We start from the raw sequence: 71481 nt of genomic DNA, 5'->3' as shown, positions 1-71481 counted from the left end.
AGGGCATTCACAACCTGCATGGGAAGCAGGTTAGTGCTCAAACCCAGGCTCTGACCCAAGTTTAGCATACAATGTGAACATGCCCACGTACTACAGTCTTGTCCTGGAGCCAATGTCTTAGGGCATCATCTTGAGGTTGAATGCACCTCCTAACTTCATGTAACCTGCTCAGCCAGGGGTTTCCAGTGCATCCCTCACCCCAGTATGCAGGTGTGTGAGATTTGCATCTGTGGCTGCTACACATAAGCTTTCCAGGGAAGGTATGTTGTCCAGTTCTTTCCTGTGCCAGTATTGCCGCCACCTGGAGATGAGAGGAATTAAGAGCTCCTGGCCACCTCCTTACCTTCGTCCCTCTGCTTTTTCTCAGCCACAAAGCACCCTCGTCTCTTTCAGCTGGAGGGAAAACTGGCAGCCTCCCAGCTCTTGTGGTTATAGTGTCCCAAGCGTGCAGCCTATTGTGAGCCCTGCTCTGCAAAAGATGGGGGCCTTACACTCTTGGTAAAAACACAGCTCCTGGGCACTGAGGGAGGCTTTGGCAAAAGGAAGCAACCCCCACTCAGTGCACTCACAGTCCTCCACCCTCTGGGGGGAGGCAACTTGCCCTGCGCTTTCCTGTCGTTGTTAGTTTAGAATTTAAGTTGCAGATCTGTGTGACTGAATTCAGGTTTGTGTGTTCAGCAGAGCTGTGCATGTAAAGGAGAAGGGGTTTTATCCAGGTATTTTATGGCACTGTCTGGGTGCAGAGATGGGAGGGAGCTTATACTCTGCATGTGCACGTGCACATTTTCATGTTGTCTGCACGTGTGTGCATGCGTATGTGCATTTCCATATTGTGTCTAATAGGCTCTTTGTTTCTCCAGAGAAGAAGGAAAAGGAAATCCGCATGTAATGAATCCATTTATTTTATGGAGCTCCCCTGGAGAGGGGCCAGGGAGCACGATTTATGCAAAAAATCAGGCAGCTGCTGTTGGGAGGGGGACATCAATCTGGTTTTGATTTTCGTTCATAACTGGAGGTGGCCACACAAGCCAAGGCCTCATAAACTCCCCATAGAGGAGAGTGGCCTGTTGGTGTGAGGCTGTCAGAGCCTATTTGCCCATTAGTATCGAGCTGCTTTCCTCTGCATATGACTAATTCCCGCCCTGTTGTTCTGCTTTCTTAGGATGTGTTTCCCCGTGCTGAGGCCTCCCATTAGAAGAGAGAGGCAGAGCTGTACAGGGCCACAGACTGAAATCTTTGTATTGAAGGGTAAAAAAGCCCTTTACAGAGCATTTGCAGTTTATGCCACAATTCATTGTATAATGTATACTATTAAAAAAAAAAACAAAAACCAACAAAAAGTAACATGACTTGTATGCTACAGACCAGTTCCTCTCTGTCATTTACAAAATCACAGCAAGTGAGATGGGATGGAATACTGATGGGTTGGAAGAAATGGCCTGGAAACTATATACAACTCGTCAGGCTTCTTTCCATCCCTGCCATTTTGCAGAACTCAATGCATATTATCAGGACCATCGGTGCAAAAGGACAGTGGCAAGGTTCCTGGTGGAAGAGATGCCTTAACCGGGCAGAGCTCTTGACAAATTCTGTTTTATTATCTGATTCTTCATCAGATTAAGACTCCTTGTAGTTTATCCATCAGTACTATAAGAGAAAACTGACCATAAGGTACTGTAACTCACTCTGTGACTGTCCCATATAAAAAGAAAGTTGCATTTGGCTTCCTGATGATCTCCCCCAGCTATCCAGGCATGGCATAACTGATATGCAAAGAACCTAACTCAGGGTCTGTATTCTTCACCATAACCTCGTGCTTATCCCGTAGAGGCAGGCACATAAGTGGACAAACAGACATATCAGTTCAGGAAACCAAGAATGAAAACTAGTCTTTCCTGAAAACTGTCCTTACATGCTACTACCAGGAATTTATTACTGGACAAAGTTAATAATTTTTGTATTTTACTTACCCTGTGTAACTTGGGTACCTACAAAGAACATAGATTCTCTACTTCTCAACATTGAATTATAATTTTAGATCCCTCAGATACATGTTGTCCTTACAGAGAACAGACAACACTTGACTGTTGACATTGAGCTTTAAAAGACTTTTCCTTGGCAGAATGAAGGCCCAGTGGTGGGTCAGTGAGAAGAATTTGGAAGAAGAGGTGTGGTTCACTTACCACTCCCTAAAATGCCCAAACCACCTTGCAGAGCATGGATTCATTTGGAGATCTACAAAAAGGAAGGTAGCTCATTTCCATGTAACACCTTTGTTGATTTGCCAGGTAGTCTTTCCGTGGCTTTCTAAGAACTTCATTTGGCACCAGCTTATAAGTCAAGGGTGTTTACATTATGCTGCCAGCAATACAGCCCCTGGCACCAACCACACTGCTCTTGCATCATCAAACATTCTGAACCTCCTGTTCCCAAGTATCTGGAAGGGAAAAAAATGATGCCTTGAAGATATAAAGGCCAAGTATGCACTGATGTGAAGTGCTAACTTTAGAGAAGCAGGCACAAGGAATTGGGGTTTTTCCTGAAACCTGTGGGATCAGGGCCTCTCCCTGAAGCCAAAAGTGGTCCATCAATTGGGCCATCAGTTTTCAGGCCAAAGAGAAAGAACTACTTTTACAGGCCACGCTGGAAAAAGAGTCTGATCTGTGGAGGAATGGATTAGGTCACAGAGTTTCCACCAGCAGTAACTTTCAAACATAAAGTTGGATCCCTTCCATAGTTTTGTTTTGAAAGAAACTTATTTGCTTTCTAAGTCTCAGAACTACTAACCCTGTAGCAGAGATTAATAAAGAAGGGCCACAAATTTACAGTAAAGTGCCATTGTCCTCACTTGCCCCTTGAGAATCCCCAGTTCAATGATTTTACTCTGCTTGAGAGACAAGGCTGAGCACCAACAACCAAAACACTGTGAAAGTCGGGTGAGGAGCTAAAAGTAAACAGGTCACTTTAATGATCTTCTGTTTTACATTTTTCTTCCTTGTATATAAACATGACTGTCTTTAGTAGCCTTGCAAATGATGCTTAGAATTAGGGAATTGTTGGACTGATCTACCTCTCCACCTTATGCATTTTTCCACTTCCACTTATCAAGTGCACATGTTTCAAGTCATCTTATGAACTAAACATCTTAGGAAATCTTGATTGAATGATATTGTACCTATCAAAGTTTTTCAATAGTCCCTTCAGCTACAGCTTGTGCAACTCTTAATTTTAGTGTGTTCATCTTCATACAGATCTACAGGGAAGAGAGGCATAACTACTATGTCCAGTTATGGTTAAGTCCCTGAGGAACTCAAAAACTAAAGCTCGTCCCACACTGCAAAGCTCATCCAGACAGAGAGGGTGCTGCTCTAATTATGGCAGCAAAACCCTTCATGTAGATGTCTCCAAACCCTATACTGACCTCATTTTCATTACTGGGTAAACACGGAAATGGCCCTAGGCTGGGAAAAGGAGGCAGTAAATGATGCCCAGTCCAGCAGTAAAGCTTCTAGACATCCAGACCATATTCCCTGTAGGTGGCTCTGCCAATGTAGCTATGCTCCTGGTCATACAGTAATTAAACAATTATTTTTCAAATCAAAACACACAGACCACAGTTAGGTACTCTGTACTTCACAAATGGCCAACACGCAAAAGCTTGTTCTTGCTACTCTCTCAGAATTTGACTTCTGCTTCTAAAAATGTGTCCCTTAATTGCTCACAAGAAAAACATGTTTGAAAAATCACCTCACTAAGAAAAAGCAGAGAATTGAGCCTAGGTGGTCTGCGTCCCCAGCTAGTTCCCAAAGAACATGAATCAGATGATGCACGAGAAGAAGGACAGCTGGGAAACACCCTGAGAAAATTTTTGCCATCATCAGGATGTAACAACCCAGAAAACAGAACACAGAATAATCCTGGGAGAAAGGGTGAGCTACCTTGACTGATAGACACAAGGACATGTTCACATACGCTAGTGCTTGCCACGGCATGCCAAATATTCCACAAGATAGCACTACATATATTCGTGTGTCATGCTATGGTATGACACCTCTTCTCCAAATAGACAGCTCTGAAGACAGTGAGAGGAAATAGTTTCCTGAATTATCTCTGAAGATCAAGAGAAGCCTCCATACAGTTGAAGTGAGGACCACACAGTGGAATTAAGGCAGCAAGTGTGAGCAGAGAAGGTTCCGGCCTGGCCTCTGGGCACCCACAAAAGTCACAATAACTTCTAGTACTCCTTATGCAAAAGCTATAGGTCCATTGCTGCCTGTTTGGAAAAAATCTTAGTATACAACAAGGAAAGTTGGAAAAACACTTGAAGAGCCTAGTTTAGTTCATCTGGTCGAGAACATAGACCCTTCCAGCACCAAATAACTCAGCATAGCCCTGACTCCTCCATCTAGGAGGTGATTTTCATCCAAGAACCCCTCACCAGGAATTACACCTTTCCAGCCAGCTCTCTGCAGTTCCTACTGACTTGGTGTAATGAAAGTGACTCCTAACCAATACTGGTTTGGTAAAGTTCCTACCAGATCAAAACTGACCTCATCTGGTTTCTGTCATTTCCAAAAAGTTCCTGCTGAATTGGCTAACTGACTAAGCTCCAGGAAAACTGTGTGTAAAATCTCCACTTGCAGAGCGTGAATACTCCCTTTCTGGAACACAAAAGAGAAAAGAACAAAGCCAACAGGAACAGAGTCAATTTGTCCAGATAGAAGTGCTTCCAGCAATCCCTGCTTTAGCACTACTCACCCTGAGGTGAACACCAAGACATCCTGGGCAGACCAGCATCCCACGCCACAGTGATATGAACTTCCCCCGCCCTTGGCCACCTATTTTCTAGCTTTATTTGACTGCCTCAGGCCTGGACACCAGCATAACTTAATGCTGCATCCATGTGCAGAGAGAACTATCCTTTCAAAGAGTTCTTTCATCTTGCAGGGGGCCAAAAGATTCATCCCAAAGTGGACACTCGAAAGCACCCTGTACTGTGGAGATGAGCCCTGCAGGACTTTCAGGGACTTTTCCTCACCCCTTTCAAGATCTTGGCAGAACTAGGTTTCAAAATGATTGCTTTGATTAGAGGCTTATGGCTAGTTAAGCGTCTGACTTCCATGCATGGCCCACCTGGCGAAGCAGGCACACCTCCCCCAAACCCACACCAAGCCCATAACATTTGCAGGCTGTGTGGGCTGCTCTGTCTCAGGGCCGTGGAGCCTATTGCGTTCCCCTCCAGCTGCATCGTCGGCAGCGTCATGCTGACAGGTTCAAGCCATGCAGAGAGGATTGTTTTTATAACCCACTCTCTTTTAACAAAACTTTCCCAAGCTTATTCTACTATATTATAGTCAAGATCACCTGCTGCTCATGGGGATTCAGATTCTTAAAGGAAAATGAAAAAAAAAATAAAAAAAAGGAAAAAAACCCAGGAAAAAATTACACATAATGGCATCCAAGGAAGAAGAAAATATCTTAGCACTAACCAGTTACTCCAAATACTGAACTCTGCCAACATCTCTCATTCCTGACTGGCAACTCCTCTCCTTTCTCTGTTCTTTCCTGGTGTCACCACAGCAATCTCTCCTGAACTGCAGCTCTCCTACTATTTGAGCCCCAGGACCACAACATATTGCCTAGTAGTTGTCTTTGAGTCTTGATTGATAGCACCCAGTGCAACAGTGACATGCTGGTCTACTCACAAATTAATCACAACTCAGCTCTGTGATCCCACAACCCATCTCTGCTGCACACCTTGGCCTTCACTTATGACACCCCAAATGTTCTTGTCCCTCATTCACACACAGATCCTTGTCCCAATTCACCACCTTCTTTAGTCCACACAGACAGGAACCAGCAGATGTGGAACATGTGAGTCGCTCTGTTGCAGCAGTCCCAATGTCTCCATAGTTCAGTATTTTACCTCCTGAAAAAGTTACCAGACTAGACAGGGGAGGATTTAAATTCACTTGGTATACTGTCTGTCCACCATCCAGATTTGAAGTGGCATTAGTTTAAAAGCCTGAAACATCATGTTTTTTCTGGCTTTCAATTATGTTATTAATAACCACAGTGACTCTTCACATGCTTGCCATTCACACACTGCCCAAACAAGTAAACAGTAATACTCTAAGTGCGCTGAGTAGTGCTGCTCAGGTCTTTTCCTAAACTAAAAGAATTAAATAAGAGCAATTCAAGATGTCTGAAAAAATTAGTTTTCTCCCAGATCACACATTGTCTTCTGGCATTCTACAGAGAACTTCAATTGCCATGGAGCCACCTCCTCAGTAAGTTTAGCTGTGTCTCTCTGAACAATTCTCTAGTCTTGATCAACCTAAATTTGGCTAGCGCTTGCATACTAATATTTAAAGCTCCCGCAGCGCAAATGAAAAAAGCATGCTATAAAAGGACTCAAAACAATACCATTTGGTTTTTGTTTTAAAATTTTGGTATTGAATTTCATGCTATTGAATCCACAGCCCTGGAGATCAAAATCCCCTTCTTACTCAAAAGGAGCTGCACAGGAAAGACAAGATTCTTCACAGTGTGCTAGAGGATGGACTTCTACATTCCCTAGAGAGTTTAGACACTAAGGTATATTTGGTCTACAACTTGTTCGATTAAACTATCAATGAGTGCAATGAAAGTCCAAGGCCTTTTTGAGACAAGGATATTCTCGACCACTGGACTACAAAAACCCAACTTATTTCACACATGTACTGCCAAAGAGCTGTCAGATGAAAACAGCTTATTGTGAAATGTTTTTGTCATGAGAATGAATATTCACTCAAGAACAAAACAAAACCTAACAACCTTTCTGACTTTAAAAACAAAAAGCCCTCTGGCCAAGAGTTTCAAAGCTGTTCACCACCCTCAGTTTGCCTGAGATCCAGTATCCAACAAAGTTCAAGAGCTTCTGCCCAGTAGGACAGGGAATGAGATCCCAAACAGGTGTGGACCAGGTGTGAAAAAGTAGAAGGTTAATACACCCTATCCATCACTGGACAGCACATCTGTAAAAACGGAAATAAATAGTAACTCAAGTCACAATCTTGTCTGGAGATGAGCAGAATTCCCTCCAGTGGCAACTACAGAATATCATGTGGTGAGGACTGCAGCTGAGGTGATTTACTGCTTAACTGTGCTTGTATGTTTGCAGGAAGTTCTTGTTCCCTTGCTGCTGAATTGCTTCTCCTTAATACAAGAGACAAAGAGTCCTAGTGCTCTTCAGAATATCTCTCTGGTTCATTTTTCCAGTTGCAAAGCAAATGGTTTGAAGTTTCATTGTCTTGCCAGACTCATAAAAAGAAACCATCAAGTGCTAGCCAAATTGTGAAGAACAGCACGTTTTATGAAAACCCAATTAAACTATGGCCATCAGTATCACTTTAATCTCTGCCGAGTACTGCCTCAGCTTCCTTGTTGCATGCCAAGCTCATGTTCTTCTCTGATTCACTCAGTGAGATTACAGTTAACAGTTTTGTTTTGTTGTTTTTTGGGGAAACACACACAAAAGGAGTCCTCCTTGTTTATATACTAGATCTGCAGGGTACTAGAAACAAGTATCTTTGGGCTCAAGAAGGGATTTTATTTTCACATCTCAGATATGAAAATGGGAATTGGTTGTCATTATCACTCACACAAACAGATACAGAATGCCTTTCCCAGAAAGAACTGACAGAAATTAAATGAAAAGGAGAACCATAGTGCAATACACTTTGGAAATGCTCATCAGCAAAACAGCTCTTTGAGCTGTACAACATGGCCCATGTAGACCCTATAGTCCAATGTACCAGGAGATTTGGAAAGTGTCATAAAAGTACTACTGCATCCTTCTTTTCCTGGGGGAAATTCTTTTTTTCCTTATCTGTCTCCAAACAGACAAGACATCCAGCCAGCTATGACTCATATAGGAAGCCATAGGGAAACGCAGAAGTATATTGTGTTTTCACCTGATGGCAAGGAGGACAACTCTATAGTTTTCCAGCAGCCTCCAAGTCTCTTCCAGGTCAATGGTTAATAAAGAGTTCACTAAAAATGCAATGAAACAGACTGCAAAGCAGAATGCACATACAGCAAGGGAAGAATAAACTGATTTTAATAGACCAACTACAATCACTCCAGCCCACCTGATCTTTTTTCTCCAGCATGTCAGTCCAGGAAACAAGCTTGATGATGAGTGAAACGAAACAAACAGAGATGTGCTACTGCCTTGGACTGTTATCACTCTTCTATTGTCTTCTACTGCCTTCTCTTTAGAAGACTGCCTAGTAAGACTGTCTCCTATTGTCTACTACTCAGTGCAATTTTGATGCTGATAAAAACACAGTGAGAAGGGCATTCCCTGCTTTTATTTGTCATGATATTTGAGGTTTTTCATGCTGAACAATATGGAAAAGTTCAAAAAAGAGAGAGAGAGAAAGAGAACAAAATGCATTTTTTCCAGATTTGCAGAATGCAAAGGTAAATAAAAGTTCAGATAATAGTGTATCAGACAAATCTGCTGGGACTCCCAGTGGTAGCACACATTGGTGTGTACAAGAAGTGCCATGTTCTACACCTCCAAACAGCTGGAAAACAGCAGCACCACAAAGAAATACCACTCTGAGAACTACATCAACAGCACAGTTGGCTAAGTGAGCACTCTTCTCAGAAATACTCGGGGGAGATAGATGACTGAAAGCCTCCAAAACTGAAGGACTTTGAGGCGAATCCAACTGATATATTTGTTATATGGTGCCAGCATAATTTCCCCGAAAGGCTAAAGAAAGGGGGAAGCATGAAAAGGGTCAGTTGGGAATATATGTGCATGTGCAGGAGGGGGGCAAAGAAAAGGCAAAACTAGCTGAGAACAGGCTCTATTTAAATTGCATACAGACCTCACACAAAGCACAGAGAATTGGTCAGTAGATTGAAGCCATCTGGCTGGAGGAGCCATAAGAGTAAAACCCTGCTGGAGATCTCCCCATCACGTCCCATCATGGTCCAACATCAGAGCACAGCACGGGCTTCCCCCACTCCAATCTCATGGAGTGAAATATGGGAAGATGAGCAAGAAGAGGATTGCAAAGTTCATCCTTATAACAGAGCCTCTACTTTTTTCACAAAGTATAAACTCAGCTGGCACTCTCTCCTACAAACTATTTCATCCTTGACTCTATGCCTTTTTACAAAAATACCACTTCACTTAAAGTCTAGGCGTTTGATCCCTTGCTGTAACAGGCCTGCTTTGCACTCAACCAGTCTCATGTAACTCTTGACCAGAGTGATTGATGGCTGAGCTTGTGGATCCTACTGCACTCAGAGACAGGGATGTGAAGCTTACAGATGTCCACGCTAAAACTCCATAACACAGTTTCTAGAGCAACTCATCAGTTTGGCAGAAGGAAGGACTGAGCATGACTGGTTTTGTCCATGTTGTTCCATGGCCTCTCTAGTAAATCTCAAGCTTTGGTGGCAACAAGAGAGAAACTGAGTCAAGGCTCTGTGCTCTGCAGCCAACAGTACAGAACACCGATGCAGACAGCTGGATTCAGGCTTCCATGACTCCCCAGTGAAAGACCACCCCAGGGCTCTCCTAATGTGAATGAATCAGAGAACTCCGAGTCTTCTCCTGCTCATCCTCGCCATTTACAAGCACGTCTGTTATTGAAGGCAAACTCAGCATTTGTTGCAAAGCAGCCTGGAAACATCTGAAGATGCAACATTTTTACTGTAAAAACATATAAATGTAGTTTAAAAGTTATAAAACATACTGTGATTTATGTCCCAGATAAAGCCTCTGACTTTATTTAATACAAATTAGCACTGCTTGTGTTTCATCCCACTGGTATCTGAACACTCAGCGATGAGGTGGCCTTTATGCCAACCAACCCTTACAAATTCAATGTTTTTTATTATCTGTTTTTCTGAAGTCCCTCCGTCACCTGGGTTGGAAAATCAAGGCACTTAAACATCTGGAAAAATTAAATCTTTGGAAGTCTGCCTGTCTGATTGCCATGGTGTTGCTAACAGAGTTTTTGTTCCTTATGATTCTCCCATGCAGCCCGAATATTAATTGCCAGAGATCAAATCCAGTGCAAGTGTTTCAGTTGTTTTCCATCACTTTGACTTGCCCATATGGAACGTTCCCAAAGCATCAAAGGTCATTAGTGTTTTTTAAACACTGAAAATCTCAGAACTTATCATTTCTGTATCAGAAGTGATTTTCAGTAATCCTAAGGCTTCTCTCTCTAATAAATGCCATCACTGAGGTCTTTCAGCTGATGTCAGTAATGCCACACATACTGGGTATAAGAACAGTAGCAGTGAAAATATAGAAGAAGAGTGGTGGGGGGAGAAACAGAACTGGACTGCTCTTGAAAAAGGAAGTTGGATTAATTTTCCCACTGGATTTTTCTTGTTTACACTTAGCTTGAAATCTTGGAAGAAAACGTAATGAAATTATTATTGGGTTATTTTACTTTGAAAAATAGCCATATCCACTGGGAAAATAAGAAAACCTTAAAAATATAAACAAGTTATATTCAAGTGAGTTGGTCGTTTTTTGCCAGTGCCATCTCTCTCTGCTCTCTGCAGCATTTTACTCTTACTGTCTCCAGACACCTTTTCATCTCCCTTCACACTTTCAATTATTAATTTCTGTACCAATATCAATCTCCTCCACCCTCTAAAGTCTGTTTCAGAAGCTATCTGTCACTTCCTCATGGACACAGGCATTTAAGGTACACTGTTGTTATGTGGAACGGGCTGGCCTTTCTTGCTGACAAGATGTGGCCACTCTCGACCAGAACATCCAATTCACACATGTGTGATGAACTCTGCAGGAGCCTCCATGCCCTAATGGATTCATGACGTTGGACAATCCTCAGGGGAGTTCTTGTATCTCAGTCCTGGGTAGGATGAACTGTATTTTTGCTGTGACGTGATTGTTACTCTCTTCCCTTATTCAGACTTAAGAGGGGTTTTGTCACTTTTGTCTTTTACTATCAGAAATGTCATTTGAATTATCCAGACTTTTGATTATGTAACTCTAAAATATTATTGTAATATGTGCTTTCTGAGTATATGGAAAACCCAGCAGGATAAACCTATGAATCTCTGTCACTCTCATTCCAACTGAGCATCCCCAGAACAGTCCTCAGGGTCTGTAACATCTAATATACATACACACCTAATGAATAATTTTGAAGAGCTCAGTAATTTTCCTCACTTAAAAATCGTGATCAGTTGTTGAACTTGAACATACCTCTGCATTTGATCACCCAACATCAAATCACAAGCTATAACATAAATTCTAGACATTTTGCAACCTACTCATCACTAGATTCAGGTTTCCTAATTTTTCAAGAAGGGGGAAGGGCTGCTGGATGCAAAGTGAGCGTTGACCTGCACTGACCCCTTCTGGAAAGCACCAAAAATGTACCATTGGAAACAAACCTGTACTGGTTCAGGGGGTGAGTGTGGGAACTACTTGACCTAACAGCTTTTTCCATCTTGATTCCTAAGACTTTTAATCATGTTTAGTTGGAACAGCCTCAGCCTTCACAAGCTATTTGCATGGGTAAGGCTCTGGAGCAGATATACATGTCATCCATTAGCATCCAGCGGACCAGAAAAGGCCCAAAGGACAAGAAAAGTTCCTTCATAGCTGGAAGCAGAAAATAGTAAGATATTACAAGAAGAATAGCAAAACATAGTGTATTTTCAAACAAAAATGACACATAAATTACTATGAAAAGAAAACAGAGCCTTACAGAACATCTACAGTGCAGCTCAAACAAAGGAATACAATTTCTTTCAAATCAATCCCATAAAATCTCTGGAGGCCATAAGCAATTAGGTTGAGTTTCTTATGTAAAATATTCTTTGCTCCTGAGCAAACTCACATTTGGGAGCACAGGTTTAATTTTTATTCAGAAGGAAAAGGACTAATTCTTCAATGGCCAGTGACATCCTGTTCTGTTCCTTGGAAATGTCCAGTTCTATCTAAACTGGATGACCCTCTGCAGTGCTGACAAATCACAGATCACAGCTGAACTGGCTTACGGAAAGAAAATCACTTTTTTTTCTTTCTTATGTACATGGATATAATATTCAGGGCTATATTTCTTCTCCTTTAAAAACAAGGGCTTGATGAAATAAACACATTCAAAAATTATCTGCAAGAAATCAGAAATATGTCAAATTCCCAAATTTGGAAAGAGATTATGGGCTTCAACTCAAATTGGCACATGGTTTGTTTGTCTCCTTGGGACTCGATGGTCTGCACTGCTAACAGTTGTAGAAAATTCTTACAAGAGAAAAAAAAAATCTTAGGAGGAGAGACAAATTGCTCAACCTAGAAAGTGCAGGCTTTTAAGAAAGCAACTATCTTCCTTCTTTGCATTAAATTACATATCAGTTACATTCCTTTAGAGACAGCATGTACTTGAAGGTGAGGCAAGCAAGTGGAGAACTTACTGTATTTGAACTACCACATGTTGCTGGCCTTTTTCTGTCTGACCAAAAGCCACACTGCTGCTTAGGTATCTGCCTGAAAAGTCCCATGGCATGGAGAAACTCTTGAACAGCCACTAGTCCTCTGTCTACACATCTATATGATGAGCCAGCACCCCGCTTATCAACTCTTGGTTTCAATGTCATGAAGAGAGCTACCACTTTAGCTTTCTCCATCACAAGAGGCAAGGAAGACAGCAGAAGAAATTACATCTATTTTAAGCCATTGAATAAACCCTCCTGTTAGGTTGTTGCAGAAAAACTCCTTCCAGTAGGATAAAATTCACTTTATAAAGGGAAAACAAAAAACAAAAAACACTCATAAAAATGTGACATCACTACACCACTGTGCATAGCAATGTTCCTTCTCCTCATAAGGAAGTTATTCCCAGACTGGCTGGCAGTAAATATTTTGTTTGGCTCTTCTGTTTAAGCTTTTGGACAAGTTAAAGATCACCCTCGTTCTAGAAATCATTATATAGCATAAAGCAGCAAGAGAGGAAAGATCTCTTCCGGCAAGCATTCTTACTCAGTTTGCTCTCTGAATAACCACTATGGCCCTGTTTTCATTGCTTGGCATAAAGCACAAGAGCCTGGACAGAAGCCCTGCCTTCATTTCCACTTCTTCAGAAAGTCACAAAGTGCATAGATCTGCCACAGAAAGAGATTTGCAAACTAGAGTGTAACAAGAAGCGAGTGTAACACACAAGAGGACTAAAGTGGAAGACCTACTGTGACAGTAAAAGCAAACTGTATTTTACAACAAATGTTACATTTCTGTCACAGTTTACATTTTACACGACATTTTGGCTATAAACTCAGAAAATGTACAAAAGATCTCGGATGAACACTGTTGACTGCTGACAGAATAGAATAGCATGAATGTCCATCAGTGACCATGACCCCAAGTGATTTTAATTAGTTAGTTTTCCTTCCTGTTTTTTTTTAAGAGTTGAAGTGACAGAAAGCAAACAAGCACTTGTAGAAACCCCATGAATGACCTTTGCCATCGAGTACAGTTCAAGTCAAGTACTCTCTTCACAAAGATGCAGCATTACCATCAAAGATGAACTGTTTATTGGTATCTGAAGTCCCAGTAGACTAAGCAGGCATCTCTAGGCTACCTTCCAACAAAGGCAGGAGTAAGAAGCCAAGAGATGAGACATGCTAAGACAGATGATGGGAAAAGTGACCTCTCAGCAGCCTGCAAGCTGTCCAAGACCTGCCAAAGGCAAGTGATATTAAAACAAAACCAGAAAGCATTTAAACTGGACAGAATGGTTACAAGAGCTACAGCCTGGCAATATGCTGCTTCAGATCTTCACCTGCTGAAATGCAAAAACCACTGTGGGAACATGCACGGACCTCAGGATCTGTGGCACATACAGATGTGGTGACTTGAAACAAGTCCCTTCCTTCCACATAGAATCACAGAACCATAGAATCAGTTGGGTTGGAAGAGACCTCTGAGATCATCAAGTCCAACCCTTGATCCAACCCCACTTTGATTGCTAGATCATGGCACTCAGTGCCACATCCAGTCACCTTAAAAAATTCCAGGGTCAGAGAATCCACCACCTCCCTGGGCAGGCCATTCCAATGCCTGACCACTCTCTCTGTAAAGAACTTCTTCCTGATATCCAACCTAAACCTTCCCTGGCAGAGCTTAAGCCTGGGCCCTCTTATCCCACTGTTGGTTGCCTGAGAGAAGAAACCAATCCCCACCTGCCTCCAGCATCCTTTCAGGTAGTTGTAGAGAGTGATAAGGTCTCTTCTGAGCCTCCTCTTCTCCAGACTGAACAACCCCAGCTCCCTCAGCCTCTACCCATAGGGCTTGTGCTCCAGTCCCTTCACCAGCCTTGTTGCTCTTCTCTGGACCTGCTCCAGCACCTCAATATCCTTTCTGAACTGAGGGGCCCAGAACTGAACACAGTACTCAAGGTGTGGCCTCACCAACGCAGAGTACAGGGGAAGGATCACTGCCCTGGGCCTGCTGGCCACGCTATTTTTGATCCAGGCCAGGATCCCATCGGCCTTCTTGGCCACCTGGGCACACTGTTGGCTCATGTTGAGCTTCCTGTCAATTAGTACCCCCAGGTCCCTTTCTGCCTGGCTGCTCTCCAGCCACTCTGTGCCCAGCCTGTAGCGCTGCAGGGGGTTGTTGTGGCCAAAGTGCAGGACCCGGCACTTGGCCTTGTTAAACCTCATCCCATTGGATGACACAGATGGCCTGAAGCGCTCCCTGACGTGGAGTCACCCCAGAGCTCAACCAATAGAGCAGCCATATAGTTCAAGCAAAGTCACCCCTCAGTCTTCCTCTCACTGGAGAGCCAGGAGAGACTCAGGAGCTGTGGCAGGGTGTAGCTTGGGCTTCCCTTACACAAAGGCAGCACTACCTCTGGATTCACTTCCATCCTCCAGAACATGAGGCAGCAGTGTGCCTGGGTGGCCAAGGCCAGTGGCATCCTGGCCTGTATCAGGAATAGTGTGACCAGCAAGACTAGGCATGTGATTCTGCCCATTGGTGAGTGGTGAGGCTGTACCTGGAGTGCTGTGCCCAGTTCTGGGCCCGCAGTTCAGGAAGGACATTGACGGGCTGGAGCGGGTACAGAGAATGGGAATGGAGCTGGTGAAGGGTCTGGAGCACAAGTCCTGTGAGGAACAGCTGAGGGAGCTGGGGGTGTTCAGCCTGGAGAAGAGGAAGCTCAGGAGGGAACTTGCCACTCTCATAGCTCTGTGAGAGGAGGCTGCAGCCAGGTGGGGGGTGGGATCTTCTCACAGGTAACAAGCAACAGGGCAAGAGGACAGAGTCTTAAGCTGCACCAGGGGAGGTTTAGGTTGGACACCAGGAAGAATTTATTGACAGAAAAGGACTAGACATTGGAATGGAATCACATCCCCTGGAGATGTTCAAGTGAAGAGTGGACATGGTGCTTAATGCCATATAGGGTCTAGCTGACATGGTGGTGACGTCTGGTCACAGGTTGGACTTGATGATTTCAGAGGTCTTTTTGGACCTAACAGATTCTGTGATTCGTGATCCCAAGATGGCACAAGCTCAAAAAAACCCAAAAAGCAAATAAACAAACAAACAAAACAAAACAAAAGGGAAGTTCTAGTCAGGTGGGGGATGGTCTCTTCTCCCAGGCACTCAGCAATAGGACAAGGGGGCACGGGCTCAAGCTCTGCCAGGGGAAATTTAAGTTGGAGATCAGAAAAAAATTCTTTACAGAGAGAGTAATCAGGCATTGGAATGGCCTGTCCAGACAGGTGGTGGATTCACCATCCCTGGAGGTTTTTAAAGCGAGATTGGCCGTGGCACTGAGTGCCATGATCTGGTAAATGGACTGGAGTTGGACCAAGGGTTGGACTTGATGATCTCGGAGGTCTTTTCCAACCCAATCGATTCTATGATTCTATGAAAAGGAACCAAACCAAACCAAAACAAGAACAAAAACAAACAAAAAAAATTAAAACCAACCCACTAAACATACTAAGGACACCCACCCCGTTCGAAGATGCCGGGCAGGCGCAGCGGCCCCGCCGGCCCCGCCCCTCGGTACGCGCCCGAAATGGCGGCGGCTGCACCGCCCTCGCGCCGGGCGGAAGGGCCGTGACGGCAGCGCCGGCGACGGCAAAGATGGCGGCGCCCAGTCTGCTGCTGGGCGGACTGAGGCGGCTCTTCGCGGGGCTCTGCGGGGCCTCCCGGACCGCGCCGCCCGCACGGGCCCTCCGCCAGGGTGAGTCCGGGGCCGCGCCGCGGTCGCGGAAAGGTGGTGACCGTCACTGTAATTCGCTCTCCCCCAGCCCCCAAATACTACTCCTGAATGAACCTCACTGTGCCCTCCCGTCTCTCTTTTTTTTTTTTTTGCAGTCGTGGAGGTGACTGAAGGCAACACGACCACAGTAAGTCCCTGCACCCCTTTTACTTAGTGGCTGCCTTTGCGGTCGCTTCTCCTTCCTTCAGCCTCCAGCCATGTGTGTGGCCCTGTGTGTCTGTGCCCGCCCGGCTCCACTTTTGCTGTGGGTGTAAAGGCAAATCCAAGGCAGGAATGTGTTGGGAGTGCAGGTAAGCCCGGGAGGATTTGGCTGCCGAAGGCTGGGACTGTCAGCGGTGACAGCTGCCCCCAGTCTGAGCTGCCCATGAGCACCAGACCCCTCACCACAGTGCTGGCAAAGCCCTGCCCAGGCACATTCAGAACCCAAAACACCACAGATCTTCAGAGGGTTTGTTTCTCAAACTGGTGACACTTGGACTTGTCTGGAGTACTGGCACAACTGGCACTCAGCAATAGGACAAGGGAGCACGGGCTCAAGCTCTGCCAGGGGAAATTTAAGTTGGAGATCAGAAAAAAATTCTTTACAGAGAGAGTAATCAGGCATTGGAATGGCCTGGCCAGAGAGGTGGTGGATTCACCATCCCTGGAGGTTTTTAAACTGAGATTGGACGTGTCACTGAGTGCCATGATCTGGTAAAGTGACTGGAGTTGGACCAAGGGTTGGACTTGATGGTCTCTGAGGTCTTTTCCAACCCAATTGATTCTATTAACAGGGGGCCTGGTGGCTTTGTCACTCCACCCTGGGCTGACAGCACTTTGGCTCTCTACCTGCTGTGTGCCAGTCACATGTCTTGCCTTTGATCTCTGTTACGTTGGTTAACCACTGTGTGTGCCATACTGACTGCATGTGAGGCAAATCTTGCATCTTGCAATGCACGTGGTGAGAAATTTCAATGAAAGGGTTATTTTCAAAAGAAGACCTTAAATACTAAAGGAAAAGAGACCCAGAAAATAAAACAGAAGTTCTGAAGTAACTGCTAAAGAAGAGCATCTTCTCAGCTACAGTTTAAGACAGGAAGGAAAAGATTACAGCAGTATGTATCAAGAGAATTGTTAAGAAGATTGCATTATTCTGTTCACATTACTTCTGCCAGTAGCAATCTATGCAGTGGCTGGAGACAGGTAACACAGGTATTTTGAAATGCATAAATAAGGAGAGTGGAGAAGGAGTAATTTGGGAATAGCTAGAACACAGTGAGATTAGCTCAGTTGGTTAAAACTTGGTTGTAGTAGTGCCAAGGTCATGGGTTCAATCCCTTCTATGTGGCACTGACTTAAGAGTTGTACTTGATGATCCTCGTGGGTCCCTTCCAACTCAGAATAGTCTGTGATAGTGTGTAAATGCTTATCCATACATATATACTAAGAAGGGGCTAGACTTTTTTTGCTTGTTAATGAAACAGACAAAACCTGGTTGTTTGTGGGGTTTTGTCAAAAAGGTATTTTCTCAAAGTTTTGTCATATTTATAGTTAGCAGACATTGTCATGTTTGAAACCTGCATGGAGTAGGTTATTCTACTAGATATTGTATATCTAAAATATATACATGTAGTTAAGATCTCTTAAGATTGTCAACAAAAACAAGTTTGAGATGTGACAGTAGGTGTGATAGAAAGTGTCTTTTTCTTGTCTTCAAGTGCCAGATTAGTACTAATCTTTGCCCAGAAACCTGAAGAGTGTGCAAGGATGCCCTAAAGTTGTTGTAACCAAAACAAGGGGATAGCGTGTACACCAACAAAACACACTCTGTATTTTGCACTCAGTCAGTTTCAAAAGGCATGTAAATTATAATCTCAAAGTCCCAAAACAGTAACTGAGGATTGAAGTAAAAAAGATATGCATTACATTAGCAGAGACCTTTATAAAAATAAGCCTGGAGATTTGGATGTTTTTACTTTGCAATATCCAAGCATCAGTCTGGGATCCATTGGTGCCCCTAAATGAGGAAAATCTTGTAACAAAAGGTGTAAATTGACAAACCAAGGGCTGGTACATTTCTCTGTGTATCCATTGGTCACTCCATTTATCCTGCCAATTCTACTTCAGCCTTTCCTGAATCCATCTTTCCATGCTCATGCTTTATGTGTTCTTGTTTTTACCAGTATTGAAGGAAGCATTTGACATGAACCAGATTACTGAATCCCAGAGAAATCTGGATTTCATTAGTGTACTGAGAATGTGGAGCCCCTGTGTTCCCTCTAAGCTCTTTAATAGAAAAATAGCAATTGAGTGGATTAGCAGTATGGAAATCCTCAGTAGCTGAGAAATAATTGGCAAAACCTGTACACTGAAAGTTATCTCAAGAAAAAGTGATATTGCCATAGCATTCTGAATCTTTATTCATTTCCAGGATGGAATTACAAAGTACAGTCTGAAGCCAGACTGGCAAGAAACAAGACCAAATACAACCAGCTTCCCAGGAAATAACTTCACTGATTTTTCAAAAATTAGATCCTGGCCTGCATTTTATATTCATAGTTAGGTATTTGTCTCTGTAAAACTGACAGTTCTACTTGTGGAGGGAGGAATCTTACTTGAAAATTGACAGTATTGCCTCTTTGAGATACTGTGGTGCTTGAACTACACATAACTTACCTGCTTCCATTTTACCTTCACCAGACAAGAAAGACACAAATCCGGGAAGTCGTTCTGTCAGTTCAGCTGGATGCCAGTTTCCCATGCACACTTAACAGAAAATGTCATGCTTTTCTCTTCTTAGGGTTTCAGGCACAGAACCTGATGGTTTCTTAAAAGTAACCTTGCATCCCACCCCAGTTTTCTTTTCAAACTTTCTGGTGCTTGTGCTGTTTGAGCCTGTCAGGTGCTCAGAATCTGGCTTTAATCTTAATTTGACCAGAGGAAACTTGCAAAGTATTTTGGAGAAAAAATGCTTAGTTTTATTTTTTCTGTCCATTTGGCTGCAATTTGAGATAGTTCTTGCTTTTATTAGTAACCCCTCAAGAAAAAAAAAGGACAAGTGCACATGTAGGTAGACTTCCTATATTCCTGACATATCTGTATTTAGAAAACAAATTTGTCAAGTTCTTCCTTTACACACCTTCTACATCTCTTTGTGTGTTACTTGTGAGAAAACCCGAGTGTTAGACATCACTCCTTTGTAGTGATCTAGAAAAGATCCTTTTATAATCTCCTAAAGGAATTGTCCAGCAGATTAAACTGGATATAATGTTGGTGTATTTAAGAAGAAAAAAAAACCACAAACCCCACAGATATGTCCTAGCAATCCTTTCTTGAATTTGACTTCTGCTCAGAATTTTCCCTGTTGGTGATTTATGATCTGGCCAACCCTTGCATGTTTTCTCTATAATATGCATCTGCTATTTTGTGACAGGAAAAAAATTGTTTTAAAGGTTTTGGCTAAAGGGACACTACAACTTCAAGGCATAATGGTGTTTCAAAAGAGTATTGCAATAAATGGAATTTGGGCAAATATGAGGACTTCACTCTGACTGTCAACTAGGTTATGTTCAGTAAAACACACACAAAAGTTTGCCAAAGGGTTTTCTGTGCCCCTTGGATTTGTTCCTCTCCCCAGGGTCTGTGGCATAGATACACCAAAGTGCTTGGTATATCTGTATAAAAGTGGGTTGAATAAAGCAGATACTGTTCCCCTTACATCTGCACAGAACTGGTTTACCCTGAGATTAGCTCAGTTAGTTAAAACTTGGTTGTAATAATGCCAAGGTCATGGGTTCAGTCCCCTGTGTGGGCCATTGACTTGAGTTGGACTCGATGATCCCTGTGGGTCCCTTCCAACCCAGAATATTCTGTAATTCTGTGACATACTGTGGGCTTGATGAAAAGTACTTCTGGAGTCGCAGGTGCAGGTAGAGGTCTAAGCTGTGCCTAATCACTATATCCTTTAAACTGATTCCTAGATTGAAGGGAGAATTATAGAGGATGCTGAAGCACCAACTCCTCCAAACCCCTCTGGCCAGTGTCCCATCTGTCGCTGGAACCTGAAGCATAAGTACGATTATGTGGTAAGTGTCATGAAGGAGAGTTCCCCCATCCTCACAGCTACATCACTGTGCCTCTCAGATCTACCAACTGCACAACCTGCCCCTCATTTTTGCTGGGTGTAGGAAAGATACTTAACTCCATCTCTGCTTCTCATGGGTGTAACAAGTGCTTTCTATGTTGTAATTGTTTGCCTTGGCTGATGGTGTTCCTGGGAAAAAGAAGGATGAGCTCATATCAAATAGATTTGGAATTATACAAATGTCCATCTGATCTGGGAAGGCCATATATCTCTTTTGTGCCCAGCTGTCTCTCAGCATTGCCCTTCCAGGAGAATCAAACTGCAAAGCAGCACTTAGTCCATGGACACAGGTTCTAACTCCAGAGGGGCCAAAAGACCCAAGTAGATCTATTATATGACTTCAAACACTACAATTTCTCCTTGGGTCATTGTCCCCTAAGTTAGTAACTGTTTCATACAACTTTTAATACTCATGATGAGTGTGAAGGAGAGCACACATTTTACATACTTAGCAACAGAAAAAACAGGTTTTCTTCAAGCTTTCCCCAGGAAATGTTAATGAGAAGTTTATTAATTAACGATGGGATAACTAACCCTAAATTTAGCATAGGCAAAGAACATCCTATGGTGCTTTAAAACAAAAGCACAACAATCAAGAACACTTTAGAATAAGAAGCGTGAGATAGAAGATGCAGAATGTATCTTTCCAAGAGGTCATTCAAACAGAGTTTACAAAAGGACTAAGGTCCCCCCTTGCAAGCTAAAAACCCAGCACTGGAATTAGAAAAGAGAAAAACCAGACAGGAACATGCAGTTACTAAGATAAGGCAACAGAAAACTTAGAATAAGTTAATGTCAATAGGATTAGAGAGAGAGATACAAATACACTGCAGAAAAAGAAATATTTGTGAGAAAGAAATTCCATTAATGAGAGAAGGGGACTGAAAGCTGCATTTGTTGCAGAATTACTAAGCCTATACTTCTAGTGCACACACAGAAAAGAAAAATCATGTTTTATTATCTCTGTGGTAATGGCAGTCTTGCAAATGTAAAACAACAGGAAAAAACAGGTACAGAAATTACTTAAGTCTTGAATTAGGTACAGACCAACAGGCCTGGTTTGCAAGTTGCCCCAAGATCTTTAGGGATCTTAAAGTTAGTAGCTAAGAAATATATTACTTCCCTCACAGGATTTTTTAAAAGCATGAAAATCACCACATGGTTTGAAAATAGCAAGTGAAATACTAAGTAGTTGAGAGAGGAAGGAGAATGATGCTGATGATTACCAACTGGTAAATAAAATATTGCAAATTCCAAGGAAAATGGTATCAGCTAGGAGTAAAAACAAATAATGGATTGAACAGGACTAATTATGACTCATGATTTATGAACAACATGAATACACCTATAAGTGCCAGATGAAATATTTGCAATTACTCCACAGAGGTGAAACAGCAGATGTGAGATGTAAATAAAATATTTTTAATCTCTTTCAAAGCCTGTGTTGCAGAAATTAAAGCTTTAGGATCTGAATGTTGTCAGTGATTCTGACTCAGGCTGGGTGCAGTATTAAACCGGGAAATAAGTTGGGGACAGGAGAGTGTTTAGTGTTCTCTGGTCTGGTTTCTTAACAATCTGGGAAACCTGGAAATAAAATGAATTTGCAGATTATAATAGATTAGGTCAAGTGGCAAATACCTTTAAGGTTTGGAAAGTACTACAAAAACATCATGTTTGTTTTGCGTTGCCCGTGTTTGAACGCAGCGATTTCTTGGAACTGTTTTCTTCTTCATGGTTGCTGAATGGTGGTGTGATCAAAACCAACCAATCACTTACACTGGAAAATACTTTCTTAAGGTTACTACAGTTTTATGTGCCTTTTAAATGCAAGAAGTCAACAGCATCATTAAACTGGGTAATTCTAGAGATTTGCAGAAAGCATTCCATGAATCACACGTTAACAACTCCAAAGAAACTATAAAGTGATGTTCTGGGATAAAATGAGCTATGGGAGGGGATTAAATCTTGGAAATGAATATACAGACTTAGTTTCTGCTTCTGTAGATGGTGTAAGACTCAGTTGCATGTAGAGATAATGCCCTCAAGAACCGTAGAAGCAGCTTTAGACAATGCGATGCTATAGAGTTTGAGTTCCACGATCAGAAGTTGGTCCCAACAGTCAGTGTAAAACATGAGTTTTCCATGTGTTTGTAGAATGAACTAAGGTTGCATGTTTTCTTCTGCACTTCACTTTGATTCTTAGATCCTAGTTCCTACTGTTCAGTATGGAGTCAAGGGAAAACCAAATGTGAGGAGAGTTCCTGCAGCCAGAGTCCTGTGAATCATTGCTAAGATCATTTCTAAGAAATTGTGGTCCTGAGAGACAGTCTAGGAACACGTCGTCTCATCTGTCATATAGTTTTTGAAGGCATGTGCATCTAGCATATATATATGTGTATATATATATCTCCAGTACTACTTCTGTAGAGCAGAGTAGAACCTGGACAAAAAGCTAAAGAGAGCATTGCAAACTGGTATATTGGAATTGTAGAAGTTTCTTACCTCATATTTAGAAGCATCGCTCTGTGGGGCTGATGAAAACTAGGAGAAATTTCAGTTCAGTAGTAGGCCACCTCTTTTGCTTGTTTAAGTCCTTTATATTTTTGAATGCTTTGTACCAGTCACAGATTTTCCAGATTTTAAATGTTAAGGTGAATAAAAATCTCCCTTTACTGCACTAAAGTGCTCTCTGCTATTTTATTCTTTGCTGCAGCAGTGATGAGCAGTGGAATCTTGATGCTTAAATACCAAAGTGCAGGCATTTAACTGTGTGGACAATTCAACAGTGGCATAATTTACTCACTGGTGGTTAATTGTCCTAAATGTCTGTAAATTGAGAACAGCTATTTTTGTTAAAGATATAGCCTAGTTCATACAGCATAACCTATAAGCTGTGCTTGCTAAGAGATCAGAATAGATGGATCACAGTGGTTCCTTTGAGATTGATAAGCTGAGATCAGTCGGTTGCACAGAAGGGAAAGTGTGAGCTTTTTTGCTTGAGACGCTTGTAATTGGACTGAATGAGGCACTGTGAAAAGGGAAGTGTTGAATTAGCCCCTGAGGGAGCTGAGTAATATGACCTCACAGGACTTTCCTTTTGTCATGTGCAACTAGCACAGTCTAAAGCAGTGGCATAATGAGTTACTCTGGCTGTCAGAGAACTGGGGGACCAGTGTCTCCAAAGTTATTAATCAACTGAACAGGCATTGTGAGCACTAGCAGGTCGTGATTCCAACCTGCCTCAGCTGTGGTGTGGAGGGCTGCAGTTGTCTTTGCCAGTTCAATCCTTAGCCTCCACTGTGGCTCAGGATAACAGAGTTTAAGACATAAATTCCCACAGTTTGTGGTTTGTGTGTCTCTGTCCAGTCAAACTGAGATCTCAGTTGATTTTTTTCACATCCATTGGAGATAAAAAAAATATTTTGGTCATTGTAAGGCTGTATCTGGATTGAAACCTGCAATCCTGTTGTGAAATGGCTGGAGAATGGTGTACAGCTCCCAGGAGTAAGGGAGAAAAGAAAAACTACACTCTTGTATAACTGGAAATAATGACTGGCAGACTTGTCTGATACAGCCCAATTGTAATTTGGCTGCACAGAACAAAATTGTTCTTACGGTAAATGAAGGTTTTAATAAATGGCATATAAGCAATCAAGGATCCTGCTTTTCAGAGTATCTGCAGACATTCAAATGCAGAGACGCCTCAGTGTTTTGGTTGCTATCCATTCACAAGAACATGCCATATATAGTGCTCAATTTAGCAAGTTTGTCCAGCCCTGTTAGAAGTGAAGGCTAAACTTGTTTTTCATTTCCCCCCTTATCCACTTCAAACATTAGTTTGAGTAGGCAGTAAATATGTCATCTTGCTTTGGCAACAATTAGGGGAAACCAAACTTCAAGGTTTGCCTATTAGCCCTAGATTAATTCGATCCAAGTTGTTTTCATCAAATACTGCAGATTACAGGGGTGGGAATCTGGGTCCAGCCTCATGGGAGCTGTCCAGTGATTAAAGCAACTCCGTGGTTACAGGCTTGGCTGTCCACTAGCACAAAATGTGATTTTCATGGAACATGACGGCACCATGAGAACTTGCCAGACATTTTTTTCTTTGACCACTCCACATACTTGTTCACTTCCCTCCACAGCTGCCCCATAAAATTGGCTGTACCTGTCTGCTTTCTCCCAGTGGTAACATACATCTGTGCAAGTACTGTGGGAGAGGCACCTGGCCTGTTAGCTGTGGGGATCTTCAATAGTGGACAAACCTTCGGTCAAGTGTGCAGCATTTTAAGCCAAATGGCATGAGTGTGATTTGAAGCTGCAGCAGCTGGGACGTAGATGATGTCAGTCAAGAAATGACTGCCACACCAGGGTGTTGGTCAGTTGGTGACACTGTTGGTCAGAGATGATAACAGAGAACAGATTTTCTTTTTTTTTTTCCTCCCTCAGAGAGAAAAGAAAATGCTATCTCCCTTTATTTCCCACCTCTCCCCTTTGCATGGAAACACTTGATAACAAGCCTGTGACTCCATGAGGTGTGGTAGTAATATGAGAAATCACTTGGACCACACACATGCCCTTCACAAGAGCCTGTGGCCTACTTACGCTTTCACGGCTGCAAAGACTGGAACTGCCTCAAACTTGTCATTAGCTCCCTTTTGCCTCTTCTCCACAGAGTAATGCAGCAAGCTAGTAGCAAAGTTGAGCAAGTTTTTCTTTTTTTAGGCACTTGGAGCTTAACATCCCTTTTTCACTTAGCAAAGTGGCATGTGCTAAAGGGCAACTTGAGCTGTTGGTCATTTGAAGAACTGGATGGCTAAAGAAGAGGAAAAGAGGGGATGAAGTCTTGCTCTGGTTTCCTGAATCCAATCCAGTGTATTTCAGGAGTGGTCAAAAGTCAGTGCCCTTGGACTTTTTGGTTGGCCTCCATCCAGTTTCTACCAACTCAGCTGGCACCATCTGGTCCCCTGGTTACTGTTCTCCTTGGCAAGGCCATGTGTCAGCTGGGCTGAGGACACGCAGCTTCCATTCTAACCTTCGACTGCATCCCAGGAGCTTGCAGCTAGTTGCTCAGCTGTGCTTTTCTCATTCCTTGGATACAGCATCACTTCTGTAGGGTGCCTGATAATTCATTTCATGTCTGTGAGACACTAACGTCAGGGTCTAAATGTCTGTGAGCCTACATAATGCACCATGTTTCCAAAGGAGCTGGATCTGAAACTCAGTCAGAACACATTTCCCTGTAAAGAAGTAGAGGTAGAAAGGAAGCCAGGTAAGGGAAGAGAGAAATTGTGTGTTGTGGTGGTAGTGGTGGGAGTGTTACTGAATGTCGAGAGGGGGAAGGACAAACAAACCAAAACCCAAAAGAAACAAAACTCCTCTAAATTTTGTCTGTAATACATTGGAAATGCAACACATTGCCCCAGGTGACTGTAAAAAGGGAAACATTTTATCTATGTTTAAAAGGATAGAAAGGACCATGGGAACTACTGACCTGTCAATCTCACCTCTGTGCCCAGGAAGATCGTGGAACAGATCCTCACAGAAGCTGTGCTAAGGCACATGGAGGACAGGGAGGTGATTAGAGACAGGCAGCACAGCTTCACCAAGAGCAAGTCCTGCCTGACCAACCTGGGGCTTTCTATGATGGAGTGATTCCATCACTGGACAAGTGAAGGGTTACAGATATCATTTATCTGAACTTCTGTGAAGCCTTTGACCACAGTGGCCCCCAACATCCTCCTATCTGAATTGGAGAGAGATGCATTTGATGGGTGAACTGTTAGATGGATAATGAGTTGGTTGGACAGTTGCATCCAGAGGGTAGTAGTCAACTGCTCAGAGTTGGATGGATGTCAGTGTCAAGTGGTGACCCTCAGGGGGTCCATACTGGGACCAGTGCTATTTAATACCATCATTAATGACACAGACAAAGGGTTCAAGTGCACTGTCAGCAAGCTTACAAGCTGAATGGTGCAATTGACACACCTGAAGGACAGGATGCCATCCAGAGGTACCTCGACAAGCCCAAGAAATGAGCCCATGGGAGTCTCATGTAGTTTAACAAGCCCAAGGCCAAGGTGCTGCACCTGGGTTGGGGCACCTCTGTATCAATACAGGCTGGGGATGAACAGATCGAGAGCAGCCCTGCTGAGAGGGACTTAGAGATGCTGGTGGATGAGAGGCTGGACATCAGCTGGTGATGTGTGTCTGCAGCTCAGAAAGCCAATTGTGTCCTGGGCTGCATGAAAAGCAGCGTGGGCAGCAGGTCAAGGGGGGACTCTGCTCCTCTGCTCTGCTCTTGTGAGACCCCACCTGGTGTACTGTGTCCAGCTCTGAGGTCCCCTGCGTAGGAAGGACATCAGCCTTTTGGTGTCAGTCCAGATAAGGAAAACGAATGTGATTAGAAGGATGAAGCACCTCTCCTAGGAAGAAGGGCTGAGAGAATTGGGATTGCTCAACATGGAGAGAAGGCTTCGGGGTGACCTGCCTAACTGAGCCTTCTAGTGCCTGAACAGAGCCTGCAAGAAAGACAGAGAGAGACTATTTACAAGGGCATGTAGTGACAGGACAAGGAGGAATGTCTTGAAATTGACAGAGGATAGGTTTAGATCAGATGCTAGGAAGAAATTCTTTACTGTGAGGATGATGAGGTGCTGGAACAGGTTGCCCAGAGAAGTTGTGGATGCCCCACCCCTTGAAGTGTTAAGGCCATGTTGGATGGAGCTTGGAGCAACCTGGTCTAGTGGAAGGTGTTCCTGCCTATGGCATGGAGGTTGGAACAAGATGATATTTAAGGTCCCTTCCAACTCAAACAATTCTATGATTTTATGACAACGTCTGTCAGAATCAGCCATTACCAGAAGGCCATCCTAAGTTACAGCAACCCCCTTCACAGCAGAGCTGTTCTTGTGCAGTGGGGGTGGATGAATAATTGCTAGTTAGCTAGATTTCTGAATACTCATTTTATATTCACTCATGATTGTTTGCTTTTGCAAGGGCAGTAAATGAAGCTAGGAATGCTCCGGGGAGCTCTTTGTAAAAGAGCAAAGATGGGGGGTGGGAGCAGATCTGTGAGTCTGTGAACAGGCAGATTCAGGGTCACCCAACGTGAAAAGCAACAAGTACTCTTTGTTCTTGTCTGTTGCCCTAGACGTGGGGTGTAAAGTTCTGACATGCCTCGTTTGAATTCTTGTTCTGTCCGGGTACTCACTAGCAGATCCCCTCAGCCTGCAGGCTCAACTATGGTTCTGCTGCCTCAACTATGAACATATTTACAGCAGCAATGGAGAAGTAAACTCTCACCAGCAACAAGTCTGTCAACAGAAGAGTTAAAAACAAACAGAGAGTCTCCAGAGGCCCTTTGGGACAACTTATGCTGGCATCAGGATGTCAAGGGGGCTGTCCTATATTGGCCTGAGGGGTACCTTTGCATGGGTACTGTGCGTGGAAATGGAGAGCACGTATCTGAATGCTGGGCTGTTGTTGTACTGTGTACAGTTAATGGGACACTTAATGCAACAGCTGGTGCTGCTGTGTTTAAAAATTTGTCATTCCAGCCCTGTGATACTATCTGATCCTAGAGATCCCTTTAATTTTGTTTTTATTAAGAATGCTTTACATTTCTAGAGCTCTTAATTGGAAAGGTCAACAGCAGTGTAGTCTAAATGGTTCTTGAATCACAGATGAACCCTCAACGTGCTTTGAGTGCTCCTTCCATGCAGCATGGGTGTCACAGCCCCATCTAATACAAGCGTAGTTGAAGGACTGAAGGCAGCAATTTATCCTATTAGACTTTTCTCATCAGCAAACATTCTTTTCTTACAAAAAGCTTCCTCATGCAAGATACTGGATCATTTCCCTGCTCTCCACCTCTCCAGAGAGACATGAAGGAAGTTCCACCATGGGAAACTGTATAAAAGTTTGAGTAGATAGCAGAGAACAGTCCTGCTCTGAGGGAACAAGGAGGGGACCAGAGGTGGTCTAACATATCTGTGACCTTTAGGATAGCAGCTGTGATGGCATTTCAAGTTGTGTAAACACTATCCATCTGTAGGTCTTGTGTAACTGTGCTGCATACCTAGGACACATTATCTTAGCAAGAATCTTGGAGCAAGTAGTGAAACAGTGAAGGAACAGGAATTGCAGCTGACATCATGTGTTTACACTAGTGAAGTCAGGGGAAAACTCAAATGATCTGAGTGACCTTACTGAGCTAAGTTAGCAGGCAGTGACAGCAAGCAAAATCCACTTGTTGTCAAGCTGCAGACAAAATGCCTAGGAAGGAATCATTGTTTTATTTTTAATTGTTTTGAGTTCTGTACCCAGTACAAGGGTCAGCAAAATACCTTGAGTCCCAGCAGTTAAGGAAGCTGTAGCACTGATGGTTTGCTCTTCTCTTCCTCCCTTAGGATGTCTTGCTGCTGAGTCAGTTTATCCGTTCTGATGGAGGGATGCTGCCACGAAGGATCACAGGCCTCTGTTTGGAGGAGCACAGGAAGGTTGCTGTCTGTGTGCAGATGGCTCACCGTGCAGGTACCAAGCCTCCACCTGAGACAACCCCTTACTGTGGACTACCTGTAGAACCCCTTGGGAGGGGTCTCCTGCCCAATTTGTATAGTTCAGTGAGATGTCAGCAAAATCATTATTGTCCAAATGCTGGGACAGGGTGATGGAACAGAGACTACTTGTTCTGCTTTCTATGTGTCTTGACTCCTGCCATAGCAGCAGACATTTATCCCTGTAGATGAGACTACCGTCACAGAAAGATCTGGAAAGTGACTCAGTCTCTAGTAACTAATGATTAAACACCTGCTTCTGAAATTACTTGATTTATTGTGAGCTTGACCTACCCCATTAGTAATATGCAACTTTCTACCATCTGCCATGCGACTTTTTTACTTTTTCCTGGGACTGCGACCCAGGTTGACATAGTCAGAATATTGTGCTGATCTTTATGTGTCGTACCCGAGTTGTAAATTAAATTGACTGAGAATATTAATAGTCAGATTTTCCATCCTGGATGTGGAATCTGATGGGACACCAGTGACCTATGTCATCTGAAAAATCCTCTGCAGTGAGCCCAAGGGACAGTGTCCTCGGTGTGTATTTCCTCCCTATATCCAGAAGAACCCCGCAGCTTTGTGTTGGTGAAAGTGCAGGTTCAGCAGCGACTAAAGACAAGATACCCTTTCTACTGTACTTGAGCTTTTGCTGTGCTGTTCTACTAGCAACCTGGGTTGCCTGGTTTACAAGGTGTAATTAGACTTCTGAATGCTGTAGAAGTAAGAAGGCACTGCAAAATACTCTTCACAGCTTTCTTTTTCTATTTCAGGTTTGTTCCCAAACCACAGGCCTCTACTTCCTGAAGGGCATGTTCCCAAGAGACCCAAGCTCAACAGGTGAGTAGTCTTGTCTTTCCACATTTCGTTTTTTCAGGAATAGATTGGAAGAGGAAATTGGGTAAAACATGCCTCAGGCAACAGGGTTTATAGAGTACTTGTAGCATTTTGGTGAAGTAAGATCTGTCATGATATTCTGTAGTCAGCCACATCTCTTATAAACCCTTTATCCACACAGGATTAAAACTGCTCCACGTTAGGGTCTGCCCACCCTTCCTCATCACTAATAACCAGTAAGGCATTCACAGAGAAGTGCTACAGAGATGGAGGCACAGCACTATGGATTAGCCGAGCTTGGAAAAGGCCTCTGGAAATTGTCTAGTCCAAGCTCCCTGCTCAAGCAGAGTCACCTAGAGCAGGTTACTCAGGACTATATATCTAGTCCTTAGTTTCTCCAGGCATCTTGTTTCAGAGAACCACCCTCATAGTGAGGCAGTTTTCTTTTATGTTCAAACAGAATGTATTGGTTCAATTTGTGCCTGTTACCTCTTGTCCTGTCACTGATACCAGGGACTGGGAAGAGCCTTTCTCTGTCTTCTTTACACCCTCCCTTCAGGGACTTACGAACATTGGTATGAGACCCCTGAATCTCCTTTTCTGTGTGTTGAGCGGTCCCTTTGCTTTTAGCATTTTTAGCCCCCAGTGGCAGGAAGGTACCCAGGCAGGGTACCACCAGTGAGTGGGAGGCTGAGCAGCCACCAGGGGCCCATCACAAGCCTGTTGTCTTCTGCCCCATCACCATTTCCCCACTCAGTGATTTGTCCCACACCTCCCCTTCCTATGCAACAGGGTCTCTTCCTCCTCCCCAGCCTGAATGGCCCCCAGCCTTTGGTAGGCAAAGGGAAAGCCTGCGACCACCTCCTGCTCTGTGCTGGGCGCTTGGAGGTGCTAATCCCATGTTTATAACCTCACACCCTGTTTCCATGGGGATGTCAGAGCAGTGTATGAACCTCACATTAGCAAGCCATGGGGTTACGAGAGGCCATGGGGCTGTTGCTGGGAGAGCTTAGACTGCAGGGCTGAGGATGGCTGGAGACTCTTGCATTTCAGGTCTGACTCTCTGCAATGGAGAACTGAGGAAGGCTCTTGGAAATGTCTTTTAGATGCTGTCAGGCTGCGTAATTGGTATCAGTGAGGATCAAATTAGAGGACTCTGTTTGATGCAGCCCTGTAGGCATCAGATACTTCAACTGTGCTAACTTCTTTCCTGTGTCTTACAAGTCTTGGAGATTCTTTAGTACCTGTGCCTTATCTTGTAGCTGTGGGGCAGAGCACATTATCTTGTTAGCATTCACACTGCAACCCTGCTTAGCAGGTTGAGACTGGAAATGGCAAGTGCAGTAACTTGCTGCAATCACACCAGGAGTCCACATCAGATTCCCTGACTCTTACAGATTATTCCATAGACTTTTAGTGAGAACAAGGAATGAATACTTCTAGATACATTCTACATGCAAGTAGGTGTGCTGCACCTCTTCAATGAAGAGATTTAAATTGGAGATTAGTATCCAAGCCCTCTCTATTGCATTGCTAGTCCCTCTCTACACCACCCTTGTTTTTCTCTTCCCGGTGAGCGAAGGTAGGAAGCAGGGTGGAAGCAGAGTTTAGAAAAAGAGAGCAGAGCTGTTGCTGAGGATGTGGAACAGCATTGAAATAGGTGGGCTTTGTGGTCTGGGTGGAGACAAGAGAATAGAATGATGAAATCAAACTGAAAGTTTTGGTGGTGGTCCTGAAACTAAAGAAATGAGTCAAAGAGACAGGATAGAGTGCAGGAGTACTTTAAGGAGTGCTCTCCTGATCCTTCATGATTCTTCTCAGCTGACTAGAAGGGGAAATCTCTGGGTGTTGGAGCCTTGCAAAATCTGGCCATTGCAGTTCTCTTAAGAGTTTTGACTATGTGTACACCCATTGGTACTTCTCTCATTGCTCTCTGGAGCAGTAGCTGGCACCACATAAGGCAGGAGTTACAAATTGCTTCCTTCCTCTAGCCTGAAGGGTACCTACATGTTGAAGTCATTCAACGAGTACTTTAGGAATGAAGCCAGAGGTCTTATCAGAAGTTTCCCACATGAATGACTTGTCCAAGCTTACCTTGTCATTGCCTCCATACTTGTTTCTAAAGCTTCCTGTAAGTCTGTAGTAACTTAGAAAGTACCCAGCCTGTGGTGCTGCCAAATGCAAGGGAGCTGACAGGGAAGAACAGGGGCAGAATTGGGCTTGGATTTTGGAGTGGAACAAGCTGCTTTGTTCAATGCCATGAGAACATGACTGAGTCATCCACTAAACCTGTTTGGCGTAGTATCCGGGCTGCTCACCTAACTTAGTTTGTTCCTTCATTGTGTTTGTGTCTGCTGGGTTTTTAAGTGCCAGTTCAAGAAGGGATCAGCAGGATCTACAGAGAGTCTACTATAACAGGCAGTACATTACACAGTTATGTATTTTTTCCAAATCCTTGAGCTTCATCTCTTTTTGAGATCATTGTATTGGCTGCTTTAGCCACCTTTACCTCTCTGCTTAGATGAGAGGTAGCAATGCATTTTGCACTGCTGCTGTAGCCCTGGGAATGCCAACAGGGGGGAAACTGAGGTGCCTCATAATATGCTTGGCCCCTTGTTAAAGCTTTTCCAAGACAGGAACAGAGGTAATGTACATGCCTTAACATCAGTTTATCCAGCCCTTATACTTTCCAGCTCTCACTGCAATGATGTTTTTTTTCTTGTTTACTAGTGTGTCTACTCTGTGTGTGGTGGTGAAATACACTCTTTACACCCCTCCCCCTCCAAAATAACTCTCACCACTTTCAAGCAGATGGAGGTGCCCATGCTGTAGATGCTAGAGCTGTTGAATTGCCACCAGCTGCTTGCCACCAGGGATCTTTAACCTGACTTCTGAAGGAACCAGGGATCCTGGCACAGCAGCTTGCCCAGTGCTGTGCACTGATGCTTGCAAAGGTGAAAAAAAGCATCACTTCCTTGGCTCTGCAGGAGCTTGAGCCTCCTCAGCCAAAAGGCAATAGTCATGCAGCACCAAGCCAGTAAAGAGAGATGAAGATAAACCAGGATAAGGGCTGCAGACTGAGAGGGACAGTCCTCACAGGTGGCTACTACTATCCAATATACTGAGAATTTAGACCATTCCCAGGCACGTGGTCTCTGTTCTGCTCTCCCTCAGTTACTGTCTTGCCATTAGATCTTGCATTGCACATGGAAGAAAGCTTTGCATACAAAAGACAAAGTTCCTGCTATACCATTCTAAAATAGGGAGGTGCAAGTTGAAAAGAATAAACACTGTAAAGATGGATTCTCTCTCAAGACTGTGACAACAAACTTAGTCCTGCTGAAGGACAGCATTTGTCTCAGAGTCTTACCTGTAACTTTGTGTGCTCACTCCTGCCCTCTCATTGCCCCACCCTGTAAGCCAATCTGTTGTCTCTTTGTGCCGAATTGAGAAATCTTTCACTTTTGTAAGGGAGGGACTTCTGAGAAGTCACTGTCTACTCCAGATGTTACTCCACATAATTCTGTGAGAATTCCTACTGTCGGGGGACTGCCTGCATTACACTTAGACTTACACTGAGCTCAAGAATGTTTTGCTGATGGTAGACTACAGCATCAGCTGCTAGAGTGACAGGACCAAGATGAAAGCCTAAGGTAGCCTTAGGTAGTGATTCCACTCACACCACCTGAGACTGGAGACAATTCATCATGGCAAATGTAACTTGAAGTGGGAGTCAGAGCCCAGTACCTCTACTGTAATACAGACCTGAGCATTCACTTACTGCATGTAGGCTCAGAGCAGCAACCCCTGCTTGGCTGAAGTCTGGCAGAATACTTCATTTGGATGAGCAATCCCCTTTCATTTCTCTCCAGTCTTACTAAGTTCTGTTTGATGCTCCCTTTGGCCAGGCTTCTTCCAAGGCTGTGTCAGTATTTTTGAGAGCAGCTTCATTTGTTGCTGAAAGAGGAACAAACCACCTGATGAAAAATTGATTTATCCCTGAGACAACATACAGGCCACCTGCTCTGGAGGAACTCTATGGCTCCTGGGCAAAGGTGCTAAGGAAGTACACAAAGAAGGACTGAGGAGCTGCACTAATGTATACATTTGAAATCACCAGAAAAGCTGCTCCTCAGCTAGTAATTTGCTGCACTTGTGGCTGTCTTGGCCAGGATGTTTGGCCCATGTCATGGTCACGCTGATTAAAGCAAGCCTGCTTCAAATCCAAAGTGTCTGGCATGCACTGGCTAGCACCTAGCTGGGATTAAAAGGTATCATGCCACCATATGGAACTATCAGCAAACGGTCTTGTTTTAACAAGGATCAGGCGTGCTGACCTGCCATTGATTTAGTGTTGTGAAGTGTGGATTTATCATCCAGAATCCTTTTTCCTTTCAAGAAGGTGCTCTTCTGTTACTTACTGAATTATGTTTTCCAAAAAGCAGAATCCCTGCTCTGTTTTCTGAAGTGGTTTTATTGTCTCAATTGTATGAACTTTGGACATTCCCTTCTGCATGCCCCACATTTCTCTGCAGAGAGATAAGGATTTCCCAGCTTTGCACTGGGTCAATTGGCAGCTGGCCTTTCCCTACCCACCACATCCTTATCCTGTTTCCACTACTGGAATGCAAGAAGAGCAGAATCCTTTGGGAAACAGTGCCTGCAGATCCTGCCTTGCTCTTGGTTATCCCAACTGTCTAGCATAGGATCACTCATCCAGGATGTAATGTAACACAGAGGAGAAGGTTAGGCCTGCAGAAGAAGGTATAACATGAAAGTGAAATTCCAGTCTGAGCCAAACATTGTGGTTCAGAGGGTGGTAGATGTGTGAGAATACCTTGTGTTCAGAATTCAACTGGGGAGCTCTCCATAGCTTCCCCTTCTGCTCCTTGCAGGTGAGACTTGTCATGCTATTTCTCATTTCTTGGGCTTCAGTTCTTTGCCTTTTTTGCTTTCTGCCTGATCTGGTTTTGACAGTGATAGGTCATGAATGTTACCACTTAACTGTTACCACATAACTTTCCTAGCTCTGGGTGCTTTTGAAGAAATACGGCCATGGGAGTACCCACATCATTCATAAACTTTTGAGTCAACTGTCCTCCCCTTCTCTTACGTATCATTTCTCTGCAGAAGTTGGACATGAAAAACAAATGAAGTTTACCCCTGTCAGCGCAGAATTACTCCCCACAGTTTATTTTCCTCATGTTTGGCCTGGTTTCGGGCTTTCGCTGTTTCCAAGGGACGGTTCCACAAGCAAATTTTTCTTGCCAAGGATTGACCCCTCAGCCTGAATTCTTGCTTTCATAACTTCCTGCTGTTATTTCTGCATCCATTCATGCTTCAGCCTGACATTTCCTGTTAAGTGCTACAGCAACAAAATATTTTCACTAGCCCATGAGGCTGAAGGAGTTCTCAGTGATTTCACCAGCAGTGTGTAGGGTGACAGACTGTTGTCCTATTTCAGTCTTGTGTGTGCAGGACACCACACACTAGAACCATTTGGGAAACAGTCAAACCCAGCTGTAGGTCAAACTTCTTCCTTTAAGTAATGGAAACCTGAATAATTCAGTGATTTTCTTTTCACCATGGAAGTTGTTGCATGGATAATGTGGCCTAACACTCTATCCAAAACAGTCCTTGAGCTCAAGTCACTGTCTAGATGCTCTCTTCTTTTGGCAGGTCCAAAATATTGGTTAAGCACAACACTGTAAAAATGTTGTCTTTCCAAAAGGACTAGAGGGATTTCACAAGTTCCCCGAGTCTCAGCTCTGTCAGTAAGAGGTGCTGTAAGATGGAGTACTTAACTTTGAGTGCTCAGCTGCCATTCCATTTTCAGTTTCCTACTGGAAAAGCATAATTTGGCACAGATAATCTCCAAGTCAATCCCTCCTCTATCACCTGAGCTGAAGGAGTTGCTTTGTCTTAGGAAAGAGGCGGGTTCTGTATGAATTCCTCATGAATTACAAGATTCTCAGGCTCTGTAGACATCTCTTGTCCCTGGGAGCAGAATCCGGTTTCACTGTTGTCAGCATTTCACTCCAGCAGCATGTGGTTTCTCTCATCTGCATGGAAACTGTGTTGTGCATAGCATGTGAATTCAAAAGCAAAGAGCCAGAGTGGCTGCAGGTGAGCAAAGCCAAGAGGTGTCATGGGAAGGGATGTGGCAGGGAGGAGGCAGTCTCGCCAGCACTTTGATCGAGTGCTTCCTGCAGTCTGTAGCCCTCTGCCTTCTGCTCTTAATCCAAACAAAAGCCATATTGAAAAAGTTCAGTGAGGGTTCAGAAGTTCAGCCTTGAACTGCACCAACATGGCCTGTGCTTGGGCTGTGTACAGGACTGCGGTTGCCCCATTTCCCTTACCCAGAACACGGAAGCCCTGTGCCTACTCCTGGGTGATAAGTAGCAGCCTCCAAGAGGGAAGGCTTTGGGACCCTCCTGCCCTCTAAATAAAATCCATGGAAACAGACTTCCACATGCTACAGAGATTTTAGGCTGAGTGACTGCAGGTGACTAACCACAGTTGTCTCCATCCTGCTTACGTCTTGCCTTTTCCCATCAGGGAAATCCCACCAGGATTTCCGTCACTCTGTATCCAAACTACTCATTTGTGCAGCTGGAATATAGGGATTCTTGTTGCTCATGACCCCTACCATTCTCAGGGGCAAGCAGAGCCCCAAGGTGAGTTCCAGAGACTGGCAGTTCTGTCCCCCTGTGCCCAGACTGGGAGCTCTGCACACTGAGGTAACAGGTTAGGGGTCTGCAGACCAGCTGCATTTGGCATCCACTTGGAGGGTCTGTCTTGACAACCCTCAGCTGCTTGAGAAAATTCAGACCATCCGCCAGTATGTGTTTGTAGGTGGTTATAAAAACTCCCCAAGACAAGCAGTGTTGTTGGATACAATGAAAAGTTGGGAGACTTGGGTAGAAAAGGGGGTACGGTACACTACCTTACACAGATGGCAGAGTTTGCAAAAAAGTCCCATATGCTGGGCTTTGAAGCTCTCATGTGTGAGTTTTGTGGGTTGTTTTTACTCTGAGAAAAAAGTTGTGAAACAGTAGGAACTGGAGTTAGTCAAAGAGGAAGAGGAACTTTGTAGACTGACTGCTCCCAGGCATCAGGCTTTTGCACTGCTGAATCAAGGTAAAAAAAAAAAAAGAGGCAGCAAACAAAATAGGACAAGTTTGAGTTTGGGACAAAGCAAGTATTAAAAGCCCTAAAAGCAAATGTGCTCCAGGAAGGGAAAGCGTCCAAATGTCTGTTTCAGTTAACAATGAAAAGCCCCAGCCTGCAGTCCCCAAAGGAAGCCAAAAGCCTGGACCAGAGGGCTGGATTAGACCTGCTCAAAAGAGAAATAACAAAAGCTTTAAAATCAGGCCATTACTAAATCCTCCTTCCTATGCAGAATTGGGGTGTGCACTTCCAGCCCCCACACAGAAACAGAGGGATTTCTTAAAAAGCCACTGTCTGTCTAAACCTGCACACAGCATTGATGTGTATCTCACATTCACACATTCACTTCTCTCCCAGTGAGATCATTTATTATCACGGGAACACTTTCCCGTAATCGTGTGGACACGTGACCAGAACTGCGCTTGGCACGCTGATGTATTAAAACAATTTGGGATTTTTTTTTAACTCCTTTGCTGTAGTGCAGTCTTGCAATACCAAAACTTGTGCTACTGCTGTCCCCCTGCAGCAAGGGGAATATGAAAAGAAGGACCTAGCCCATGTGCCCATCTAATACCCTCCACAGCTTCTTCCAAAGCAGCTGGTTCTTTGCCAGATTTCGAACCGGGGACCTGAGTTTGCTCTCCCTGAACTCCCTTTGCATGTGAAATTAGAGACAGGAGAGTCTCTCCTACTTCCTGTCCCAGTGCTGTTATGTAAGGGATTCCACTAATGCATGAGCATACCATTACAGGTCAAAAGGGATTAATTTAAGGCACAGATAGGAGAAGAAGTAGCTGGATCGTGCTGTGTGTCGTCACCCAGACCCCCCCTGCTGTTGCTTCTAGGTTTTTTAGCTATCAGAAACTCCTCAAAGCAAAAGCAAAGCATTTTGGAAGTGGCTTCATTTCAGAGGCAAGAAGCTCCACATGTGACTCATTTTTCAGTTTGTGCTGTTTGGGAGTGCTGAGGAAGAAAAGTGCTGGGAAAATGGGCTTTACAGAGTCTGTAGCTGCCTGGCATAGCAAGCTTTCTTTGTAGTTCTGAGGAATGTCCCGAATGCCTTCAAACAAATGCATTACATGGTCTCTGTCCAAAGTTCTTAATATGTCAAATTTGCACGATGCAAATAAAAGGTAACAAAACTGTTTGGGGAGAGGATGACTGATTGAGGTTACATTAAGACCATGGGATTACTCAACAGAGGCATGCAAACATCTCTGGACAAAGTTTATCAGTCTGTTCCAAATTCTAATTTGTTGGAGCATTGTTTGTGCAGATTATGCTAGGGTTTTACTTTGGATCTTTATTGTCTGAAAAGACTCCTCTTTCTCTAAGGACCTCTATTCCCCTCTCTACTGGTAGCAAAAGATTTAAAGCCTAACAAAACTCCAGGCCACCCAGTCACAGGGTAAGATTTCCAGTAACTGATTCTGGATCTGAAATCCCCTGCCTGTTTGCAAAGCCAAGTCTGAAACTTCAAATGGTAAAAAACTGAGGATATTTGCCAGACGTTGCTCTTCACAGAGATTTGTAGTTGTGATGATAATTCCATTCTAATACCTCTTTTACTGTAGGTGCTGACTTCCTGCACCAGCTAACCGCAACAATACTATTGTATAGAGAACACTGGAGCAAATTTGGACATACGAAAATACAAGACTAGGCCAGAAATCCATTCCATGCATAAGAAATAACCAATTATCGCCTGAAAGTAAATTAATCCCTTTTTAGAGACTTTATTTCTCACAGCATTTAGCCTTTGTAATTAGTTTACCTTATTGAGACCAGCTGTTGAAATTACACTTCCCCTAGAGGCTGGATGTATTATTCAGGCTTGGACTTCGTTGCAATGAAGGGATTTGGCACTCCAGTTTTGCTGCAGGTGGACAACTTGCCAGCAGCCAGGAGACTACACCTGATTTGCTTTGTGAGATTGAAAGTCAAGCAGGTGCCAGTGGGTTCAGTACAGAGGTGAGCTTAGAAATTCTGAAACAAACAAAAACTCCTTTCCAGTGGTCCCTTCTGAATTAAGAGAGCTCTGCTCATGGTTATTCCTTTTATAAAGAGGCATGTGGGGAGGCAAGGGCTACAGGGCCTGCTTCTGCTTCAATTGAAACCTTTTCTCAGTGATCAGTCTCAAACTGAAATGTGTTTGTGTTGTTTTGACAGGTACCTGACCCGCTGGTCCACCAGGTCTGCAAAGCCCATCTGGAAGAGGGGCCCTAAGTGGTGCAAAAAGCCCTTTCCAGTCGGACACCCTTTGCTGAGGGATAATGTTAAATATACACAAAAGCCTCTCTGTTTCAACCACTAGTGGCCAGAACTGGCATAGTTAGTAAGCACATATGTTTTCCACTGTTCTGCTTTTTTTTTTTTCAAATTTGTCAGTATCTCCAATTTTCTTATTCCAAATTTGTCCTCAGTACTCGATATTATAGTGTCCAGCTGTGATCTGTTCCTCTAGAATACAAAATCCATCAAAGCACAGTTCAATGTGCAGAATGATTTGGAGAAAACAAAGGGCAAAGACTTCTACCTCAAAGCCAGAATGGACCTGAAGAGTTTTGCTTCTTTATGTTCCACAAGTGGGTTTGGGAAAGGATGTTTCCTTCTTTTTCCATCAGTGAATAGTGTTTCCCAATTAACATGTGTTTCAACTCAGATTTGCATGGTTTGGGCTGTGACACTGATGGAAGAAAAGTCCTCTCAGTACTGTTTCTTTGGCAATAACAGAAATTGTTAATGACTACTGAAATCAATTTTTTTATTATTATCTCTACTATCCATTATTTGCAGCAGAACACCTGTGGCAATGGCAGACAGGCACATGTGTCTTATGAATCTCCTTAAGGGTTCATGGTTTGTGCTTCACTCCTGGATCTGGCAAATACACAGTGTTGACATCCTTCATGACTAGGCCTGGTTTTTTCCCTTATCCAATAGATTTGTCATAAGTCTTCCATGTCAGTGCTATGTTGTTTCCTGGAATAGCTTGGAGCTGATAGATGTGCGTTACTGTCCATCTCGTAATAAAAGGTGGCACCATTTCTCTCCCTGTATTGTACACATTTGCACCTTGCACCTACTGACCACTGCTACTCATGGGCCTGGTATGAAAGGCTCATTAAATTTCTCAGGATCATTATTGATTTGACTCCTTTTCAGTATTTATCTGGGGGCTACAAAACAACACAGCTTTTTTATGTACTACACAACTTAACCTTGAATTGCTTTTATCAGAATCATCTGCTAACACCTTACAGCATGGACAGGAACAAAAGGTAGGATAAACCTGTATTATCCAGGAAATCAAGTTAGATTAAAATCGTTCTTTTTAGCCTTATTTTGTGAAGTGGAAGCCCTAGATTCAGCCCCTGAGCTGGCCAAGACCTTGTGCTTTGGGAGACAGAGCCAAGACTTCACTAACTATACTGAGATAAAATCTGTGGCTGTCTCTGGTTTATAAGGCTTTGAAACCAACAGCCCTTCGGAAGGGAAAATATTTTTCTTTATTCTCCTACATACAGAAGTTTCTATGTCTTCTACTTCCGGTAGCTCTGCTCAGCAAGCTTTGCTAATGGAAAAGTCATTGTGTGGAAAAGTCACTGGATTAATCCATTACCTTGAGGTTAACTTAAACAAGTACATGTTACAAAAGACCAGGTGATGCCCACAGCTACTTTTTTTCCTACAGTTTAGTGCCATAGCTGGAAAAACCCAAACATATGAAGTTCAACAAGGGAAGGTGCTGGATTCTGCACTTGATATGAGGCAACCCTGGATGTTCGTAGAGACTGGGGAATGACATGCTGGAAAGCAGTGCTGGGAAACAGACCTGGGGGTCCTGGTCAGTGTCCAGTTGGACATGAGTCAGCAGTGCCCTGGCAGCCAGGAGCGCCAGCTGTGTCCTGGAGGGCATCAGGCACAGCATCACCAGCTGGTCAAGGGAGGGAATTGTCCCACTCTGCTCTGCACTGCGGTGGCCTCACCTGGAATATTGTGTGTAGTTTTGGGCACTGCAATATGAGAAGGATATTAAGCTGTTACAGAGAGTCCAATGGAGTGCAACAAAGATGGTGAAGAGCCTTGAGGGAAAGCTGTGTGAGGAGCGGCTGGGGGCACTTGGTCTGTTCAGCCTGGAGGACACTGAGGGGAGACTTGACTGCAGTTACAACTTTCTTCCAAGGGGAATATGAGGGGCAGGCACTACTCTCTTCTCTGTTGTGACCAGTGTCAGGAAGCAAGGGAATGGCCTGAAGTTGTGTCAGGGAAGGTTTCATTTGGATATTAGAAGTTTTTCACCGATGTGTGTTTGCACACTGGAACAGGCCCGAGGGAAGTGATCACAGCATCAAGCCTGACAGAGTTCAAGAAGTATTTAGACAATACTCTTGGGCACATGGTGTAACTCTGGGATAGTCCTGTGCATGGCCAGCAGTTGGACTCAAATGATCCTTGTGGGTCCCTTCCAACTCAGCATATTCTGAGATTCTGTGACCCATCTAATTTAATGAAATCTAACATCTGAAAAATGAAATCCTCTCATCTCTTCAATATGCCTTTCTAGAGTTCAGGGTTTAGTACAGATCCCCTTAAAATATACATCAGCTTTCTATTCTGACTCCAACTCTCATTCATGGGTGGTGGCAGATATTCATTCATGTCTCCCAATTAGTTCTTGTGTAAACAAGGTGTCTTTGTAATCAGACACATGGCCAAGGTTTGATTTCTGACCTAGAGCTTCATCATGGAAGACAGAAAATGCCATTTGTTACCATGTAAAGGATCTGCGGTGACACATTAGAGGGAATTCAGTCTGGAGTTGAAGGAGGATTGCATACAGTCAAGTCCTAGAAAAAGAATCAGAGCCAGAGTCCAGGCACAAAAGAATCCTGCTCAAAGTGCAAAGATTTCACACATTTATTAGAACAAGCAGTAAACAAAAATCTCCTAACTATAAAATCAAAATGTTCTCTAGTTCTATAGTCCTTGAGTATGCCAGACAGGAGAGTCACAGCATGAAGGGCAGATCGAGGTTCTTCTCACCAGTGCCGAAGTAGATGTAGCCATATTGCTTGGTCATTGGGACATGGTAGAACGTCAGTCCCAGCCACAGCAGGCTCCGCAGCACCACCACAGCGCCTCCCTTCTCTAGCTGGACACTCCAGGAGCCTGTGTGAGAAGATGTGCAAGTGAATCACTGGAAAAGAGAAGGGCAGTGTTCCTGGAACAAGCTGTCGCTAAGCTGAGAGAAGGGCTGCCATGGTTTCTGCCTGACCAATTAACTGCACCATGCTGCACTGGAGCTCGTGACACCTGAAAAGAGGGAAGTCAAGCACACCAGAAACCTCAATGATCTTTTTTTCTTTTGTCATTTCAGCACTACAGGCTGCCCTTGTTTCCAAATGTCTGTGTCTAGGTTCACATAGTAGCATATTCCCATGACTATGATGGTAATGTCGTATGTGTCACAGGAAGGGACCCCTCAAGCTCCAGACTGGTATAGCTGATCCCCAGGAGAGGCTGCAGCTATTCTTGACTGCTTCTTAGTGGGTAGCAGTTACTCTAACAAGCTCTGCCACCTACCTGGTCTAGCTAATAGTTATAGAAAGCCAAGATGAGCTATAGCAATCCTGCATAGGCATGAAATTTGTCCTTAAAATAAACTTTTAGCATTAGTGGGAAGAGAAAGAAGGTGCTTTCCTGATGCAGCAACTGGGAAAGAGGGAGAAAGTGAAAACAGGGTATTTCCTATCTCTGAGAAATTTATGGAAAAGATTCATTCTGTTTGGTCTTTTCTTGGCTCCACCATTGCAGAGGATGTGTGTGGTAGGGGCAAAGGGATTAGTTTCCACATTAGTTTTACTTTGGCTCTGCAGAGAAGGTTCAGAGCCAGTGTGAAAATGCAGTTTCTTCTGAATGCAAGGAGCTCTGAGCCACTGAGTATTTATTTTACATCTGACATGACAGCCTGGGAACTATGCCAGAGGGGAGGGGGCTGAAGAATCAGCTTGGATTGCATGCCGGAGGGCTAGGAGCTTCCAGGAGAAGAAAATACCAGCTTCAGCACCAAATCGGTAATGCCTAGAGGCTGCAATGTAGGGAAGAAGGTTCCTGCTGAATCTTCATGTAAAAGAAAAAGAAGCAAAGACTAATTTTTAAAACATTGCAGTTGGAGCTGTCAGGCTACTATTGGCCAGGAGTCAAGCAGTCAGCCTATCTGCACCCAAAGCCAAAATCTGCCAATTCCAGAGTAAGCAGAAGGCCCATAATGTGCTGGGCCAGTTAGGCAGTATTCATCCTTGTAGATAATTTTAGGCTCATCAATTTATGCTATGACTCATGCTTACTCATGTCATAGTTAGCCTGGGGAAGGGCTTCTCTGATTGCTGTCAATTGCCAGTCCTCCCTTTCCTACTTGTGACTCTGGCCAATTTCAGTCACATCCAACAAAGGCTGAAGGGCTGTAACACTATAACAAGTCTCCCCAGGAGGTCCAAGGGTTGACTGCAGCTCCTGAAGCTGTTTGGTCTGCCAGCAGTTGCAAAGAAGCACAGGCTATTAGGCTTGCCTGGCAGCCACGAGGCAGCAGCTAGCTGGGCAATCTGTGTGTAGCGTTGGGCTCTTGCATGCTCATGGTACATGTAGTCTCATACGCAGATCATGACAAACTACAGTAGTTGAAGGAAGGAGGGAAGTTCAGTGGAAATGTTTATGTGGTTGCTGCAGAATGAGAAAGGAACAACACAATTCAAAGCCCTGTAGAACCAGGTCTTGTGATTTGTGCTGCTCATCTGTTACTCTCTCTCTCTCTCCTCTTTGTATTTGTGTACTTTTCAAAAGTTTCTTGGACACCATTGTTTCACACGTCCCCTTCAACAGCAAGTTCCACAGGTTTGTTTTGCTATAATATGCACAAGTCCTGCATCATCTTTGATCTGTTAGTTCTCAAAGTACCCTCTTCAGTCTTGTGCAAACATGGAACTTGGTGAAGAGCAAGGATGCCTACTTCCTTTCTGACAGACCAGCTCTAGCTGCCTGACAGAAGTATGAGAGACATTCAGTCTTTTGACTCAGAGCATTTCTGCTCTGGAGAACTTCTGACTCACTCCACATTTCCACTAAAGACAAACAGCTGGGATTGCAGTAAAGCAGAGCACTACTTAATACAGGAGGGTCAATACAGGTGTGTGCCATATTTCAGCCTTACTTGCACTATGACATTCTTTGTGCAAGTCCTAGTTAAAACATGAGCTAGTGTCTTCACATACACAGCAACCCCAGTCTCCCATCCAGTCTATCCAGTGCCACACATACAGACACAAACTAGACTGGATCTTTTTCATACCTGGAGTAAAAACAGGTATTACGGTTCAACCACTGGGATTATAAATTCTGACTGAGTGGGTCTCTGACAAAAGCTGCATGTTCTTAAGAAGCTTCACCACTTGGATAGCATGGAAACCCAGATGAAGAACAAAACACTACAAGGCAGATCTTCCTGTGACTGAAGCACTACAGCCATCTGCTGTCAAAGGACAAGCTTTCGGTTTCTTGAACTTTGTTTCTACAAGTTTTCAGCATTTACTAGTGGTAGTAGCATGACAAGTGGCAAGCCAAAAGGTCTAAATGTAATAGTGACAAATAATTTTCTAGACTTCTCCTGTGAACTGACTTTGCTCCCAGCACAAGATTCTTGCAGCTTGAACTTGCAGAAATAATCTGCAAGCCCTTAATCCAAATACTGGTGGTTCTTGATTTGCAGGGAAGGGGAGGATGACAAACTTCTGGAAAAGTTTCTCTGCCAAAAAGATAATGGAATGAGGAACTCTCATTGTCTTAGATTTAGGAACAGTTCTCTGAGAAGCAAGTCTGTCAACAATAGGGCTGTGCCTTGCCTTGCTGGGTGCTGAAAACCTTTAGGGATTATCTCATTTGCTAATGCCTCCCAATGTACTGGAAGCATCCAACACCCTGGGTACATGTGATAGCTTGTACAGAGATAGATGATAGATAGATAGATAGATAGATAGATAGATAGATAGATAGATAGATAGATAGATAGATAGATAGATAGATGTTCACATACACACATGAACCTTCTGCCTCAAACTATTAACAAAGAACAAAAAGAAATGCCTGGAGCATGACAAATGGGAAAGGTGAGAGGGCAAAAAAGCATATTATGGCTCTTTGAACTGTCTCTAGATGCAGGCATCTTTTTGTTGGACAAATTCACAGAGGAGGTAGAGTAAATCAAGTTTTACATGATTAAATTCCCGTATCTGTGTTCTGGGACAATAGAGTACACAGATCCATGATGTCCTCAGAACATTTACCCAGTGACACACAGGGTTATCATCTCAGCGGAGCATTCACCAGCAGTTAACTCTGCTGATCAAAGGAACTTCCCATGCACCTTCACACCTGACAGAAATGGACAGGTGTAATTGAAGACAGCTCCATTCACTTTCCTGCTAGATCTCCGATGGCTGTGACGTGCAGCTGCTGCATTTCCTTAATGTCTGTCCAAGCTGCAGACTCAAATGGCTCAGATTTGTCATTTCACAACTGTGAGACCTTTGGGGAATATTATCATTGTTATACTTTCCAGCTCTTCTTTGACCCTTCATTCTCCATCTAATTCGATGCAAATATGGACAATAAAGTTTTACTGATGCTGCATAAGCCTTCCTGTGAAATGAGGACCTGAACAAAACAAACAGGTTACTTAAGGGCAACGCCAACTAGACTTGCACTACATAGGTCGAGAAGAGGAAAAAATTACAAGAAGCTGCTGAGAACTGTAATGTCGTTTTTACTCAGTTCTGGTTTTCAGCCAGCATGATGATTAGTCCTAGAGCTGCTCTTTATTCTGCAGAGCCACCTTTTACTAACCAGATCACTGGGGACATTTTTCTAACCCAATCATCAAAGGTGATTTATTCTATGTACTTTTCCAACACACAAAACCCATTCAGAAACTGCATTTGATACAAAATGCTGGTGTGTTTTCTAAGAGGACATGACATTAAAGTTCTGGAACCGACCTAGATTCTTTGGTCCTTTTGCTTTAAAGGAAGATATTAGAGACCATTATCTCAGCCCTTTCCCCCTTCTCTCCCTGCCTCCCCCCGATATCTCACCACATTAACAGTATTTGAGAAAATGGTGCAGAAAACAAAATGTGAAGTTGTGAGACATGGCGAAAGTTGTTCTCTTGGGACGATCCAAGGCAATTGTATTCTCTTCCATCACAGCCCAGATCTCACAATATTCAAACAAGATGCTTTTTCAGGCCCACTTTCTTGTAGGAATTTGAAATATAGATGTCATACATCACTCTGAAAGCACCTTGATCAGTAGCTAATGAACAATATGGAATAATAGCTCAAAATGAATATACCTTCTTTTCTCCTTCAAGAGAAAGTCTTAGAAATGCATTTAATAATACAATATAAAAAGGGATGAGGAGAATTATGAAAATTAAATCCTGGTTTTATTATTTCTTTTCTTTCACTCTCTTTTTTTTAAACTTCCCTGCTATTGCAGATGGTTCTTGGAATAAAATCATTGCATAGGTAGCTGTAGGTCTGTATGACTGTGAAAATGCAGAAGTGGGCTGCTGGGTTCCAATCCTTTCTAACATGGGCTAGGAATATCCCATGGCACTCCCTCTGTCAGAAAGTACCTCTCCTACTGGGAGGCTCAAACCATCAGTCTGCAAGGTACACCAAGACTCCTAGATAATCTATAAAAAAATTTAAAATACTGTTACTTGCATTGGAGGGAATACAATTAGAACTAGGAGCCAGCAAGTAAAATCTGGATTTCCTACAGTTAAAAACTGATTTTAACTTGCATCTACGTGTGAGCTGTGGCCTGTGCTGCCACTAAATCAGGCAGCAGAGTTAACTCATCATGCAAAGCTTGCTGAGATGCAGGGAACTGGAGGTCATTGCTCTCAGAGTAGAGATTTCCACCAGTAACACTGCTCTGGTGAGTTTCCCAATCTTCAAAATACATTTTTTAAAAAGAGCAAGTTAATTCTTAAGCTGCACCCAGCAAATCTAAGAAAGCCAAGCACTGTCTGTGCTGAAACTATTGCCCATTGCTGCTCCAGAAGGGAAGGGAGGGAGCTGCTGTGTGGGAGGAAAGAGCATGGGAAAAGCGTCCGCTGGATGAAGATCTGGAACTTCCTATTCCCTCTTTGGATCAGGCTGCAGCCTCCACCCCTCCAAACACAGGCAGGAATTCTGAGGAGTTCCTTACATCTTTTCCAAACATGAAAGTGCTTTGAAGATCCTGATGCTCACCCAGTGTTAAACCACTGCCTTTTTTTATGGCCCTTCAACAGCTGCCAGGACACCAGGGCTGAATTTCAAAAGTCAACCTCCTTCTCAGCTGCTTCTTCCTTTCCAGTCGCCAATAGAAATCCCTGTCTCATCCCCCATGTCTGCTTCAGCTATGGGCTGAATCTTGTAATCCACAGAGGCAATAGGATGCGTGAGACATGAGCTTTTAAACAAAACCCTTTTAAGAGGGCTGTTTGCAGAAGAACTTTCCTGCCATAACTGGTCCACTCTCAGTATGACCTCTTATAACATTGCTGCTTTGGAGGTGATTCAGCAATGCCTCATTTCAGTGCAAGCTTGAGAAGAAACAGCCTTAAGAGCTAGACAGCCTGATAGAGAGGCTCCACGTCGCAAAAGCTCACACAGGGTCATAAAAGTGACATTATCAATTCCTCTTCAAAGGAGGAAACGTCTCAAGGGAAAAGCAGCTACAGCGTGGTTGCACTTACTGTTAACACAATATGCTGCCCCAAGAGCAGGTCACAATGTATGTTCCTGCAGTTAGTCCTGAGTGACAGTCAAGTACGGAGATACAGGACAAATATTAACACCAGGAGAAGGGCAACATAACCATCTCCCTCTGCAAAAACAGCTGCCTCTTGGCTGCATGACCCCAAGCACTTAGTTCTGACAAAGCCTCACTACACCCATGGGATCTGGCTTTCATTCCCCTCCAACAGAAAATCCCACACTGGGAAGAGCTTCCTACTTCTAATTTGCTGTCTGTAGGAAACAGACAAATTGCAAAGCAGAGCAGCTGTAAATAAAGGTCACCGTGCTTTGGCTCACAACAAATTGTGCCACACAGACGTTTCTCGCGCAGCCTACCAGCCATAAGGACACATCCAAACACTCCTATGTGGGGCCCAGACTCCTTCATGCCACTTACTGGTTGCAAACTGAATCTCTTTCACTTGCTTGACACACCACCTGCACCCCATATGTTAACACTGCTGTCAATATTTCCAATTCCCCATATAACTATTTAATAATAATTAAATAAACACACAGACTGGCTACAGGTTCAGTACTATTTTTAAAAGCCTCCAGAGCCAGGAAAGCACAGCTTACAAACAGTCAGATGCTGCCAAGTGGCTCTTGCATGGTCCTAATGCCTGCCACATCCTTGTCACACAAATACAATCATGCCCAAACCCCAGAGTAAAATGATCTTACATCAGAGGCTTTTCTTCTCCATTACACTCTCCCACTGGGGACATGTCTGCAGTAGAAATGATTAAGACTGGCCTGGACCTTCCATTTATACACAAAGAACCCGTTTCCAGCTGACAAGGAAGACTTGGGGGTTGCAGTGCTGGCCCAGATGCACAGCATTTAGGTACCAAGTACTAGGTGAAATTCAGGCCATACTTAGAAATCTAACAACAGTGCTGCTTAATCCAATTGAAGCAGCCTCTGCCCTCATACCGTTATTCCCACCCTCATCACTCTCCCATCACAGAGACCACAAAAGTGTTTATTTACTGCTCAGTGAGCCAGGTCAGTGAAACAATCTGGCTAAAAAATATATTATACAAAAATAACGTTGTTTTTTCAGCTGGAATCTGGCTGCACAGCCAGCAATGCCAACACAAAAGAAGGGACAATACACAGACATAAATGAGCAGCAGAGGATGGGAAGGACTGAAAAAGCTAGCACAGAAGTAATACACATCAAATTACAGCCTGCCTTATAGCCCTGTTAGTTTGCCCCTTAGTCCTAAATCCACCTGATATAACAAAAAACAAAAGAAAAAAAAAAGGATTCTATTTAAGAAAAATATGCAGACTGCACAGAAAGCATCCAGAACAAAGATTTAGAATGGGGCTGCACACTGAAAGAAACAGCAAGACAATATGCAATCAAAACTTATAAGGAGTAGGAAAAACTGATTAAAATCCCTGCTATTTGTATTCTGACAATTCTAATACAGATCACTGTGTCTAGGGTCTTCTGTAGTAAATTTAGAAATTGCTCAGCGTGGCAAATCACCCTCTTTCCAAAGCACAAGTTTATGCTGGATCTCATCACACACCATATTTCGTGTTCAGCTGGTCGCTGTGGAAACGTTTTCGGAGCGTGCCAGGAGTCACGTAGCATCTACCTGGGGAGCCCCTGCATTAATCCGTCACCTTCGTGGGCTTCTCTGAGCCCATTGGCTGGTGAGAAAAAAAAGCAGCCTCTCGCCCCTCCCTGCTCCAAATGAAAGACGCTTCCTCTAAATCTTGCTACAGGATTTCAGGCTCAATTCAGCTTCTTTGGGGCTTTTGTCACCAAACAAATGTGATGTCTTTGAAAGAAAGATTAACAGTTTGATGAAAGGATGCAATGGACAGCTTTGTTCTAGCCTGCTTCCCCCTAGAGCTTTCGGTCACTGTCACTTTCTTACCCACGGGAGAATATCTGTCTGACTCTCAGAGGAGATTATGGCCACCTTGTAAGATTTTTCCTCTCCTCCTAACAAAGCACTGGCCACTTTGAGGAGGTGATAATGATGAACAGGGGCTGGATTAGAGGCAAAGAACCTCACATTGATCTCTGAATTCTGAGAGAACACAAAGCAGTCAATGCTGGGATTCAAAACCAACCAAATGCTTAGAGTACATCCAATTCGCTCTCCTGCAGGAGGGGCAAGGCCACAAGCCCTGTCAGTCGCCCAGTTGTACTTCTTACCTCATCATCAAATTAGCAGGGCTAGTTAAAAGATCTTGGGATGATGAACAGATGGCACAGATTATAGACTGTTGATGTTTTCGTATTAAACTGGATACGAATTCTGGACCCAAAAAGTTTACCTGTTTCTGAGAAGACTGTCCCACAGAGCATATCCACACAGTCCAGTGCAGTGTTGATACCCAAGCTAATGCTGAACACTAAGGACGGCTGAGCCATCTTTCAGTGCCTGACTTAGCCCAGCTATCTCTGCACAGCACAACTGCTGTACAAATATACCCACAGATGAACTGTCCCTTGTCCTTTTCCCTCCAGACACAGCCACACACCCCTTCAGCATGCAGAATTTCAATCTATGTGATATATACATACAGTAAAACAAAACAATGTCCAGTGACTTCCTCCCTGCAAGAGCTCTATGGCCAAAGGGGCAGCAAACAGCAAAGCAAAGCTATATTTTGGGCTGGCACCAATGCCAACAGCTGTGCAGGCAGGAGCTGCCACTCATTACGTGGAGCCCCTTCAGAAATAGATCACTCCTAGCAAAAGCTGACCTTGTTCTGACTTCAATGACACACAGCCTGTCCGAGGAGTTCCCCCACAAGTAATTTTTCATCATTTGGTAGAGAAAAGATTAGGCCAAGGCTGACGGATGTGGTGATAAAACTACAACTTCTGCTTCTATGAGGTTTTACCAGCATTTCCCATCAGTTCAGCAAGAAGTTCATCTCCTTTTCATGTCCAATGAACCAGGAGCTGAAATGGAGACAGGGTGGGTCATGATTTCTTTCACTGAGGAGAAAAAAAACTTTAAATACAGTCCCTGGATAGTAGCTATGAAGACTCTGCTTCTGTCCTTGTTCTTTCACTACAGCAGTCAGGAGGGCGAAGGACTCCACCACAGCTCTCAGTTGATGGGCAGCCCTGCTCCAGTATAAACTCATTCAAGACCTCTGACTAAACAAGGCCCCTGAGGTGATACAGATACAGTGAATGCACTGCTTTATTACCCATAGAGATGAAGCCCAAGGAAAACAGACTCCTTTCCAGAAATTAAAGCAGACCATGATCAGCCAGTCAAAAGCTATAATACTAGCTGGCTCTGGAGCCTACCTGCTGTGCTGCCACGGGAGAGGTTCCAATCTGATCTTGAACTCCTGAGCTGGCAGCGCCCCAGGCTTGTAGGAGGGACATCTTGTCTTCCCTCCAGGGAACTCTCTTGGGTCACAGCAGCGATGGCTTTAACAGCCTCTAAAGCCTCCCAGTTCACACATCGCCAGCAAAACGAAAGACTGCCTCTACTTTTGAAGGATGTAGGGGACACTCTTATGTATTTGTGTATGTCCATTGCATCCTTGTGATCACTAAGGATGCTAAGAAATCTATTGAAAAGCCCAATGACAATTCCAGAAATTGCCCAAGCTTGGAAGGGGAAGAGTATCTTCTCCATACCTACAATTCAGAAGGCCAGTATATCATACACAGTCTGAAAACTCAGGCCATTCCTTCTCGGTTTGATGCTGCTCTTGGTGCTTTTCTTTCTCAATTTTACTTTTCTGTGGTTTCCTTTCTGTGCTCACTGACAATGCTGGCACCATAGTGCACCCTGCTGGAAGATAGGAGCTATAGCCATCTTGGAATTATTTCTGGGGATGGCCAACTTCAGTTTTAACACAGAACTTCAGGTACCAATCCTTTTACCCCCTGAGCCAGTTACTGGGTTCGATTTTCGGATCTGAAATCCGACTGTTCTGATGCATAGTAATCTGTTTTACTCCTTCTCTAACATTGTGTTCTAAAGCTTGTTTGTCAAAACCACTTGTAGAAATGTCAGGTGACTCCATGGGATACTGTAGCTCAGTTTCACACATACACCAAGCCCCTAAGGATCATTCTGACAAGGAATTAGCATAGCTGTGAGTCATGCTAGAGATTTCAGTCTACGTTTTGGCTATCTCTTTTTATCCTTGCAAACACGAAGCACTGCCCTCTCATTTATTATGAGTCTTTTAGTTTGGATTTCAGAGAGACAGCTTGAAAAGCCTTGTCCCCGTGTGGCTCTTGGCAGGCTAAGAAGTAAAGTGCTCTTGCTCTCGGCTTTCACAGAGCTGGGGAGGTGCTGCTTATTGTTAAGCAATGAAAGAGGAGGGCTCAGGTCACATCTGTGAAATGTTAGCAGAGAAGGGAGGCTGGGTGAAAGTAGGTGGCCAGCACAGCATAGCACTTTGCTGGATTTTGTAAGGCCACTGGGGAGATAGGCAGCCATTTGTCTTAGAGCCCTGATAACGGGCCCTTGCGCTCTGCTGGCGGGCTGGGCTGTAAATACCTCTGCAGACACAGGCTCTTCAAATGGCTGGAGACCGAGGCTGATAGGGGATTAATCGCCTTGAAGACTGGCGGGGGGAAGGGCCAAAAGGGAGTTAATTAGCTGTGTTAATGCATGGAGATAAAGCAGGTTCGTGCCTCCTGGCCTTCCTCCTTCCTGCACCCGGGCTTTGGGGACAGCCAAGTGGGGCTACCAAAGTGGCCCTTGAGAGTGGCCACAGAAAATATCTCCCAGTTAGAAATGCAACCCTACATTTAGAAATGCAACCCCTCCATCTTCAAGGGCCCATTAAGAACCAGCTTTTGCTAAACCGATAAAGAGCGTGCCAGTGAAGCTTAGAGGACAGGAGGTTAGCATTCTAACCCAGGCTACTGTTCAGCAAGTTTACAGAAAGGCTGGTGCCCAAAGTATTCAGCCAAGGAACCGGCCACAAAGCCCTTTGTCTGTAATGCTGTATAAGGACTTTTCCAAAGCCACCATACTTTCAGATGAAGACACAGAGCTACAGACCATGTGGCTGTCACTTCCTCCACAGTTAAAATGATAAAGGAGCTGAAATGATCTTCTGTCTAGGTACTTCTCCTCTAACTTAATCTTGAAACAGCAAGTAGACAAGACTCATTATGGTGCATCCTGTCCCCGTACACCCATTCAGATTGATGCTATAAAATTTCTCCCATCATTAGAGTCAGCAATTACACCTGAGAGGTCTCAGTTCCCCAGATTACTATCCTCAATGGATAGCAGCAAGTCAGGAATCTCTTTAATCCTCTTTTGAGCCTTCATGCATCATAGTTCGGGAAGCAAAGCCAGATGTACTGAGCTGACTCGCACTTAAGGAGTCACTGTCTCAGGAAACCATTGTCACCTTTATGTTATTGTCACCAGTAATGAAGAAGCCCAAACTGAACATTATCCTCCATAGCTGTCACAAAGCTTATGTCCAGGAATACCAGGAATCTGGACTCCTACATACCACTGCCCATTAAACTGAACTCAGTTACTCACATCTGCAACTATCAACTTATATTTGCATTTGGCTGAAACACAGTTTCCAGGAAGACATCCAGCATGATATGAAGATACCAAGAGACAGAGGCTCATCCATTACCCTTGCTAGCTGGTGATCATTTCACTGTTAAAAATTGTATCTAATTGTTCATTTTAGTTCTTCTGGCTATAATGTTTAGCTGCTGATGCCTGTTTTGCCTTTCTCTGCTATAACAAATAGATCTCCAGTACTCAATACTTAAAGTCCACAGAGTAATTACAGAGTGTCATACAGCCATTCTCATGGTCTTTTCCACAAGATAGACAGATTGAACTGTTTATGTCTTTCACCAGCCCTTGAACAATTTTGTGACTCTCTTCTGCAACTCCTCAGTTCTGCAATGTGCAGTAATCCAGTCCTGATTCCACTAAGAGTATATACAAAAACAGAGTCCCCTCCCTGTTCCTATTTGCTACGCCCTTGTTTATATATCTGCAGATCAAATTACCCATTTAGGTCTCAGGATCAGATTGGGACCTGATGTTCAGTGGGTTGTGCCTGGATGTCTTCTCAGAGCTACAGCTTCCAGAATACAAATCTGAAAGTCTGGCTTCCAGTCCTCACTCTTAGATAAGTGACTTTGCAGGTAGCTACACCAAAATGTACTGTATTTCAGTAAGCCCAGTTTTCCAAATTTCTGTATCTACCCTGCCCTTGTCATTATTTGTCTCTCCACTGACCCTCTACTTCTAGATCATTTATAAATAAGCTGAAGAGTATCAATACTGGTACTGGTCCCAGATGAAGCCCCTTCTGGGAAATACACCGATTCAGTGATTTCTGAATCTCAACGACTAATGAAGATTAAGTTTAGGGGAAAAAATCTGCAATGCTGGGATTTATTAAAGGTTAGTATGCCCCAAGTCTCCTGAGATAACAATTTCAGAAGTAATTGATTTGACTGCCATTTTAATTTTTTTGACTCACAGACAAGGTTGTTTAACTCTTCCCTCCCTTAGCAAAGTCTGAAAAATGTCTGAAAGAGTGTTATTGACGGTGTTCAATGTGAGTCCATATTCTTTCCAAAAACAAACCAGAAAAAATATTGAGCACTTCTGCCCTTCCACATTGTTACCAGCCTTTTTACCATCACCATTTAGTGACAGTTTCCAATAGCATTCCTACGCTTTCTTTTCTTCTCAGTATACTTGAAATAAATCTGCCTTACCGTTGTTATGGACTACTCCAGCTTATTCTGTCTCTCTTTGTCATTTTCTATTCATTATAAATTCCAAGTTATATCAGTCATTAATTGTTCCAAACTTTCTGCATTTCCTTTTATATGTCTTTTTTAATTCTAATTTCTGCTCTTATTCCACAAGTGAACTATGGTAGGCTTTCAGCCAAAAGGAGCTATTTATTGACGAGGAGTCATGACTTTGGAAAAAAGTCTTCTCATATAAAATCTAATTCCACTCATATATTTTCCTATCCAGACACACCTCCCTACCCACATCAGTTTTTAATAGTGTCCTGTCAGTGTCCCTTATCTTCATATCAAAGTGATCTGAGTAAGTAATCTGTAACAAACTCTCAGAGTCAAGTTAGTGTTTTTCTGAACTGTGGTTTGAAAGCGCCAAAGAGCTGCATTCTCCACCCCTGTCTCACTTCCTCCCCAGCTTTCCACTCTACACCAGTACCTCAGGCTCTCACTCCCTTTCTTTATCCTGCCAGAATGGAGCATAGTCTGATCTGATACCAGGGTCACAGTAAAATCAACCTTCCCTCTCCATTTTCACTTTGCCCATCATGTCACTGCCTGACAAGTGACTATTATTTCATATCTCCAAAGCATTAGGTCATCAAGTGAAAATGCAGTAGGCATGGTAGGAATTATTGCTATTTGCTTTGCCGTTCCATTATCTACAAGCACATGTAAAACTGCCACAACCCTCGTTCCTGAAATACTGTTTCAGTTTCCAAACTCCTTGCTGCAGAAAGGACCACGATGGCAATGTGCCAGCAGCTGAAAGGTCACATCTAATTGTGCATAAAGTTGAGCAGATTGTCTGCTTAGACTGGAGCAAACAAGCTTATCTTTAATGCAGACATATGGCCAGCAAAACCTACAGATCCCAGCATGCAACGTGCTGGCCAGCTGGCCATTTGGATCAGAATGAAGCTTTACATGATCTGATACTGTAGTGTCAGAAGATCAGTATTGCAACCCCCCCATATTCATACTTTCAAGACAAGGTTCTCATTTCCCACTTTTCTTTACAATCGTTTTTAAAAATGTATTTTTAAATTTTTTTTAATATAAGCTAAGTCACACAGTCACTTGTCTGTGGGAGCTGAGACACCAAAACTAAACAGACAGACTCAGGGTATGATTAAAGGAGGAGCATCAACATATTCTGAACTCTTAAAAGTGCACAGATAACCTGATAGACAGACACACAGACAGAATTTGGAACCTGAAAACACCACAGATATCACTGGTAAAGATAAGGATGGCAGACAGTTTTGTTACAAAACTCCAGGTTTTCTAATTTTGCACTAAACTCTGCTAATACCATTGTTGCCTTTATTCAATCCACTTTTAACTTCCTTTCTTCCCACTTCTCAGCTGTCATAAAAGATGTTCTCTCTGCCTCCAACTTTCCATTCTGCAAGACACCTCTGCTCTCCTATAATGACATGCCATACATTTTATGACAGTTACCCCCTTGACAGCCATCACAGATGCTAAGTTTCCAATTAATAGAGAAAACTACTCCAAGAGAGTTGTTACTTTTAGACAGGTTAAAATCAGCCCTTAATCTCTCAGTCCTGTTCCTTAGATGCTAGAGGAATTCAAGCCAATGCAGGCTGGGAGCATCACTCCAGTGTTGCTTATCCACAGTCCAATTCTTGTGTATTTGTTGAGGACAGAGACAATTCTGGCTTCAGTCACAATTCCAGTTGTCATAGGTTTGACAGTTCCTAAGTTCCCACTTCTGCTCTGACAATAACTGCTCAAGAGAGGATCTAACCAGGAAAGGCAAGAAAAACTTCACGTCCAAATGAGGGGATTTGCCAGAGTTATGAGCAACACATCAGGAAATAGACAAAGCACTGTCTGCTTTTTCTTCTCAGTCAGGACCAACACCCACTGTCACAGCTGAAGTAATCCAAGAACCAGAGTTTGAGTGCCTCACAACCAGGACTGAGTGACTTTGGCAGAATCATGCTGATAAAAGTCAGCAGAAAGCCTCTGTCTGCCTGCTATTTTTCCCTGCCCCATATTTTCACAAGCAGACAGTACTTTTAGGCAACCTGAATGCTTGTCAAAGGAGGGTAGGTTGATCTTTCTTTAGTGTCAGAGCTCCTATCTGCATGTGATAGAGTGCAATTAGAGAGGTTAGTGATGCCTTGCTAACCCTGTAACTAATTCCTCCTGTCTTACCTCTTTCACTTGACAAGCTTATTCCATCAGTCCTCAGACTCAGTCCAAAAAAAGAGCAGGACAGAATAACCAGAGCTACACAGGCACCATGATGAATCTTCTCTTCCATTAAAAAGCACTCAGCTGCACTTGAGCTCAGGTAGGCCCTGAGAGGTAACTTTGTTTGAGGAGACTGAGATCTGTATTAACAGCAACAACCTCGTGGGAAGGGGCAAAGGTTCATGATGCTCACACAGACCACAGGTTGCCACGGGAAGACAAATGTGACGATGGTAAAGTTGAGCTCCACTTTCTATCTGCCACTGGCTAAAATACAGCTACAAGCCAAATTTGATTTACAGACTTCAATAAAACCCCCATTTTCATGTCTTAACACATAGCATGTCTCCCTGCCACAAGGGAGGGAGGAAAAAAGGGGGGAGCGGGGGGAAGGCAAACAATAGCAACACCTGAACTGCCATACAAAACGGCAGCTAAAATTTTCTTAGGAGGTATCTAGGAACTAATCCCTCTTGCAATACTCCTTTGAGTCAAAAGGATCTTCTCAATGAGCCTGTGTATGTAAAAACGCACAGTCTCTCCAGACTACACCTTTGGAACACGACTGCAGCAAGGACACTCCCAGTAAGTTGAATAGTGGTTTAGATTTTAGAGGGTTTTGCTTTGTACAGTCAAAAATGTTCAGAATTCAGGCAGGAGCTACTAGTTTCATTCTCAGTTCTTTTTTGCCAAAGGAGAAGGGGAGTGAAGAGAGAGAGTGAGTTTGAAAAGCTATTTACAACATTGGCAGTTCACTGTCCTTCCATTCAGATCCATCTGGCACAGGTCATCTGCTATTCTATCCTACTACTCCAGGACAGGAATAAAAAAGCAAAACTAAGTTCTGACTGTGTCCCTAGAATCTTCCTAGACAGCAGGTATGCAAACACTTGGTCCAATCCATAAAAAAAGCAGAAAATCAGCAAAAAGTGGTTAGAAGGAAACAAGTCATTTCCATTCCTTCAGAGAAATACCCTGTCAGAGGAATCCCTGGAAACTGCTTTAAATATATTTAACAGTTGTCCCGCAGAACAGTAGAGTCATGAACTGAAGATACATTCCAATATGCACATCTTTTTTCTCCTTCCACGGTTTCCAATCCCACCAGAGTACAGACTATTCCACGCTACAGCATTTCTAACAAAGTTTATCAAATGAATCCAGCCCCTCAGAGATACTAGTCTGGTGTTAATGAGAGCCCATTTAGATAAAGAAGAGCAATACTGAGTGGGACAAGAGGTGTGAAATATTTCAAACCAGCATAAATTCCAGTTATCACAGGTGGAGTTATCTGTCCCCATAGGGACACCAGTTGTCACAGGCTTTACAGGAGTCAGAAAAGAGTGTGACACTCAAGCAGAGGAGTTAACTGCTGGTCAAGGCTGCTGTGAGGACATGACAGCCCTGGTAAACTGATATCTTACTATTAAAAGCAATTAGAAATTATTTAGATGGGAATTAGCTACACTATTTAGTAAAGGATAAAGTTCCTTTACAGATCAACAGAAGCATCTCCCAAGCATACCACCTCTACAGTAACCCACATAAGTCAGTTTGGTGTTTCCCAGACTACTCAAACTGCCTTCCCTTTTATTGAATATTTTGATTTTCCTACTTTTACCTTGTGGGATATCATGCTCCAGAGAATCTAGAAAGTCAGTGGATGGGTCCAGGTCAGCCTTTTCCAGCAGTGTTTTATTCTTCAGGTTAACAGGTTCAGTGAAATGGAAATAGGAACTTAACTTTTTTGCCTCCACCAAAGACAAACCTGCAAACAACCATTGGCGACCATTAATACAGTGAACTAGGGTAACATTCATTATGCCATCAAGTATAATGTTGTTTCTCTAACGCCCATAGCATAAGACAGAATCACAATCTTTCTCCAGTAGACTGGAGAAGACCAGTGTCTTGTCAGAAAGAGGTGTCAGTACTCTCTGGTGCTCTGCATTGCAGACTATACTGACTGTAGCACAGATAAGCAATGGGCCTAACGCTTGTGCCCATTTGGTTATATCTCATATCTAGATGGAGAATTCCCGACAGCTACAATTGCTAAACACTGATATAAACTACAGTTTATACAGACATGTGATACTACAGGTTTAATGACTCAGAGCCATTACTGATTCTTCTCTCACCATCCAGAGTTGAATCATGCACCTGAACATAAATGGCACTGGAATCTCTCCTCCCTGTTCATCTTACCCAAGGAAAAAAAAACTGAAATCAAAACATCAGCTAGAGAAAGTCAACTTAATTTACAGCTTTTATGATCAAAGTTGATACTGATAAAGACAATGAGAAGTTACCTTCAAAGTGTCTGTTTTCGCGTACAGACCCAAGAGGAGTCTTCACAAATGCCCCCCGGGGGACAATACCAACTGCTTTGTCTATCAGTTCTATCGTAGCTATGAGGCGAGCCTCCTCCTTCATCACAGGCTTTAAATGAAAATAGGGAAATTTTAAAGGCAGGGCTTTCCTTGGGTTTGTTTCTGAAAACAAAGTGGAGGCAACAGTAGAAACCACAATGGACTCATCAGCTTGAAGCCCAGTAGGGCTATAGGAGGACCACAAATCAGATAGTTTTTTCTCATAAGATATGACAGAAAATATGAGTAGGGGCAGCAAGTTTAGGTTCACCAGAGAGCTAACTATCCCTCTCTTGATCCATTCTTTCCTCCCTCTCAATAAAGCTACTTATGACTTGTCTATTTATTTGTGAAGAATGGTGCCTGCAGTTACTACTAAGGCTTCAGAAACTGCAGTGAGGATCTGTACCAATTATGCATAATAAAGCATATTATACTATTTCTGAGCCCTGCAGAACTCCAGGAGCAACTGAAGTAAGAGTTCAATTAAGAAGCTGCTGCTGCACAATGACAGAGAAGAGGAAATTGTGTGTTTTCTGCTTGACCACGGGCTCAGGCTGCTTATTTACAACTATGGAGGAGAAGGCACCACCTGCCCAGTGTGAGGGGCACAACAGTAGCAGAGAGTTCAAAGTGTTTTGCTGTGTTTACCTCCGTATCACGGTCAAACAACAATTCAGCAGCTTCTGCGTTTATTTCAGCGAAGTTGTACTCAAAGGACGGATCCCCCTGAAAGCGGCCCGTCAGCAGCTGGGCCCGCGCCACCATCTCCCTGGTGGCCGGCGTCAGGAGGCTCCAGTCCAAGCAGTTAAAGCTGCCAACGACAAGCAGGACGCAGGGCCGGGCCCATTAAAGCACTCGATGCCTCTCCAGACCCTCAGGGCACAGAGAGGCTCCTTCCAGGAGACCCGGACAGCAGCCCCCGCCTCCCTGCCCTCCCCACCGTCCCCGGCCCCCGCGTCCCGCCCGGGCCGCACCTGTAGAGGCGCCTGCGGTGCGCGGCGCGGTTGGGGCCGAACCCCTCGGCGATGTAGTAGGCGCCGCGCACGCCCTGGATGCAGCCCCAGAACCAGACCCGCTCGAAGCGGTAGTCGCGCTGCAGCAGCGGCAGCGACAGCCCCAGCGCCGCTCGCTTCTCCGGGCTGAGCCCCGCACCGCCGCCCGCCACCAGCGCCAGCGCCGCGGGCAGACACTGCGCCTCCATCGCCGCGCTGTTGCCGGGCGACCGCCCCCGCCCCGGGCACGCCGATCCTTCCCCTGTACTCTGCGCTGGTGAGGCCACACCTTGAGTATTGCGTTCAGTTCTGGGCCCCTCAGTTCAGGAAAGGTATTACTGGGGGATGGAACAGGACCAGAGAAGATCAACAAGGCTGGTGAAGGGACTGGAGCACAAGTCCTGTGGGGAGAGGCTGAGGGAGCTGGGGTTGTTTAGCCTGGAGAAGAGGAGGCTCAGAGGTGACCTCATCACTGTCTAGAACTACCTGAAGGGAAGTTCTAGACAGGTGGGGGCTGGTCTCTTCTCCCAGGCACTCAGCAATAGGACAAGGGGGCACGGGCTCATGCTCTGCCAGGGGAAATTTAAGTTGGAGATCAGAAAGAAATTCTTTCCAGAGAGAGTAATCAGGCATTGGAATGGCCTGCCCAGACAGGTGGTGGATTCACCATCCTTGAAGGTTTTTAAACAGATTGGACGTGGCACTGAGTGCCATGATCTGGTAAAGGGACTGGAGTTGGACCAAGGGTTGGACTTGATGATCTCGGAGGTCTTTTCCAACGCAATCGATTCTAGGATTCTATGACACCGCCAGGCAGGCTGAGCCCTGCCAACCCCACCAGCCTGTGCCAGGCCTCTGACCCTGGGGAGAAAGCAGGGTCCCCCAGGATTAACAGGGACCACAGGCTGCTCCCCACGCCAGACCTGGCACAGCTAACCCCGCTGAGATGCTGTCACTAAGCACGGCGAGGATGCAGTTGCGGGTGGCACACCGCACACCTGCTCCTCTGCTTCAAGAGGCCTAAATCCAAAGCCAAGCCCAAAATACAGGAGGGCATACAATTACATTGTACCATCGCTAGAATACCACAAAAGGCTCCATTTTCCTCGTTCCTTGCATGAGCAACAGCCAAAAGAAAACAAACAACCCTCCTGAAGCTCACTGCTTTACAATATCACTTAGAGATCCAGGGAAGGGCCACAAAGTTGATAATGGGACTGCAGCACCTCCCCGGGTAAAACAGGGGCTGTTCAGCCTGGAGAAGAGAAGATTGCCTGGAGAACTCATAGCTTCATTCAGTATTCATAGCTTCCCAGTATTGAATGGGGCCTGCTGTAAAGCTGGAGAGGGACTCTTCAGCGGGAACCATAGGGATAGGACAAAGAGTAATGAGTACAAATTGAAAGAGGTGAAAATTAGGTTAGATATTTGGAAGAAATTTTTTGCTGTGAGGGTAGTGAGGCCTTGGAACAGGTTGCCCAGAGAGGTTGTGGATGCCACAACCCTGGCAGTGTTCAAAGCCAGGTGGACCCTTACCCTGACTCCACCTGGCCTGGTGGGAGATGTCCCTGCCCAGGGCAGGGGGAGTTGGCACTACATGATCTTTAAGGTCCGTTCCAACCCCTTAACATTCTGTGATTCTGTGATCGTATCTAGCTCATGTACCTCTATAAATGAAAGGCTTATTTATAAATGACAGCATTTGGATTGCTCCTTGGTAGCTCATTTTGCTGAATCACATACACAGATAGACATCCAGGAAACAACTCCTGCCCTAAAAATCTTGCAGTCTGGCTTAACACAAAATGCAATAAATAAGTAATGAGATTGTGCAGCTGCTTAGACAAATAGAATTTCTGTTTGACGTCTTCAGGAAGTTAAAGCTTTTATATGTGTGCATTATATAAATAAATATGTGTATGCACTTACATTTAAATCCATTGTCAAGTCATAAATTCTTTCTTTTTAATCCGTTTCCTGTAACTTCTAAGGAAAACACTGATCCTGGGACCAATGCCTGTAACAGTTGTCACCTGGTTTTTTTGTCAAGCAAGATGTTTAATGAGCTGTAGAGCACACGATCTGACCCATTAGCTTTACTTGTGCCTCAAAAAAGGCAGCTGGGTTCCTGAAGATTAAATACCTCTCTGTGACGTGAATCAGGCAGAACATACAGGAGGGACCGCATACTTTTTGTCCATGCTGTCACCTACCTGTGCCATACTCTGATTTCCTCAATGGAATAGGAATTTTCGGGTTTTGTAGATTCATTAATCACTGATTTCTCTAGAACTGTGTTCATATTTTATGTTAGGGCTATGATCTGACCAGTAAACAGCAGAACTTCAAGCCAAACATTTCATGTGAGTCAGAGAGGCAACCCAAGACCATAATGAATTTTTGCCACTGTCAGCCACAGCTGGATTCAAACCAGATGCTAACAGCTGAGAGGCTCTTTAGCTTGTTAGGGATCTTCTAAGCCACCCAGTCTCTAGTCTTTGCCTGTCCTGACTGAAGATTATCAAGAAGGAAATCTATAGCTTAAGGAAATTCTTCCTGGTTCAGTAAAGTCTGGTGGGTAACTGTACTCTGCTTTCCTTTGTCTTGACCCCAATTACTAAACACTGATAAGGATCGAGAAATAAGTGGTTGCATTATTTAACAAATGAAAGGTCAAAAGCACTGCTATTCAGTAAGGTCAAAGGTTACCATCACTGTTATTAAACAGTTTGAAAGCAGTTTCTCCCATTCTTTGCCATCCCAGGCTCAAACAGGAAGCTGCTCAGCAGTCGGGCAGCTAGGAGGGAAGAGAGGCACCAGGCATCATTCAGCCAGCTGCTGGCTAGGTAGCTTTTCTTAGACACCTGCTTCAGCAAGGGAAGTCACCACAGCCCAGCAGCTCCCATCAGAATCACAGAATCATAGAATCAATTGGGTTGGAAAAGACCTCCGAGATCATCAAGTCCAACCTTTCGTCCAACTCCAGTCCCTTTACCAGATCATGGCACTCAGTGCCACATCCAATCTCAGTTTAAAAACCTCCAGGAATGGTGAATCCACCACCTGTCTGGGCAGCCCATTCCAATGCCTGATTACTCTCTCTGGAAAGAATTTCTTTCTGATCTCCAACTTAAATTTCCCCTGGCAGAGCTTGAGCCCGTGCCCCCTTGTCCTATTGCTGAGTGCCTGGGAGAAGAGACCAACCCCCACCTGTCTAGAACTTCCCTTCAGGTAGTTCTAGACAGTGATGAGGTCACCTCTGAGCCTCCTCTTCTCCAGGCTAAACAATCCCAGCTCCCTCAGCCTCTCCCCAGCTCCTCAGTTCTTCCAGAGAACTGAGCTCTTCTGCCTTTGCACAGAACATGCATCTTCCTGTGTGCCAAACAGCTTCAGTTCCTCCCAGCTCCATCCTTTATTGCTGGCATCCTTTTGGGTGAGAAACCAAGCTCAGGTTCCCTTCCACTCATCTCAGGCAAGGTACAGAACATCGGAGCAGCACCAGAGTTAAACTACTTGAAATCCATGTAAGTAGCTGCTGTGTGCGCAGTGACTCCTCTATGCTCACACAGCTTCATAAAACATTTGAAAATATATATAAATATATACATACACCTTATCTCAAAAGGAAACCAAATAGCTATCATTCCACATCACTTCAGTTTCTGCTGGTACACATTAAGAAGGCTGTCCTCAAAATACTCTTGCAGGAAAACTGTTGCACTGTCCTAGGCATCCATTTGGCTAATACTGATCACAAGTTATACTGCTACCCATCACTCGCCTTTTCGTGTGGTAGGGATAATCTGCAGCTGGTTCTGATGCAGCAAAAAACAGATAGGGGTCATTCATCTCAGGTGTGTTAAATATAAAGTCTGCTTTTCCTCCAGATTATCTCAAAAGTTCAGACTCTATCAGCTTTGAATCATTTTCCTGCACGTAAGTCGTTACTGTATAAGGATAGTAAAAGATAGTAAGCAAGAGAGGAAAGTAGAGAGTTTTTCTGAATAGGGAAGGAGTGATAGATGGCTGCTTGTCAGGAGGGGAGGAGACTATGGATGACAAACAGCTGAACAAACTTCAAGAACTGCAAAGTGAAGTCTTGAGCTATGCTGAGCACAAAGTAAGGAACTAGAGCCAAGTAACAGTTTAACAGCACCAGAAGGGATCAGGGATGTCCCTACCTGATATAGTACATACGCTTTCCTCTCTCTTGGAAATTGTACTAAATATGGAAAAACTCTGGGAATACTTTGACTGCAAACTGTTCAAAGGAAAAATATGTGGGTTTTTTGGCTGGGCCAGGACCAATGCTATTTTCTGCATTAGTGAGACCTGAGCTAGCTGTGTGCAGTCATGGGGAGACTCAGAGTGGAAGGGGTGAAAGTGTAGTGTGTGCCTTGGGCTGGGCTCTTCTGCTTCTGGAATCCCTGCAACAGCATTCTGGGTAACAACTCAGTAAGAAATCAGGCTAGTAGGTCAGGATGGGAACAGCTGTACTGAAATACAGAGGAAATCTGCAGGATGACTGTGACAAGCCTTCCCAGAAGGTTCTCTTTGGCATAATCCTGGGCAGGCAATATGCCCAAAAAAGTGTTTATCCTGCCCTTCTCAGGAAGAGACAGGCAAAAGAGCCAAAGAGCTTTGTCTTTTTGTGACGTGAGGTTTTCTATGTTTTTAAGGCTCATTTCCTGCTTTTCATCACTCCCCTAACAGCACCTGTCATCCTGACTGCTCTTGGCACAGAGGGCAGGTAAAGAGTCTACTGGGGTAAGAAATGCCAATGTGCTGGTTATATCATCTTGCATGGGCAACACATGAGTAGCTGTATTTTTCTAGCTGGCAGCTGAACACACATGTCTGCCTTGGTTGTTTTTCAGGTACCCAGAGGGGTGAGTTAAAGCATTCTGACCTTGCACACATCACGCTGCCAACAGCCTGAGCAGGAAGATTCTGGTGAGAGACCCTGGGAAAGACAAAACAGCACAGTGAGAGACTGCTGCGTCAGTGTAGTTCTGACTGTGATTAGGCTTCAGGAAGATTTAATGTGCTGGTACAGATGTTATCCACATTTCAGGCTGCCCATTTTCCTAGTGTATTGGAACTAGGGTTTAATATAACAAATAACTAATACAGGGTTTTTCAGACATGCTACAGGGCTAGGCCCTGCATGAAAGAATGCTGAATTGTTCTGGTGATTCCCTGGAAGCAGGTTGCTGACAACAATCTCTGGTCTTTACAAGTTCGATTTTTAGGACTGACACTTGTATCTCTACAAGCTGCAGGTGCTACAGCAAAATGGTGGAAGAGCATGTGGTATAGTACAGGTACTAAATGATTTAGGCTTCTCAGTGCCATGATGAAGACCACATATCACAATTAGGAATGAATCAGCAGCCATCATAGGCTGTAATCACAGGCTTGGTGTAACAAGGTTAATCAACTTGTCCTTGGATGGCAGCTCAACAAGTCTGAAGCTTTCAGATGATGGCTCCAGGCAGAGGCTTTCTAAAGCATTTAAGCGTATGTATGTATGTATGGCCAAACTTAGTGAACGCAGATTTGGGAAGGGCTCTCCCCACGTGGGTGTGCCCTTCCAGCCTGTGCAGTGGATTTTTTAGGTGAGGCACAGCGTGCGCAGAACTGGCCCCACTGTTTCAGTCCTGAGGTCCATCTGCCACGGCTGAGCGAGCTTGGACAGTGACAGTGAAGTCCTTGGGACTGTCACAGCACCCAGTACTGACTGGGGCTGACCCTGCTGAGCATCCGAGATCTGATGGGATGGGATGGCAGGGAGGCATTGAACTGCCAGGGGACGGTCCCACTGAGACTCGAACTCAGATCCTAAAGCACTTAAGCAAAGGAGCAACGAAGACCTGGGTGATGCCTGATGGATGTGGTCAGCTGATGATGGGGTGAGCATTTCTGGCCTGCCACTTGAGAATCTGGAGCTGAAGGGAGGAAGTGGATCCAGGGGTGCTCTGGGATGAGAACAATTGACAGAGCAAATCTCTTTAACGAAAGATGACATTTTCAGAAAATATTCTTCTTGTAGTAAGTCTTGTTTTTATCTAGGTAGAGCTTATTCCCATTGGAGGCAAGTGCATGTCTCTCTTTGCCAGATAGTCAGAGACCACTGGCTTTTTCTCATGTCATTTTTTATAGTGATTGCTATTTTCAACATTTTTTACCCTCAGGAAAATACTTCCCAGAATGAAATTTCTGCTGAGTCTCAGGCACCTTCTTAGGTCTATTAACCTTTAAAAATGTGCAAGAGCCAGAGACCAGCTCACGTGGCATGCATGGCTTCAGATAACTGTCGGTGCCCTGCGAGCACCAAAGGTGTTTACATCCCCATTTCTGGGGCACTGACTCTTGTCAGCAAAGCTCAGCCATCCCTCAGCATACCTTTGGCCTTTGTGTGAATTCACTTGCCCACCTCCTGCTGAATTACTTTGTTTAAAAAACCCAGGTGGGCTGTGCTTACACTTGTATGTGGTTTCTTTTTCCAGTAATGGGGTGGAGCCAGATAACTTATATCTGCAAAGGGGAGGAAAAGAGTGTTCCCTGCACAGCATTTGCTGTAGAGTCTGTCCCTCCACATGCAGTGTGTGGCCCTCGCCCAGCCAGCTTTGCAGTTGCGCTAACAAAGGAGGGGTTTCCTCATTTTTGCTGCAAAACTGAAAAAATGTTTGGCCTAGCTCAGGAGAAAATGTTATTCCTCTGAAATATCCATCCTTTCTGTCCTGCCTCTACTCAGTTCTGGGCAGAGATTGAGGAATTCTGACATGACCCAGGAAAGAGAACAGCAGAGACCTCTGCCTAAACTGTTTGCATAGATAATACCCTTTCCAAATACTGGCACCTGGGAATCCTTTAATGACTTGGATGGTGCTTTGGGTAGACTGAATATCTCCTTTCAGAAACAAAGGCTTATTGTTTATCTGATTTATTTATCTGCCTTTAATCTTACAATCAGTTAGAAAGTAACCCTTTCTTGTGTTATATTCCTGCCACTGTGCTGAATATCATGAGGTCCAAGTATGTTCTCATTTACAGTGATTTAACTACAAGTGTAAGTCTATATTAGGGCAGACACTTTACATCAAATTTTCAAAGAGTAGAATTTGTTCCTATTCATTTAGTAAAATCTTAAACACACATTGCCTATTCAGAAGGGGATTATATGTAAAAAATTCCAAATATTAACTGCATGTGTGCCTCCAACATAGCTATTGAAAAGCTAAGTAATCATTTATAACTGAGAGGATAGGGTCGTCACTGAAAGAAGTAATAGACCACCCTGTAAAATGTATTTTATCCTCTACATTGGAAAACTGCTTTAATAACTGAACCTTTATTGACATTTCTTTATTGACAAAGCTCTGGTGGGAGAAATTTTTTCCTTCTTGTCTGCACAGAGACTTCTACTTGATCTAAAGTGAGAATGCAGTTGGTGGTTTCGGAAGTGTGCATGAAGAGTCTTCTTAATAACCTGATCCAGAGTCCTAATCCTGTGAAATTTATTTCCTACCCCTCTCTGTCTTGCCTTGCTTTGTTTATAATTGTCTGCATCCATCCCAAAATCTGATTAACTTTATAAAATTGTAATTTGTAGGCTTGAGCCACACATTCCTTGTAGACTCCAGCCTTTCTTGGTTTGATCTCTTTTCCGGTTCTTTGATCTTTAAAACAAGTGAAAGAATTTATAGCAAAAAAAGGGCACAAGTAAATGCTGCAACTTTAGAGGTTTTGTATTACATGAGCCCAGCTTACAACTGTAAACTGCAAGGGTGGAGGGTCACTCTGGGTTTGTTTGGCACCTAGCAGAATTAATCCTGCTCCCAGTCTCACTTGTGGCCTTTAGTCTACATGGGAATACAGGTAGTGTCACATATAATAACAATAATAAGTACCAGCTTGCTTTCCTGCAGTAACTGTTATATTTGCCTTTGCTTCTACCAGCCTCTACCTCAGCATTTCCTGCAGCACAGTGACCTTGTCCAGCAAGGTCTGGAGGTCATTGCAGATCTGAGCCAGGGAAGTTTCCTTGATGACAATATGAGAAACCACATGCCCAAGTCCCCACTGTGAGCTTGTCAATGCAGCAGCACTCTGCTCGTGGAAGATGGTTTTGGATCTCACGCAGCCAGTTTTTGGGGCTTCATAGGCAGCCACAGGGCTATTTCATGCTCAAAACAACTTTCAAGGTATAGAGGGGCACCCAAACTGTGAGGCCTGGGGCTATTTTTCAGCTTGGAGGCCCAGATGTGCACTGTAGTCACATTCTGCTTGTTTGTCAGGATGCAGCCTGGGTGTGTAACTGTCTGCCCTCTCCTCCCTGATATGCTTCCAGCTTTCCATTGGAAAGAAAACCGGGATTGAGAGAGGGAGGGTGGGTGCTGTGGTGGACTCCTGGTTTAGACTGCCATTTGAATCTCACAGTTCACCTCAGACTAATAACAACACATGGCAAAGCTTGACCTGGCACAGTAGAATCACTATAGGATGGGCTGCTGCCAACTTCTGAGCACCTTAGATATGCAGACTTGGACTATGGAGTTACTTTTGAAACCAATTTCCTGTCCCAGAGAACCATCACGAGGTGATCTCACATACTGTTTGTTTTACAGCTACAACTACCAACAGAAATGAGTTAAGGTACAATTGTTTTGGGAGACAGCAGTTAGGGTCAGTACTGGCTGATCTGGATGCCTTGTTCTAGGACTTCAGTGAGTCTCTGTATGCAAATGCTTAATCAATTTCAAAATACAAAACAATTTTTAGTTTCCTTTTTATTTGACCACAGCTTTATTTTTGCCCCTGTTAACCAAGAATCACATCTTGTCAGCTTGAGATCATTTAACAGAGAAATTATGGGGCGCAGCTGTATGAACTTGGCTGACAGAAAATGAATGTTGCAGCCTATTTCTAAACATCTACTCAATGTAAACAGAAATAGGAGCTCAAGTAGGCTGTTAGGTGTGTATTGCTGAGTGGTTGGAAGAATGGGGCTGTGAAAAAAAAAAGAAACCAGGAATGGGTTAAAATACCAGTTTAAGCAATGGCCAAAGGCTATGGCAGAAGCCTTGGTCTGTCAGAAATCAGTGTCAAAGCTTTCATTGATTTTGCTGGATCGGGATCTCATCTGAAGAGTGCAAACGAGGAGTCAATGGAACAGCAGTTACAGAGACAGCAGTAAAACAGTTGTGGTGAGGTCAAGTATGATTCTCAATGTTTCTCCTGGAGAAACAAAATTAGGAACCTACATTATGAACTTGATGAGGAGTTAAAGTGGTTGTGAGGTGCCTACATGTTCTCAAGAGAAGCTGTATGATAACATCATGGGGGACGATTAGAGCATGACCAGGGCTCTGGCTTTTGGGAGCACCTCTCTCCCAAAGGAAGCTCACAGCTGTCTCACATTACTGACTAAAGCGGACTCCTAAGGGGAGGGATTCCTCACAAATTACTTGTTGTAAGAGCACAACAGCATGGTTCAAACTCCCCGAGGACTTCTGGTTACAATTATATAACAATGCTAAAGTCCATTGAACTGATTGCCTAAGCAAGTAACCTTGGCTGATGACTAGCTCCCTTGTTGCTGTAGAAATCCTACCTTGTAAACATTCGTAGACTTTGTACCCACCTGAGCAGCCCCCCTGCTCCCTCAGTAGTATGAACATCAAGGCATTCATTCTTACCCTATAATAATTGGTTTGGGAGAAGGCAGCTTGCAAGAAATCTCTTTTTGTTTAGTTTGAGCACCACCTCCTTCAGTAGTCTGACAATTCATGAATAGCAACATAACTTCTCCACCCCTCCACTGTTTTGAAACTGATTTAATGCTAATAGAACCTGAAGGTGGCAAGGGAAGATTTTGTTTGTTTCTTAAGTACTTCTCTTTTATAAATAATATTTTATAAGAATTTTTTCTTTTCAAGGTTACAACTAGAAAAGACCTGGAGTGGATGAAGAAGTACCTCTCTTGCTCAGATGCTGTTCAGAAACAAATGGGAATTACATTCTATGTGCAAGACGTTAATTTCTTTTATTGTTACAGTGGCTGGATCAAAAAAATAGTAAAGGTAACGGAGACAGCAGGCCTGTGAGCAGCCTAGGGAGCAGGCAAGTAGCAAATGGCAATTGCACTGAATTGATTTTATACAGCAAATCTTGGTACACAGTGCCCTCTTTCGTCCTCAATGAAGAATGCATCCCTCTGAACCTTCTGTTGCAAGAAGCAAAGTTCTGGCTAAGAAGTATGTTGAAGAAATGCCAGCCGTTCAGTTTGGCCTCCTCTTTAATCTTTATGTGTTTGGAAATCCTGTGCAAGCCAGGGCTCCTCCAGCCCAATGTGGAGGCCACAACAAATACTGAGCTTAGACATGTGTCCCTGCAGGGAGATCTGACATGGACACGCAAGCCTCGCCAGCAGAAGTAAAGAGGGGCTTTGATCATAAGAGCACCAGAACTGTGTCTCTTTCAAATGTCTTTCTGCTGAAAGGCTCTTGAAGTTTGGAGAACTTGCAGGACCCAAATGCAGCGATATAGTGAGATCCTTGTTACATTCTCAGTGCCTCTACTAGAGTTCAGCCAGGCTTGTCACAAGTTGGAACTGTCTCTCCTAATTTTGGTGGCAACAACAGGATGAGTCTTTTTGGAGAGCCCACCTGATTGAAAGAAATAAAACACAGAGCTACGAGGGGCTAAGAGTTTTCACACTCCAGGAAAACATAAAGTTAGAAACAAACCTTCATGGGAAGAATCTGGAAGTAGCCTGTTGCCCAGTGGTGTGGAAATGCGTGTGGTGAACAGAGTGAACTCGTCATCTGGGGATAAGCAGCTGCTGTGCCTGGCGCACACACAGGTGCTACTGAGGCCTCAGCTGCTCACAGTTCCAGGAACTGGAGGAAGAGGCAGCCAGGAGGAGCAAAGAAAACACAGACTGAATAATCAGGAAAAGAAGATAAACTGTGCTGAGTGGCAGCTGGTCTTTTGAGAACAGGCTGTGTAAATACCCCAAGGGCCTTGTGCATCATCCCTTGGAAGCTAGTCCCCAGAGTGGGACTCAACTGGATCACCACGCCACTCCACACTGGAGGTATGTTTACTTCTGGGTAGTCTTCAGTGTTTCCTGTGAGAAATTCCCCTGCTCATAACCAATATCTACTGACCTTTCAACAAGCAATGTTTCCTTTCTGTGTCTACACACCTCTGCCTGTGCCAAAAAATAAGCCTCCAAATAAATTATTTACTACTCATCATCTTCTAGACACAGAAGGCAGAGGTGCAGTCCAGTCCCACTTTTTG

General features: G+C 43.9%; 2 protein-coding genes across 2 annotated transcripts; one reads left to right on the top strand and one right to left on the bottom strand.

Annotated features, from left to right (window-relative positions):
• The first annotated feature begins 16101 nt into the window (after positions 1-16101).
• On the top strand, positions 16102-39881 carry MRPS18A (mitochondrial ribosomal protein S18A). The gene is made up of 6 exons (XM_071548015.1): positions 16102-16241; positions 16376-16407; positions 20240-20344; positions 28815-28938; positions 29738-29804; positions 39141-39881. Exons 1-6 carry the CDS (start codon positions 16142-16144, stop codon positions 39283-39285), a joined length of 573 nt encoding a protein of 190 aa, XP_071404116.1. The 5' UTR covers positions 16102-16141; the 3' UTR covers positions 39286-39881.
• Positions 39882-41867: 1986 nt separating this feature from the next.
• RSPH9 (radial spoke head component 9) lies at positions 41868-60391 on the bottom strand. The gene is made up of 5 exons (XM_071576159.1): positions 60154-60391; positions 59828-59990; positions 59117-59246; positions 58426-58572; positions 41868-42143 (listed from the first exon to the last, which is right to left on the bottom strand). The coding sequence occupies exons 1-5, from the start codon at positions 60378-60380 to the stop codon at positions 41983-41985; spliced, it is 828 nt and encodes a 275-aa protein (XP_071432260.1). The 5' UTR covers positions 60381-60391; the 3' UTR covers positions 41868-41982.
• Positions 60392-71481: the final 11090 nt, after the last annotated feature.

This window comes from Pithys albifrons, chromosome 2 (assembly GCF_047495875.1).
Source record: "Pithys albifrons albifrons isolate INPA30051 chromosome 2, PitAlb_v1, whole genome shotgun sequence".
Taxonomy (NCBI): Eukaryota; Metazoa; Chordata; class Aves; order Passeriformes; family Thamnophilidae; genus Pithys; species Pithys albifrons.
Note: the sequence above shows the minus strand (reverse complement) of the source record. Positions and strands in the feature narration are given on the sequence as shown.

Excerpts from the sequence above, each read along its gene's own strand:
- MRPS18A (XM_071548015.1), top strand. The coding sequence starts at position 16,142 with ATGGCGGCGCCCAGTCTGCTGCTGGGCGGACTGAGGCGGCTCTTCGCG. Across the intron at positions 28,939-29,737 it reads GCAGATGGCTCACCGTGCAG|GTTTGTTCCCAAACCACAGG; the intron begins GTACCAAGCCTC and ends TTTCTATTTCAG. Across the intron at positions 29,805-39,140 it reads AAGAGACCCAAGCTCAACAG|GTACCTGACCCGCTGGTCCA; the intron begins GTGAGTAGTCTT and ends TTGTTTTGACAG.
- RSPH9 (XM_071576159.1), bottom strand. The coding sequence starts at position 60,380 with ATGGAGGCGCAGTGTCTGCCCGCGGCGCTGGCGCTGGTGGCGGGCGGC. Across the intron at positions 59,247-59,827 it reads TGTTTGACCGTGATACGGAG|CCTGTGATGAAGGAGGAGGC; the intron begins GTAAACACAGCA and ends TTTCATTTAAAG. Across the intron at positions 58,573-59,116 it reads CGAAAACAGACACTTTGAAG|GTTTGTCTTTGGTGGAGGCA; the intron begins GTAACTTCTCAT and ends GGTTGTTTGCAG.